The 71741-nt window shown below is 41.5% G+C and overlaps 2 protein-coding genes and 1 long non-coding RNA gene across 5 annotated transcripts; all 3 read right to left on the bottom strand.

The window, feature by feature from the left end:
• Window positions 1–14686: 14686 nt before the first annotated feature.
• On the bottom strand, window positions 14687–29571 carry RNF122 (ring finger protein 122). 3 transcript variants are annotated; one of them, XM_079141057.1, is made up of 6 exons: window positions 29107–29571; window positions 23565–23721; window positions 18322–18367; window positions 17985–18026; window positions 16042–16124; window positions 14687–15780 (listed from the first exon to the last, which is right to left on the bottom strand). In XM_079141057.1, the coding sequence occupies exons 2-6, from the start codon at window positions 23672–23674 to the stop codon at window positions 15666–15668; spliced, it is 396 nt and encodes a 131-aa protein (XP_078997183.1). In that variant the 5' UTR covers window positions 23675–23721; window positions 29107–29571; the 3' UTR covers window positions 14687–15665. The 3 variants fall into 3 exon arrangements, with proteins under 3 accessions (XP_078997183.1, XP_078997182.1, XP_078997184.1); XM_079141056.1 differs by having other exon boundaries at window positions 29127–29571; XM_079141058.1 differs by lacking the exon at window positions 29107–29571 and adding an exon at window positions 24049–29093.
• Window positions 29572–34203: 4632 nt separating this feature from the next.
• LOC306661619 lies at window positions 34204–39447 on the bottom strand. Its single transcript, XR_013763911.1, has 3 exons — window positions 39329–39447; window positions 37890–37997; window positions 34204–35024 (listed from the first exon to the last, which is right to left on the bottom strand). It is a non-coding gene; the product is annotated as an uncharacterized lncRNA (long non-coding RNA).
• A 1382-nt stretch (window positions 39448–40829) lies between these two features.
• Window positions 40830–51492, bottom strand: DUSP26 (dual specificity phosphatase 26). Its single transcript, XM_079140513.1, has 4 exons — window positions 51139–51492; window positions 48837–49132; window positions 47071–47285; window positions 40830–45373 (listed from the first exon to the last, which is right to left on the bottom strand). The coding sequence occupies exons 2-4, from the start codon at window positions 49055–49057 to the stop codon at window positions 45174–45176; spliced, it is 636 nt and encodes a 211-aa protein (XP_078996639.1). The 5' UTR covers window positions 49058–49132; window positions 51139–51492; the 3' UTR covers window positions 40830–45173.
• Window positions 51493–71741: the final 20249 nt, after the last annotated feature.

Below are 71741 nucleotides of genomic sequence, written 5' to 3'. Positions count from 1 at the left end.
TACTATTGCATTATAAATAATTTACATATATGTGTATATAAAATACCGTGTAGTCAAATTCGTTAATATTGTTAGAACCCAAAGTTTCCAGTTAAAAACAAAAAAGATAAAGTTATCAAATAAATAAAATTTTGTATAAGCTCTGGAGTCTGAAATTAAAATGGGCAATGTCAGTATGAATTTATGAATTAATTTTCCTCATTCTACAAAATGCATGTGTCCTAGTTGTGTCCACTGAAAAAGCCAAAAAGCAATAACAGTCCAATGACTATTGTCCAAATTCATAGGCATTTGCCTTTTTCAATACCAGGAACAAGTCATGGTTTTGAAAATTACTGAACTGAAGCAAGAACTGTGCAAGATGAGCCTGTGGCATCTTGTTTTGCCAGAAAGCAGGTAGCTGCCAAATATTACTGATCAAAAGAACCCCAGAGCCAAGATGAAGGTGCACCCTTCGGTCCAAGATGGAGCACTTTAGGCATGAAAAGAATAATAATGGTCATGATTGAAACATATAAAGTATATACAAATCAGTGAGTTGATAATGATACTAACAAGAAAATTCCTCATCATTCACCTTTTGAGGACCTAAGAAACCAACTCTATTTATTTATTTTTGGTATCGGGGGTTTGGTATGGTTTGGATGTGAGGTTCCTTGTTAATGCAGAAGTGTTCAGAGAAGTGACTACATTGTGAGAGTTGTACTGAAATCAGTCCATCCTAGTTTGAATGGAGAAACTGGGTGGTAACTGTAGGCAGGTGGGTCATGACTGGAAGAGGTGGGTCACCAGGGGCATGCCCTGGAAGGGTGCATCTTCTCTGTGCTGACCCTGTCTGCTTCCAGACCCCACTGTGAGCTGAGTAATTCCAAGTAGCCTTTGGCCTTGCTTCTCTGGCTTACCTTGGGCCCAAAGGGAAGGATGGTGGAGATGGACAATTCTGGCTCTGAAACCATGAGTCAAATAAACTTTCCCTTCTCTAAGTTGTTCTTATGTTATGCCTAGCATGCCCTGGGGTCCATCCCTAGTAACACAAAAAAGAAAGGAAGGAAGGAAAGGAAATGATATGATATATGGAATGTACTTTAAAATACTCCATGGTAGGGGTTGTGATGAAGGCGTGGCCAAGAGATAGATGCAAAAGTATAAGTGTGTTGATAGTCGTTGAAGCCAGGTGGTGTTCATGGGTGCCATTTATATTAATGTTTGTACTTTAGCATAATTCTGAAATTATTTATAATAAGAATTGATGTTATTGAACTTATATTTTTTGTTTTGTTTTTGCAGTCTGGGCATTTTTTTTTTTTCTTTTTTCTATTTTTTGTACTAGGGATTGGGCCCAGAGGTGCTTTACCAGAGTCACTGTGCCACTTCTCCAGTTCTTTTTGTTTTTATTTTGAGACAGGGTCTCACAAAATTGCTTAGGGCTTTGCTAAATTGCTGAGACTGGCTTTGAACTTGATGATCTTCCTGCCTCAGCCTCGCAAGTCACTGGGATTTTAGGTGTGCACCGCCATGCTATGCTTATTAGGTCTGTTCAACTCCCCAAACATGCGCTTTTCACCACTGTACCCTTTCTTTCTAAACCTTTCAATTATACAATCCTAAAACCTCACTATCATTGAACATCACATGAATGGTACTGTACAGAGGCCAAGGCAGCGACCTACTGGAGCCCATAGTCTTCAGGAAAATTAAAAGCAACGTGATCTGGGTTGATCTTTACACTGTACCTCTCGGCTCATTCAATCTTCACAATTTGAGTTCATAGAGTAGCATTTTTTTTTTTTTTTCATGGTCACTTTTACTTTTGTACCAATCCTGGATACAAGCTAAAGGTGTAGCATTAATCATACCTTGGTGGAAGCATTTTTATGAGAACAGGTGAATGCCAAACATGTGCATCACTTCCTGTGGCATTAATCTAACACAGAGTAAAATCTAGAGAACCCCAGGCCCGAGGCACATCTTTCCAACTAGTGGTTTCCAAACCTGATTGATGAACAGAATCTCCTGAGGAGCTTAGCTTTTTTTTTTTTTTTTTTTTTAAAGTTTATTGTACACAAATGGGATACATATTGTTTCTCTGTTTATACATGAAGTAAAGGCATGCCATTTGTGTAATCATACATTTACATAGGGTAATGTTGTTTGATTCATTGTTATTTTTTTCCTTCCCCCGAATCCCTCCCTCCCCTCTTTTCCCTCTATACAGTCCTTCCTTCCTCCATTCTTGCCCCCCTCCTACTCCCCACTATGTGTCATCATCCGCTTATCAGTGAGATCATTCATCCTTTGGTTTTTTTGAGATTGGCTTATCTCACTTAGCATGATATTCTCCAATTTCATCCACTTGCCTGCAAATGCCATAATTATATTATCACAGAATAGCATTTTCATCCACATTTGCCACCTTATCCTTGACTATCTTTCTCCACTTTTTTTCGAAGGCAGCATCCCCTAAAAGCAGCAATTCTACTCCAGCAACTATTAAATACAAATAACCATATGAAAAATATGGGTTTCAATCACAAAGATAAATACATTTATTACATCACTATTCATATTGCAAACATCTGAGAACAAAGACATGCTTAGCAATGGCATGTCCCCATTGGGAAATTTTCCAGCCACATTTTTTAAAAGAATGATGTGGAGCTCAACTGATGACATTGTTAAGTGGTACCTGTAAGATGAAAGAGATACTGTGAGCCCTACTTATAAGATAATGCTTAAAAAATAATGTTCTGCACATATGAATTCATACATATGTGGAGGTGTAAGAACACCTGAATGAGGAGAAAATGTTGGTGGATACATCCCTGTTTCTCTGTATAGATGGATGACCTTGAGAGGCAGGCTGGATGGCATTGATGTAGGGGAAGGGAAACTGAGAGGAAGACAGAGGGGATAAAAAAAAAATGACCACATGTTTTACAAATAAGCCTATGATTATATTTGTATATTTTATAAAATATGTATGAATGATTATGTACAAAAGATTAAAATTTAAAACATTTTTTCTAAGACAAAACATAATGTGCATTGACTGCAAACAATAGTCTGTTTGGTAGTGTGTGAAGCCTGTTGCTTATATGGGTTGCCCAAAGAGACCTGGGAGACAGCACTTTCAAGGGCATTTTCATGTTTCTGATGTCATACTGCCCAAATCTAGGTTCCAGACAGGTATGCAGTGTATCTTTGGAAAACCCCAGGGCACGGTGGCCAGGGTTCAGATTGACCAAGTCATCATGTCCATCCTCACCAAGCTGTATGTGATTAAGAACCTACACAAGACCAAGTTCAGGTCCCCAGCTGCCAGAAGATTTGCATCTCAAAATAAGTGGGGTTTTACCAAGTTTAATATGAATGAATTTGAAGACATGGTGAGTGAGAAGTGGCTCATTCCTGATGGCTATGGAGTCAAATATATCCTCAAACATGATCCCCTGAACAAGTGAAGGACCTTGCACTCATGATGACTTCCTCTGTGTTGTCCCCTCCTTAATCATACTCATCAATAAATCTTGTATCCAAAAAAAAAAAAAAAAAGGAAAATAAGAAAGAGAAACAAGATTACAGTAAGTTCCAAGGAATTTGCCGCTAAATATTGAGCAATACCTCTCAGCTTTCTGAACCTCATATGATTAACAATTTGGGGTAAAAACCTCTTCATAAAGAAAAAGAAAAAAGAGAAAGTAAACAGCAGTGTCTTCTGCCTTCTAAGAGCAATAACTAATGTGATAAAAGCCTGATAATATTCCAATTTGGGCTTTCCAGGTTCCTATAGTGTAAATATGGTTAACAATGGGATTTTGAAATACAATGTAAGAAAATGATTGCTTTCAGCAGAGTTACTTTTCTGATTACAAGCCAAATGGAAAAATGATAGTACAATATTTACAGTTTTTGAATGCCTGTTAAGAATTGAAACCAGGTGTCTTAAGTCCAGGTGTGATGGTGCAGGCCTGTAATTCCAGCTACTCAGGAGTCTGGGCAACTTAGAGGGACCCTATCTCAATAAAAAGGAAAAAAAAAAAAGGAAGGAAGAAAGAAAGAAAGAAAGAAAGAAAGAAAGCAAACCTTAATAAATTTTCTACCTTCATGGTTTTTACTCATTTGCTTTTATAACCGATTTTAGAGGTCATATAGATTGCAAACTATTCCCATTAGCTTTTCCATAGGTAACACCTCTGATACTTGGGTCACCATGGTGGTAATGATTGCCCAAGTTGTTTTTCAGGAACTAGTAAATGACTTCAAAATGTTGAAACCACCAACCCTTCAACTTGGGCTGATGCAAGTATTCTACGGGTCACTTTTTGACATCAGGGAGCCAAAACTCCACCTCAGTGCAGACTAACAAATTCATTTCCTGAACATGTATCCTACAAAGAGAGAAGATCCTTGATTATGCATGCAGAGACTTTTAATTGTGGTCACTTTTTCTTATCTGCAATCACCTTGCACCATGCCTCAGACCACCCTGCTGCTTTATCTAATCAATATCCTTAAACTCTGTCTTCAGGGAAGTGAATCTAAAACTTAGGTCTCTGTCTCCTCATGTTTGGCCACCTTGTGAATAAACTCTTTTATGAAACTCATTGGTTCAGTGATTGATATACTGTGCTGTGGGCAAAACCAGCCTGATTTAGTAACACAATGAAGCAACCACTATATCCTTCTGCATATGAGGTTGCAAAATTCTTTAACATTAATTTATGAAGGCTGGTTTGGACTTAAGTGTGGAGGTTTTCCACATTCCACATAGATGAAGGAAGGAGTTTCTGTCCGAGGACGATGGTGCTGAGTATCAGTTAATTACTAATAAATTTATCTGATCAATAAACACAAGAGCCAATATTCTTTTCAAAAGGAAGGAGGTGTCATACCTGATCATACCTGATCTGGCCTCACCTTCACTTTTATTTATATTCCCATAGGTAAAGGGGTCCCTACCCGGAGAGGCTTCTTTTGTGAGGAACAGGATACGGTGGAGTTAGGGAAGCCATTTGCTTAGAGAATTAGCATATCCTCAGGGGTGAGCCAACTCTGTGCAGGGCCGCCTACTCCTTGGCTATCTGAAACAGTCTCCCATGACTACCAGTTCCTGGGAGTCAGATCTCTGTATCCCATGGTTCTGCCAAGCCTGATTCTGCAAAACATGGATGACTTCCCACACTTAAGAATATACTAATTATTTTGAAAAATCTGCTAATGTTCTAAAAATCATGTTTGTCAAATTGGTAGAATAGGCAGCGAACCAAAATCCTTTGTAAAAGTGCAAAGAGCTGTAAACAAAGGAATCTCATACATAATATATTCATCAAAAATAACAACAGTCATATCCATCTTTAGAATTTGACTAAATATGGCTGCTTTCACTGTGATTGAAATCTATTACATCGTTATTGCCCTTTTTTCCTCCAAAAACTGTAGGATTGTTTAACTTCCTTTTCATCCTGTGCTTTCAGCGTGGTAGTTCTACAAGTGTCTTTATTAGGTGGCACATGATTTAAGAACATCTTGCCCAAAGCCTATTCCTTCACAGGGGTGGATCCTGTTTTTCACTGAGGCTCCACCTCAATAGTCTTTCCTTTCTATCTTCTCTACTCAATCATTCCCTTTATTTTACCAAAATGCTCAAATTCATCATGAAAATGGTCTCTCTGATACCACCTTTCTCTCCAGCCACCAATCACCTCATTTCTCTGTCCAGCAAAATGTCTGAAATAAAAGGTAAAACAACCAATTCTCCTGCTATCATTACTTCATTTTTTTATTAAGGAAAATTTGCACTTGTGTTTATGTCTCTTACCTTTTTAAAATTTTTATAATAGTTGTTTTTTTACTGCTTTTTTTGTTTTGTTTTTCAGTGTCGGGGATTAAATCCAGGATATTGACCCATGCTAAGCAAGCACTTTACCACTGAGCTATACTCCCAGCCATTTAAAAATGCAATCTAAAAAAATGCCACTGAAGGATATAACTCAGTGACAGAGAACATATTTAATACGTGCAAGGTCCTGGGTTCAATCCCTAGTGCCAACAAACAAAAAGTGCCATTTTCATGTTGTTCTTCTATCTTCCTGATTTCATATAAAGAGGCAGTTAAGAGGGCTGGGGTTGTGGTTCAGTGGTAGTACACTTGCCTAGCACATGTGAGGCACTGGGTTCAATCCTCAGCACCACATAAAAAGATGAATAAATAAAATAAAGGTATTGTGTCCAACTACAACTTAAAAAATTAAAAATAAACCAGGCAATTAGGGTTACTTTTGAGAGTTGGGACTTTTATTGATTGATCTGTTGTGAATTTCCCCATCATTCTTTTCCCTAGTGTATAATGGATAATAATTGCTTAATTTGATTAGAGTCACCAAATGGAAGTTTTCTAATTCCATTATTTCCTTTTGCATTTTTTACCTGGAACTATACTTTAAATAGAACTTTTCTTTAACCACTGGCTATTTGACCACAATGAAATGCAATTTTTACAGGGAAAGCAGGATGAATACTTACTCTTTCCCTTTATTTACCAATTTTTACAATGAGTTCAGTGCCCTAGAGACCTTTGATAACTCATATTTTGTCATTTTTGCTTTTGTCATATCATATAAACTCAAGTATGTTTGTAGATATGAGTTTAATGCCATTGATATTCGAAGTATCGCATCTTTTGCCAACAAGAGTCTTTTCCTTTTGGCTTCTGTGTTTTTTGGCTACTATGTCCCATAGTCTTGGATGGCTTCCTTGATTTCCAGAATGGTAAGATTGAGTCAACCATTTTCAAAGAGCCCAAGGGTCTTTCAAGAGCAAATGCTATTTAAAGGCTAGAATTTGAACAGTGAAATGCCATGGCTCCTGAATTTTTATTGATTTTAGACTTCTAGGCCTCACTAGTCTTGCCAGTGACCACATCTAGGAAATATATGTTCTTCAGAAAAAGAAAAAAAAAAATCAGTTCATATTGATATTTCCAATGCAAATTTAAGATTTCAGTCTTCCACTTCTTTAATGTGCACTGACAATTTTGCTTCTTAATAACATTAACATGATTACTTATTTTCTCTATCCTGAAATATACACATAAAGATATTAAAATAGCAACAGTGTTATCATTGAACATCAGACTATTGAACATAGTTTGGAATTTCTTTCTTTTTTTTTTTTTTTTTTTTTTTCCTGCAATGCTGATGATGGAATCCAAGGCTTTCTTCATGCTAGGCAAATGCTCTACCACTGAACTACACTTCCAGGCCCCATAATTTAAGATTCCTTTGCTGTTCTTCTTTTTCTTTAGAATATACTTAGTAAGTAATTACAGTCAAATTCAATGTTTCTAGTTCTTGGACTTAGACTTTTTTCTAGGTGGCTGTGATGGTTAATTTTATGTATTAACTTGGTCAGGTGGAGGCATATCCAGATAGTTAGTAAAGCATTTCTGGGTGTGTCTGTGAGGGTGCTTCTGGAAGAGGTGGATATTTGGGCCAGTGGACTGAGTAAAGAAGATTCATTTTTACCTGATTTGGATGGACACCACCAAACCTCTTGAGGACCTAGGTAGAGCAAAAAGGCAGAGGAAAGGTAAATTCCTCTCTTCTGGAGCTGGAAAATCCATCTTCTACCACTGGACATCAGAACTCCAGGTTCTTGGACCTTCAAGATTCTGGGACTGATTGTTGGGCACAGTGGCACATGCCTGTAATCCCAGCAATTTGGGAGGCTGAAGCAGGAGGATTGCAAGTTTGAGGCCAGGTTCAGCAACTTTTCAAGAACTTGTTTCAAAATAAAAAAATAAAAGGCTGGACTTACACTAGAATAGACTTGTAACTGTTCCCTTCCATTCTTGCCCACAATTCCATTTCCATTAAAAACTCAGATACTATCACTTCTCTGCTTAAGTGCCATTATCATAAAATAAAATTCCTTCCTATGGCTACTAGGTCCTAAGTCCCTGTGACCTTGGACCTCATCTTGTACCTTCCTTTCCTCCCTCTCCTTAAGCTCCAGTGCATTGAATTTGTTCCCACACTATCCACACTCTATTCTGCCTGAGTTTTTATGCATGCTCTTCTGTCTGGAACTCTTCTAATCTTAACTGATATTCCTCTTGCTCAGAAAGACCATCCATGGTCACCTCTCACCCCAGTTTAAGTGGGTAGGCCTTGTATACTTAGCATTGTGGTGCACATGTGTGCGTATGTTTATTAATAATATTATCTATCATTCCTATTCAACCACAAATATCTTGGGAGTGGGAACTATTTTGGTCTTATTCATTGGCACAGAGCTGGCATGTACTAGACAATTAATATGTGTTGGCAGTTACTATTATCTCCATCTTACAGAGGGGAAATATGAGGTTTAGAAAGATTGAAGGCTATGATCTCCTGGTTAATTAGAGGCTGAGCTGGGCTTACAACTCATTTTTTGGATTCCAGTTCTAGCTTTGTTTACTCCACTATTTAAATTAATCTCATAATGAGGAGTAGAAGGGAAAGTATCCACATTTTCCTAAATCACAGCCACATGTCATCACTGAAGCTTGGCAGCAAACCTTTTGTTTCTCAAATATTGAGCCTTTTCCTTTTTCTTTCTTTTCTCTCCCAACCCCACTTTTTTTTTGGTATTGGGTATTGTCACTTTTTAAATAATCTATAAAAAGGGAAAGTCTGTAATTTCTATTTAGGAGTCCTAGTCTGATCAAGACGAGATTATGCACCTTGGGATGGGCCAATTTCCAATGGACCCATCCCCTTAAGGAGTATCAGGAAAAGCTAGAAATTGGCCACAGTGAGGACTTCACCTGTCCACTGCCAGAAATGGATCTGTCATGGGGGAGGAGTTGGCAGTGACCCTGTGCACAACAGGTTCACTGAGCAGCAGGGTTCACTGAACGTAAGGTGCAAGCTCAAAGTGTCAGCCTTGCTGGGAAGCATGGGAGAGAGGCAGCCCTGAGAAGGTTTTGCTACAGAGCTGGAAGCCCTTCCCCTTTAAAAATTAATAACTGAGCAAAGAGCATTCATTCAGAACTGCTCCTTCATCTGTGCTAGTTTTCAGACATTTCTCTTTGTAAATACTAGACTTAAGAGAAATTACTTGTAATTGATTTATCCTATAGGCATGTCTTACTTTAAAAAAAAAAAACAACTTGTTATTTATATGCAGATTTTAGTGTTTCAAAGTGAATAAATTTAAAAAGTAGAGAAGTCCTTGAATCCTACTTTAAAACATTACTTTAGGCTTGTGGGTGGGCGTAGCTCAGTGTTAGAGCCTAGCATGCACGAGGACTTGGGTTCAATTCCCAGCACGCACCCCCACCAAACAAAACAAAAAAGAATGCTTTAGCTATAAAAAGACTCAACATAGAATTTCTTTAAATAATGAAATCCCCCCTGGTACATTTAAGCCAATTATTCAATTCAATGTGCATGGCTCCCCAAACACACAAAGCAGGGATGCCTATAATTCATTGCCTGGCAGCAGTCTGTGTTTCTCATGTTTCTCAATCTGAACGTAGAAGTTTTTACTCTTGCAAACCTGTAATGAATTTGCTGGATTACTGTCTTTGCTGTAACATTGGTATGTAATAATACTTCTTGACTGAATGACTATGTTAAAGATATTGCATTCCAACCACCAGGAAATACAGATTTCCCCCTTGTTGGCATTCTTTCTTTCAAAAAGGTTGCTTAAAGTGGTGCTTAAAAGATAATTCTAGCTTGCTAAATTTAGGATGTGGAAAAAGTCCAAAATGAGAATATTCCATGGGTAAATGTGCAAGAAATGTTAATGTGTGCATTAAGGGGAGGATATCTTATACTCCGTTTTTCTCTTTCTCTCCCTCTCTTTTTCTACCTTTATGCACAATGTATAATTTAGTTAGATTAAAAGTTAACTAAGGAACTGAAGAATTTTTTTTATCACCATTACTGCATTTTAAATATAAAAGGAGGGGCTGGGAATATGGCTCAGTGGTCGAGTACATGCTTAGCTTGAGCAAGGCCCTGGATTCAATCCCCAGCACCACCCTACATACAATTCTTACAAATAATAAAGTGATTTCATTATCTCAGTTAGTCCTAAAAACTGCCTTGAAGTCAGAGCTATTCTTCAAAATTAATCAGCAAGTTATCTGCTTATCTTTACAGTCAAGGCAGATTTCTGGTCATTCTTAGTTCACTTGCTTAAAGAGAAGCTACCTATAAAAACTAACGTTAAAAAAGGTAAAAAAAGAAAAAAGAAAGAAACAAATGTAAGAAGTATATCTAAAGCTTACTTTGTGTGTGTTTGTTGTGCTGTGGACTGAACCTCAGGGCCTTCTTCCATTGAACCACATCCTCATCCCTTTTTAATTTTAATTTTTTATTTTGATGCAGGATCTCGCTAAGTTGTTGAAGTCAACGTGTCATCCTCCTGCCTCAGCCTCTAGAATTGCTGAGATTACAGGCATATGCCAGTGCATCCTGCTTCAAAAGCAATTTTAAGGGAGGAAAACAATTTCTAGGATGTTTGAGTTTATGATACACTCACACTTAGAACATAGTACTGAAGACCACCAGGAAATTTTTTTTCTTGTTTTTTATGCCTTCAGATTTTAAATATTCTAGTATCTTCCTCATGCCTGTGTGTGTGTGTGTGTGTGTGTGTGTGTGTGTGTGTGTGTGTCTGTGTGTGTGTGCGCTCGCGCGGCGCACACAGGAGATCAAACTAGGACCTGCCGTGCTATGGGAGTGCTCTACCACTGAGTACACCCCAGCCCTTCATGGGAATTTTTATACCTTCTCTGTTCTTTTGCAGACATAAAATCTGAGTCAAATAACCCAACAGAGAGTTAAATATTGAAGGTTGCAAAGAAAACGAGTCCCTGGCACACTGTAATCATGCTATTACATTTTGGATTTGTTTTGATTTTTTTTTTTTCTGACTTATACCCAACCTTATATCCACTAAGCACATTTAGTTGTTTTTCCTTAATTTGTGCTTGGATTTTTTATTTATTTGTTTGGTTCTGGAGATTGAACTCAGGAGCGCTTTACCACCAAGCTACAGGGTATCACTAAGTTGCTAAAGCCTGTTCTGGAACTTGGGATCCTCCTCACTCAGCCTCCTAAGCCAAGTTGCTGGAATTACAGGCATGTGCCACTGCTGCTGGCTTGCATCAATTCTTTTTTAAATTTTTTTATTTTGATTCATTGTAAACAAATGGGGTGAAACTTATTTCTCTGGTTGTACATGAGGTTGAGTCATACCATTTGTGTAATCATACATGTACCTAGGGTAATGATTTTTGTCTCAATCTGTTACTTTTCCCTCCCCCCCCACCCATTCCACCCCCTTTCCTCTATACAATCCATCCTTCCTCCATTCTTGCCTGCCTCCACCCCGCCCCCACCATTATGTATCATCATCCGCTTATCAGAGAGATCATTCGGCCTTTGGTTTTTTGGGATTGCCTTATCTCACTTTAGCATGATATTCTCCAACTTCATCCATTTGCCTGCAGCCTCAATTCTTTAATGCATAAAAGTCACCATAAATTCTATTCATGTCTTTTGAGCCTATTGGCTACTTTCTTGAAACACAAAGGACATATATTAAACATTTAGAAACAGAGCTGGTCCATGTTAGGGCTCAGGCCATCATTTGGGTATAAACTCTTAGTTGTGATTTTTTCGAGCCATTCATGACAACAGTAGCCTATCTGAAGGATTTTGCGGTGGTACCCTCCACAATATCAGAGAATAAGCTGGGATGAAGAAAAAAAAAGTAAAGAAAGGAAGAGGAAGCAAAAAAAAAGGGGGGGGGGTAAGGAAGGAGACAGATAAGAAAAATGTGTTGCTGTATATTGTCATTGGAGAGGTTGAGATTGGGAAGGACAGTTGGCAGCCATCAAAAGCATCTTCTAGTGTGGTACTTTGTTGCCTCTTCCTTTACAGAGCATAGATCCTGGTTTCTCGTTGAGGTCATCGCACTGGGAAAGAATCATAAGCCGTGCCACAGCACAAGGTGTTTTCCTCATCTACATAGCTGCCCATTTATCAGAAAGGAATTAAGCAAGTACACTTCTTTTTTGTTTTTAATGGGATCAGTAGGAATCCAACGCAATTGTCTGGGATGTAGTAAACGGCTTAATTTTTTCCCCATGGATTTGTACAAGCTTACATAACTGGCCAGTTTGTCCTTGTCTCCAATCTGAGCACATCTGTTCCACAGAATCTGTGCATATGGCTTCAATAGAAGGTGAACCTGTCAGTGAGATGGTCAGGGACTTGCAAGGTGATATCTAATGCCCAGAGACAAGAGGGTGATGGAATGGAAGGCAGAGGGTCTTATCGTGGGGGAAAACATGACAAAACTGGGGAGGAATAAAAGGCCCTAGTGAGGATGGGAAAAGTCCTGGTGGGGGTAACAACTCATGGGAAATGGGAGGGCTTGATGCTTCAAGGTACCGATTGTCCCATTTTATCACAGAGATTTTCAAATTCTGCCCAGTTGGAGCTCTCAATTCCTCAACCCAATCCAGTTACCTATTTTGTAAAAGAGAGTCCCATATAAGATTTCTTTAAAAGAAGTCATTCACTGTGAAGAAAACAAACAAAAACAAATACCCTGCATGGACCTAAATAACTGCAAGCTGCACAAATTATTTGAGCAGTATCTGGTGTTTGTAACTTCTCTGACTTCATTAGCCCAGGAAATTACTAGTACCTGGTACTTTCTTTAGTGTCTCCATGGAGATTTAGCTACTTCCAAAGCTCTGTGAGGCAGCGAAGTTGATACTGAACTTTGATCCACACTACCTGGGTTTACACTTGACCTTGACTCTTATCTGTGGAATTACAGATAAACCATTTGGTTTTCTCAACATTCTTTCCCTCATCCAGAACCAGAGGGGGTTTACCCAGAAAGGAAAGCAGAGTCCTTTATGGGGGAAGAAACTTGGTAGGTTATTGCTTATTATCTTTTGATTGATCACATGGTGTTTGCTACGGATAAGACCAGTTAAGTTGGAATCCTGGTATGTGTATGATTATCACCCAGTTTCCTTTGAAACATGTTCAGCGTGCTAATTCTTCATTATTTTGAATAGTACCAAATATGTTGTTACCTATGAAGTTGCCTTAGTACACAGAGGAGGAAATAATGGGCTTAGCTCCCAAATGGTGCTATACACAAAGTTTAGGATGCTTACCATATCAAGTCCCAGGTTCCTAGCCACCCACACATAGGACTTGCATCTTTCCCTGCCTCAACTTTATACAAAATTGTTTGCATTCCCTAGTCCAAAATAGGCTGCTTAATTCTTGCATGACTTTGGCCATACTACTGCTCTCCAGAGGCTCAGGCATCATATTCCAGCAGGCACCCCTCTGCTGTTGCTTCCACAGCAGTTGAACTAAGAATTTCTCTGCCATACAAGCATGCTCACCCAAAGTGCAGTACTTACACTGCTTCCCCAAGGCAAGGACTGTTCTGTCTCCCAGTGCCTGGGGTAGCATGTGTTCTGAAAACCCTGAACTGAATGATGAGACTGCACTGATGACTATGTATTTGGGAATTATGATTTTACTGTTTGTGCTCAGCTGCTGCCAATTCATAGCCAATCAGCTAAACAATATCCTCTTTTCTGTGTGGACACACTGCTCGAACTGAACAGAAGTGACAGGCATTTTCCCCCATCATTTTGACCTCAGGACATTGAAAATCTGTGAAACATACATTTCAGTGCTAACATTTTCATCTGAATTACGTTAACACTAATTAATTCAACACTGATGAATTGTCTTGAAGAGGAAGGGGAGATGGTGAGGTAGGAGAGTTGAAGCCAACCTCTGACCACCTGTTATTCCTCCTGATCTCAGCAGTACTTCCACCATGAGGCTAGGGCAGGAGCTGAGGGAAGGTTTTGCTTCAGCAATGCATTTTATTCCCTACACTAAAGCAAGCTGAAAGTGCTTAAGGAATCAATATCCCTGTGAAGAAAGAAAAGGCCCCATGAGGATGGTGGCAGAAAGCAGCCGGGTAAAGTTTTGAGAAGGAGCAGGGTCACCCCTGAGTGTGAGGAGGAAGCGGGGGCAAGAACAAGTGCATGCTTAAAGGGCAGATGACCCCACCAAGAGAGGTGGTGATGACTTCACTAGGACTGCCAGGTGCCCCAGCTGCCCCTTGGGACTGTCCAACATAAATGCAAAATGTGCCCGTATCCTATATCACACAAGCACAAAGGTGCCCTTGGGGCCTGTCACTTTCTGTATGGGCATCTCTTGCACAGATGACTCACCAGCACACCATATTTTTCTTAGCAAATATTCAGCCTGTGCGCAGCACCCAGGGATTTTCCCCTGGATAGCCACTGGCATCACCCCTTTTCACTGAGCAGAGGGCAGCCAGGGCCCAGCTGCTGCATGCTTAAGACTGCCAGGAAATTGTTCCTGACATTCTCACTTGGCACGCCCTCTGTTGATTCAGCACCCTCTTGGGAAAGGTGGAGGGCATGGGAGCAAGATCCGAGTGCACACAGCACACAACACTTCTAGATGACATATAGAAGGCAAGGATGTTCCAGTGAGTAGGCATGCGTCCGATTTTGGTAGGGGGAAATAGGAAGAGGCAGTGAGGGAGCTTTGTTCCCTCTATCAATACAGAAGCCAACAGTCCAGGCTATAACCACAGGCAAAAGTCAATTAGAGAAACTTGTTATTAAATTTAATTTTCTTTAAATACATAACTTTTTCCCACCCAAGCCCACTCTGGGGAGGGACAGAAGCCTTTCCCAACCCAGAATTCTGGGGATCCCACATGTAAAGCCTGAGATGGTGAGGATGAAGTATAAAAATATTATTTACAAAGCGGAAGCAGGTATCTTGCTGCTGTAACCTCCAGACACCTATCTCCAGACCCCTTTTGCTCCTTTAGAAAAAGCCCCTGGGAATCAGGCTGTGTGTAGGACAAACCCTTCCTCTAGAGGGGCTCTCACCCCAACATGGAATAGGAAGCTCTGAGATTGAGGAAGAGGGAGAGAGTGGATAGATAGCACCTCAGATCCTAGCAGGGGAAGGGATCAGCCCCCCATCACCCTGTAGATAGCCAGCAAGACAGCCAGCCTTTATTTCAATAGGTTCCATGTAAACATTGACTTTTTCCTTTTATAGGTCCTGCTCTTCCCTATTTCCTGCAGAGCCTCCCTCACCTCCAGTGGAAGTGCTTGGTTCCTTGATCTCTCCTTCCTTCCCTTCTAACCTCCTGTAAGGAGTTGGGATGAGATGTTAGAGGTGTGACAGAGTCAGCTCATTGCTTCTAGGTCAGGGAAGCTTGCCTTCCATGGACAACCTTGAAATAGGGTGCTCCATGTTCATAGCCAGATAAAGATGGATTTCTTCCCAGAGCATGAATAAGATAGTCCAGAGCCCGGATATAGAGGTCTGGCTGGTTGAGTTCATCAGTACTGAGTAATAGGGAAGGAGGCTTCGGGAGGCAGAAAGGTAGGGCGAGGCTGGCACCGGTCTCACCCTGCTGGTGGAAGACCAGCCCTGTGTCATCCTCCCTCTTGGGTGAGCATGACTATCATCATCCAAAATTTGTTCATAGTAGCTGTGCAAGAGGGACCAGGTGCCCACGTGGCAAGAAGTCTTCTCCAGGTCTTGGTGTAGAGGCAGCCCTCACACCAGTTCATCTAATAGGATCCCGATGCTCTGAGTGGCCTCTGTGGGGCCAGTGATGGGCTTGTTGCACATGGGGCAGACACAGCGCACTTCCAGCCATTTCACTAGGCACCTGTGAACAACAGAATTGTTGTTTCTAAGAATATTCCTCAGACTGTTCCAGCTGCTTCTCAGTCCCACTGCTTCTTGAAGAACAACATCCCTATGCCTGCCCCAACCTAATAGCTCTGGCTTGCCTGGTGTCCAGACAAGACAGAATCTAGGGCATCACTGGCAAGCGGGAGATGGGAGGTAGCAAGGACTGAAAGGTTCTAGAAAATGCTCCCTGATTATTTCTTCTTCACAAGGCAACCCTGGCCACACCCCCACATACTTGCGGTGAAAGGCATGTTGACATGGGAGCACACCCAACTCGTCCTTTCCCTTGAAGTCTTCCAGACAGACTGCACAGGTCTGCTGCAGAGAGAAAGGGGGCATATGAGAGGAGACTGGAGAAGCACCTCACTCACCCATCCTGGATGTCCTCTTCTCGTCCACAGCCAAGAAAACTCAGTTCTAACCCAGTCTCCTCTGTCAACCAGAGAAACTAGCCCTATTTTATAAAACTCTGACAGAATTGGTAGTCATTAACCCCATGTGGCAGCTTAAATTTAAATGAACTAAGATAAAGACAAAGTTAAATAAATTTAGTTTATCAGTTGCAGTAGCCACATTTTTTTTCTTTCTTGATTATTACAAAGGTTTATTTAACCCAGAGTTTAATATAAATGATGTGGGCTGAAGGCACAGATTAGTGGTAAGAGTGCATGGTTAGCATGTGCAGGACCCTGAGTTTGATCCCAGAACCACAAAACAATCAAACAAAAAGAGAAAAGAAAATAAATACATAAAACCCAATTTTCCCAAGTTTTATGTCATTGTACTAAAACAGGCCTTTTGGAGATGGGACATGGATTTCTCTGCTGAACAGCCATCATTTATACTCATGCCAAGGTTTCTAAGTATGATACTATTTCCTATACTATAACTCATGTTACCATGATTCCAATGTTGTTCTGCTGCCCCTGTTGCCCTTTCCACACATTCATCTATCACTTGATTTATAAAGAGATCAAATCCTTGCAGTATTCCTTGGACATGTCTGCCACCTTTTAATTTCCATGTTAACTTCTTGTTTATAGATTTTTCCAACTCAGGAGAGTGAGCTTTGCTCATGGGGTCTACTTGGCTGGCACAAAGCTGCTTTGAAACGGAATTGGTGGCCTCCCTCCTGCTCTACCAGTAGGCAGCCCGATTTCAAATGCTCAGGTGCTACAGGTCCTACTGGACAGGACAGTTACAGAACACTTCTGTTATCACATAAATTTCCACTGGACAGTGCTGTTCTAGGAGAACAGTGTCAAATCCGTTCTAGTCTAATACATGGAACAAGGAGGCATTTATCCAAAATGTAATGAAAGGGATGTGGTGAGTGTGGTCAGTTACATTCTTTTAATTTAGACATGAGTTCTTACATATCAGCCTCCATGATTTCAGTTGAATTATTCTTTTAAAGACGACCTAGAAACCACTTAAACTTGCCTGGGTGTCACAGCAGATATCAAAAATAAAAATGCAATGAGGCCATGTCTGGGCAGTCTTGTGTTTGGTGATGCTGGCATCCTCCACATTCCCAGACAACCACAAATGCTCTCTGATTAGGAGTGTCTGTGGTTACAGAGGAAAGCCTTGGGAAATGGATTAGGTGACCTCAAAGGTCTAGGTGGGAAAGGATTGGGAAATGGTCAATTAAGGGTCAGAGTTGAGAGAACCCAGGGAATCAGCGTGTATGTGGGAATCTGGGAAATGGAGGAGAAACAGGAAGGAGCCATTGGGATGCATTCACAAGTCAGATCAGACCTTTAGGTCAGGATCTATACACTGGTAAAAGAACTTTATTTTCTTTAGTGAAAAACCAGGACATGGGAGCAGAATGTGGGAAAGTTGGTGGAAATTTTCCTATGGTATGTAGCACTGTGATCAGCCTTCCCTTGAAGATTATGTACTGTTGGATTCCTGGGCCATGGTGTCACTACTAACCCAGATCCTTGTGTGAAACACCCCCCCAACACTTTTTTCCCCCTGCATGAGCTGTTTCTACCCATAATGAATTCCACATATTGATTACTGCTGGGATGAGTCCCTTTTATTTGGCTAAAGCAAATACAAAAACAGGAACTAAAAATAATCTTGAAAAGGTCCTGGCTGAGAGCTGAAGAAAGGTGCTATTTACCTTACCTGCTGGGGATCTCTTGCATGCCAACCCGGGACACTTACCCCATAGAGCTGCAACTTTTTGGCATCACCTTTAAGCACCACCTGGAAAAAGAGGAGGAAAGATGTCTGAAGGAACCAACACTAGGGCCTGGAGGATGGACCAGTGAAGGGAGTACTGGTCTTTCATGGAGCGTTTCCTTTGTTCCCATGAAGGAGGAGGGCTCTGTATTGTTTGGGGCAAGCCTGACTTGAAGACAGTGAAAGGAGCCAGTCTTGGGAAGGCCCAGAGATGAGGTCAAGGGGATCCAGACTATAGGAGCTTGGGCTTGCCCTTCTGCGTCCTTCTTGCATAATAAGTGGTAGAGGAGGAACTGTCAGGGAAAGAGTTGGCATTTACCTCCTTATAGCCATATCGTTCACTCTGTGCCTGGTTCCGGAGTTTGCTGGAGGAAAAGAAAAGGGTAAGAGAGAGGATTATTATGTTTTTGCATTAAAAAAGCAATCAAAGCAGGACAGGCTGGCTGGATGCTTGGGCATTCTTCTGGGAGTAAGGAGGGATGCTTGTCTCCTAGATGCCATGGAATAAGGTTCTGATCCATCCAGGTCACCCAGAGTTGACTAAAGAGTAAGCCTCTTATTGATTCAATGCCAGATCCCATACACAGTCTGGGAGACTCTCTGGCAGAACATCCCAGATAGCCCAGTGACTGTCCCTGCCCTTTGCCAGCAGGTAAATTCCTTCAGGTGTCCAAACTATACAGATCAACAATGTGCTTACCAACTGTAGAGAAGAAGTTAGATATTCTTAAAAGGGATCCTTCTACAAAGCCAGGGTAGCAGGATAAGAAGTCTCATTTGACCCAGAGGAATTTTCCACTTGGAAAACACAAGTATTCTGGAACCAAAGCACACTCTTCCCTTCAGTGCCAAAAGAACAATCCAGACGATGCCTTCTTTGTTTTCACCTCTTCATTTTAAGCTGGTGGCCTGCAAAGAGCCTACCTCGCAGTAGCCAAAACATGGCATGTTGTTACTAATAGCAATGGCATAATAGTTAATCGGGTATGTGCCACATGTTGCTTGGACACTGACCTAGCCGAATTTGTTCTCACTGAATCCAAATAACTCTAAGAGGGAGAAAATTTCCTTTTTATGTGTGATAAAAATGAAACCCTAAGAAGCTAAGTAATTTGCCCAAATTTCACGGATCTAGTTGGCAGCTGGATCTGGATTTGAATCAAAGTCCAAATGATTACAGAGCCCATTCTTTTTACCACAGAATATCACCTGTTCCCCCCAATTAGGTTGGATACATCATAGTCCTGAGAGTGAGATCTGATCTTGGGACACACCTTCACATCTCATAAGGTCTAAGACTCTCTGAATGGCTTACTATGCAAATGGCTGGGACCATAATTATGCACGAATTTTGTGCTGCTTTAATGGGGGAAACTTTTACTCTGACAGCAGGTACCTTTAGATGGCCTCCTATGCCTAGGCAATAAGATAGAACCTGATGGGGCACTCTCTTTTCCTTCCTTCTTTCCTTTCTCCCTCCCTCCCTCCTTCTTTCTTTCCTTCCTTCCCTTTCTTTCTCTCTTTTTTTTATTTTTTGCCATATGCTAAGCACACAAGCTTTACCACTGGGCTACGCTCCCAGCCCTCACTGATTATTTCTAACCCTGACCTGGGTTACTGGAAGGAAGCATCAGAAACTCACCAAATTATAGTAGGGACAATCTAAGGGGCAAATTCACCTCATTCACAGTTTTTACAGAACTCAGAAACTAAGAATAGGTTTTATTCTTCAATGCTTGAAAATAGAAGTAAAGAGGGCTGGGGGTTGTAGCTCAGTGGTAGTGCCTAGCATGTGCAAGACCCTAGGTTTGACCCCAGTTCCACAAAAAAGAAAATAGAAGAATATCTCATAAAAACAAACTAGTAACAAAAAAAGAATCATATCTTGTGACATAAAAAATACATGAATTTCAGGGCTGGGGATGTGGCTCAGTGGTAGAGCACTTCCCTAGCATATGTAAGGCTCTGGATTCCATCCTCAGTGCCTCAAGAAAACATGAAATTCAAATTTCAGTGCCCAATTAAATGGTACCAGCACTTCTTTGGCATGTAAACAGAAGAGCTGGGTGGTTGTGATAGAAACCCCATGGCCCACAAAGCCTGAAATATTTACTATCTGACTCTGTACAGAAAAAGGATTGCTGACCCAAGCTAGAAAAAGAGAACCTTGAATCATGGAGAGGTTCAGTCACAGCAGGTGAGAAGATGCCCCACAGGCTTTAGAGAGGCTGAAACTGATGTCAGGGTGGTACAGGCAGAGCTATGGCTTAGGCACAGTGTATGTTAGATGAGGTGGGGCTGCCAGCCTCCTCCATTCTTCCTGACAAGAAGTCAGATGACCCAGCAAGGTCATATGTTCCTGGAGCTTCTGGAGAAGTTCAGTCCAAGTGGACTCCTGCCAGGGGCTTGGGGCTGGGGAAGCACAACCACTGTCTCTTTCCCCTTCTTTCCATTATGGTCCAGAAAATATATTCATACATAATGCATGTGTCTCCTTTCCAACTCCAAATCAAAGGGGCAGAGAAGATGCATCCAAAGCTTAAGTGAGCTAACCTGTTACCTGACTGACAGTGAGTTAAGCTGAGGAAAGGTGGATGTGTTATCAGGGAACTTACAGCCACTGTCTGAGGGAAAAAGACACTGCTGCTTCATTACCAGTTATGTGCGTAGTACATAAGGAAGTGATGAAGAGCCTGTGTGGTGTTTTTGTTTCGTTTTGCAGTGCTAGGGATCAAACCAGGAGCCTCAAATGTGCTAGATGAGCACTCCACTGCTGAACTACATCCTTAATTCCAAGCCTGTGTTTTTAACTTTCTGGGAGAAAGAGGGATGCCATGCCTCTTTTGAAGCTCAAATACCTCACCTGCAACATGGCTGAACTTGTGGACTATCTGTGGTGCCTCTCTGCTTGCTGTACCTTGGTGCCTAAGGTATCCTCCCCAACCCTCACCTGTCTCATCCTGCTGGTTCCCTGTGATGGCCGTATTCAGGGATCCTTCAGAACCCTCAGTATGGAGAAGGGCTACCTTTATCTTGCATAAAGATTTCAGCTCAGGAAAGACTAGATTATGATAAAATTGAGGCTCCAAAAGGTTTCAAGGAAAAGAGAGGAAAAAGCAAAGATCTCGGGCCATCCCAGTTGGGGATGGACAGGTGGCCCTCTCAGCTGTTGGCTGAGCAAAGCAACTAAAAATACTCAGAATTCAATGAGACCATCCCTAGCTACTGCCAGCAGGCTCTCCCTTTCCTCTTTTCCCTTTTAGAAGAAACAATGAAGCCAGGTCCTGAAAATAATTGTTTCTTTCCTGCCCATTTGTACTTCACTGGCCCCTCCATCCTGTGCAGGGCTGAGGTCAGCTCCTCTGAGGGGGAGAAGGAGCACTGGGCAGCAGGGAAGCAGAGGCTGGCTTTGGCTGATGAGCTCACCAGGTCAGAAGCAGCGTTCATGGGCCTATTTTGGCAGAGGAGGAAACTGAGAAGCAGGGAGAGGAAGTGGTTTCTACGCTTGTGTGTCTTTCTATATATAGGTACACATACCACAAACCAGTGAGCCTCTGGAACCATGAAACTCCAGGATCAACTGGCTTTGGGCAGGCTGCAGGATGGGGGGCAGGGTGATAAAAGAGCAGATTACCGCAGAAGGGACAGGTGGCCCCAAGCAGCACCACAGTGAGGATGGCTTTTAGTATCATGTGGTTACTGCTCTGTTCTTTTACTCCAGCCAAAGAGAAACAAATCAGTGACACATGGTTTCCTAGCCTGTGCTTCTGCAGGACTCCAATGCCCAGCTGTAAGGGGATACAAATAAAGGTGCAGAAGTTCCTCCACTTCCCATGCCAGGAATTAGACTCATATAGAGCACACCTATGGAAGGAATCTAAAAGACTAGCTAATCGTTACCACACTAGCCCACTGGTGGCATCTCCCTTGATGTGTGACCTTGGGCAAGTCCTTAACTGAGCATGAATGTCTTCATTTATACATGAGCTAATAACTAAACCAGAGGACTGTTCAGAGAAGCTGGTGAACTAAATGGTTTACAAAATGCTGACCACAATGCCTGAAACAAAGGAAAGCTCTTGGTAAACAGTAGCTGAAAACCTAAGGTTATACCTATTAGTGGCAGAGTTAGCAAATGAACCCACTCCCTCGTCACCCACTTCCTGACTGGAGGGATCATCTCTGGATCATCTCTGCTGTTTGGCACGTATGTACGTGTGTTTGTGCATGCAGGAAGGGTTCAAACAGAGTTGGTTTTATGAACTCCTTCCAATCTCATCCTAAATAAGTCTTTAGCATTTAATATGTATTCACCTTTGGCTTTGGAGGAAACTGAGTGAGTGGCTTGAAACAGAGGTTTGTAGGAATAGGTTGGTAATCAGACAAGTTTGAGGGAGAAAACTGAGGGTTTAGGAAAAAGAAGAAGGGGAGGGAAGAAGAGATACTAGAAGTCTATTCTTACCCCCACTTAATGATGAAATGGAAATTTAACACTCAATTGTACAAGAGGGAAGGTAAACCATTATTTTCTTTGCATGAACTTAAGCAGAAAATTCTAATCCTAGGGACCCGTTTTGAAAAGGACTTTGGAGAAATGCCTGAGGGGACATCAGTCCCCTTCCTTGAGGCATATGGACAAGTGTCTGCCACTCCCCTCTAGCAACCTTAAAACTGAAGGACCCGCCCAGCAGGGCATCTCAGTGGGGAACAAGGGCCTTTTCCTTAATCTCCTGAAATGATTTAATCAGACACTGGCCTAGACCCCAGCTGACATGTACATAGGCATTTGGTAATATGTGTGGTAGGGGAGGGAGTCAGTTGTCACATTTTCTATTGGCTGGGGATGTCCAACGCTCTCCAACATACAGGACAGTCCTATATCGTCAGAAACACTACTACCCTGAATTCCACGCTGAATATCAAAGTGCACCCCCCCCCCCCGCTTTTTTTTTTTTTTTTTTAAGAAAATAGCCACCAGTTCCCATGTCCTTCAACAGCGTGAAAAGAAATAATTCCTGGAGCTTGGTTACCCCTGCCAACCTCAAGTCTCTCCCTGAATCCCTAAGTAATTATGAATAAGTAACATTTCTCATCCCACCACCCCCCCCCCCACTCTCCAAAATAAAAGCTTCCAAGGTACAATCAACACAGCTCTCCAGACATCAGCTTGCTAATATAAACATGAGGAGTTGACAACAGAATTTCCCAGGAGGGCAGAGAAACATGCCTCTGGTGTAATGGATGTCCTGGCATCCCAGAGGGCATGAGTGGGGAGAAGAGAAGGATACTTAGGGACCACCAACTATACCACACAGCCAGACAGTAATTCTAGGCAAGTTTCCAATAACTGGCCCAGAGATGGGATACGGTCCAACCCTTGGTGACCTTATATGTTCTGGGACAGCTTGATTGGCTGATGTAAATAGAAATAGTAGGCCTCAAGGCCCCAGAGAGGAGCAGGCTTAGCCATGTCCTCCCAGCAGTGGTTCCAGCCTTAGAGTGACTCTAACCTGGCCTTCTCCTCCTTGACTTCTTCCCTAGGTAAGCCAGCTACCCACCCACCTGATAAAATAGCAGCAGAAGATGAGGCTGAGCATGAAGACAAAGATGCCAGTGCCAAAGATGACCATATATATGTTGAGAGGAAGGTCTTGGAAACTGATGGGTGGCATTGAGCAGGACTTGTTGGTGCTAACCAGTCCCAGGCCACAAAAACACCCTGCAAAGGAAGAAGAAAAATAATATTAGACTTGGAAATTTACCCCTGAGGGTGATGGCACACTGGGTCAGCAGGAATGGAGAGCATAATTGCAAGCTCAGGTTCCTAAACCTCTGATTCAGTGGCTTGAGCTAATATTCCAGCTTTAACCAGTACTAGATTTTCATGATTTGGGGTAAATTATTTAACCAATCTGTGAAATGGATTGCCATAGAAAGTACCTAAAGGGATCAAGGATTCAGGCAATAGGGAGAAAACGGAAAACCCAGTTCCATGGGGTAGAAGTTCACAGAGTGAAGGGCCAGGATTATCTGGGTTTCAACCTGCCTCTTCCCAGCTAGCTGCATGACCTTTAAGAAGTTGCCTCTCTAAGCTTCACATTGTCATCTGAAAACCAGCAAAATATAGAGAGGACTGAAAACGACAGTATAAGAAATAGACTTCATAAATTGCAAAGTGCAATTGCAAAGGTCATTTGTCATTATTAAACCACCTGCTCCAGTAGACAAGCTGTGCCAGGACTAGAATAGAAATTGTTCACTCCAAGTCCAGGCCAGTGTTCCAGAAAGTGGAGACGAGGGTTGGGGGTGGGGAGTTGCAGCTTCCCTTACTGGTCTGGTCACCTCCCTCCTTTGTACTCAGTCTCATGGTAAGGTTCTACTATGGAGATGGCAAACCCTGGAAGCTTGTTAGACATGTAGAATCTTGGACCCCCCCCCAGACTAAAAGAATTAGAATCGATATTTTAACAAGAGATTCAGGTGACTCCTCTGAACAGTTTGTTTGAGAAGCACCAGCTAGTCACTCTGCTTCCCTTTTCTCATGGCTCAGGGATATGTCCTGATTGGCCTTCCAACTGTGGCAGTCATTTCCCTCTTGCCAGTATTTGGTGTTGACATGTTGACATGGGTACGTGAGCAGGCTCTGGGCAAAGGTACAAAGAGAAGTTCAGCTGGAAAAGAAAAGTTTTTCTTTCTGTCATGTCTCCTGGGCCACCTAGATGGGTGGGAGCCAACTTAGAGCTGGAAAGAGAACTGATAGAAAGCTGATGGCTTAGAATGGCAGTAGGAAAGGGAAAGGGAAGAATTCTTATTAACAAGAATATACCTGCTGTGTCCCAAGTCCCAACTGCATTCTCATGCTACCAATTTAAATTTTTTCTTTTAAACAGTTGAGGTATTGCTATGTTGCCCAAGTTGGCCTGAAACTCCTAGACTCAAGTGATACTCCTGCCTCAGTTTGCAGGTAGCTGGGACTACAGAGGTACACTACTATGTCTGGCTTCCATTTCATCTTTGTAATACCACAGCAAAATGTCACTTTCTCCACCAGCAGGGGAAAAAAAATAATTATGAAGTGATCTGCCTATAGTTAAACAGCTAAGGAGCCCTATCTCCCAAAGCCTCTATGCCCTTGGGTTCTAGGCATAGAGGCTTTAGTTAGGAGTCAGGAATTGTTAGTATGCTGCAAAATTAGGTAAATAAACAGTGCTACCATAACTCAGCAGAAGGATGACTCCAAAAACTGGAAGTCAGCTCTGACATGGTATATCTCATTCCTCTTCATCATCTTCAACCAAATCTCTTTTAGACCATGTTGCTTCCTATTGCACATCCCTATTCCAAATACCCATTACTCACTGCTGTCTCTTAATTGCTGTCATTGCTGTTTCCAGATTCATCTTCTCAAATTTTCCCCACGTGTCCAACACATCCTCCCACTCCTTTTATCATGTACTTTCCAAATGCATGTCTGATTTCAAGTCCTCTTAAACATGTCCCCAGTCCCTTTGCAATTTCCCACACATTTTCAATGCTTCCTCATTGTTAGGACCACTCTCTTAACATTTTTCTTGCCCAATCTTGTCCTCATCTAACTCCATACCTTCATTCATGCAGTCTTCCCTGCCTAGAACTCTGTCCTCCTTTCTAAAGTCTACCAGCCCTGGTCTTTGTAACTCCAAAGAGCTCTCTCATCCTGAATCCTACAGTGTTCACAACCTGTATCACTTATTCTGGTCCTTGCTCATTCAGTGTCTTATGATGCTCACTTGTTCCTAGAATCAACTTAATCTGACTTAAACATGATTATATAAGCACTATGATAGACAGTAAGGGCAAAGAAGCATAGAAGAATCATTATATGATCTTACTCTATAGGAAAGCAGAGACACACAAAGATTTTTTTATTATATAAAGTTAGGTTCCACAATAGAAGTGTGTCTAAGACTGAGAACAAAGACTAAGCGCCACCAAGTGGGTACAGTCCTAACACGACCAAACACTTCAAGTCTGAGAATACCAACCTAAATTCTCATATATTCTCCAGTGCCTAGCCTAGTGTTTGGCTTGTCTTGGTAACTAGTTTATAGATAAATAACTCCCTGCTTTCTCAATCCAACCTGGTTCCCTTGGCAAAAGCTCCTACTTGAAAGTAAGAAGATTGATGTTTGGGAAAACTGCCCAGAAAGTGCCCTCAGCTAATAAATCACCAGTCAACCAACAAGTATTGTTAAAGGCATGCTTTATGCCCTGACCTAAACATTGTTTGAAAACAGAAAGCAAAAGAAGTTCTTGTTCTGAAGGACTTTTTAATTAAGGGGAAATTTAAAAAACAATGAGCTACTAAACTTTGCTGCGTTCAATAGAAAGCCCCTTGCTTCTAGACTCCAGGGGAGATTAGAAACTGAGATGCTTTCACCACCCCTTCTCACTCAAACATTTGCTCTCCATGGGCTAAAGAAGATCAATTTTCTATGAGGCGATCATCCTAGATTGGCCTGAGAGAGCCAACCTTCAATCCACACTGGCAAAGGGCCTCAGGACTTCCCTTCCAAAAAACTGTATCTTCAATGCTAATGAGGTGTTCTGCCCTAGAGGTCTCCCCAACTAAGGCAGGAGAGGCAGTCTTTGTGCTATTTCAATGACCCTTTGCTTCCTGAGTGCAGTGCTCACAACCTGTACCATTTGCTCAGCAATAGCTGATGCTAATAAGTGGTCTTAACCCACCCTCCCCCCATTTGCGTTGGTTCTGTGTACCTTTCATGAGCTGAAGTCTGGTATCTTTTGGGTCCCAAAGAACCTAATTTTGTTTCCTGTTCTGGGGACTTGCAGAGCTGTGGCAGTGACCATTGCAGAGGATATACACATGTGCCCTGAAGGCACTGTGACCCCAGCAGTCTTCTGATCAGTATCTCTGTTCCATCTTTTCCTGTCTCATAAGGCTTTCCTTGGGGCTCCAGGACTAGGTCAATGCACTTGGGACTTTATGGGATAAATAAAGAGGTAAGTGGAGATGGTTCATTTGTTTGTATTACAACTTGAATAGTCCTTATTTGAAATGCTTGAGACCAGAAGTGTTTCAGACTTTGGATTTTTTTCTTTAGATTTTTGAATATTTGCATATATATAATGAGATATCTTGGAGATGGGACCCGAGTCTAAAGATGAAATTCACTTACATTTCATATACACTTTATACCTATCACCTGAAGCTAATGTTACAAAATATTTTAAATAATTTTGTGCATGAAGCAGTTTCTTGGTGTGGAATTTTCACTTATGGCATGTCAGTGCTCAAAAAGTTTCAGACTTTGCAGCTTCTCAGATTTTGGATTTTCTGATTAGGGCTGCTCTACTTGTACTGTACTATCAAAGAAAAATGGGGGGAAAGTATATGGATCTAAAACTTGCAAGAACAGAGAATGCCAGCCCCAGGTAATAGGGGTTCCAGCTGTTTTCCAAAGGGATGGGAAAGGCGTTGCTTCCTCACTGGAGTCAAAGGAACAATATCAGTCAGTCACTATAAGAAGTGAAACATAAGGACTGGGGTGCAGTTCAGGGGTAGAACTGTGCTTTAGCATGAACATCAGTCTAAGGTTCAATACTCAGCACCACAGGGGAAAAAATGTGAAAGATTAAGCAGGACCTTCCCTGGTTTAAAATCTCATTTGAAAGGGAGCAGTCCAGAAGAAAGACCAGTGTTACTCACAGTCCCTTAGTTCTAAGTCTCTGTTCCATTGTTTCCGCCAACCTATGAAAGCCCTGACATCAGAATGTCTCATCTCAGCTGTCAGGCTGAGAGCAAGAATGACGTCAGAGAAGGGCTGGCCAAGAAAGACCAGGGGATCTGGGAACTGCTTCTCATTCCCAGCCAACGGGAATCTTTCCCAGATGCTGGGATGCACCGTCCTTCCTCAACCCCCATCCTCCGCCCCCTCTCCCACATTACCCGCCTATCACACACCGCTTGGTTCATTTTCAGGAAATCAGATCCGACTAGCAAAAGGAGGAAGAAGGGGGATGGGGGACACTTATACACATGCTGCCCAAACCCGGCCTTAAAACAAAAGCCTCTTGAAATAATTAATCCAAGATCTGGCAGGAGTCTACTCTCAATAATGGATCCCCCCCCCCTCCTAACTAACCAGCCTGCCACATTCAAAATAAGGCCAGCTGCTTCCCACCTCCTTCCAGACTCTCCCGCTTCCCCCACTCCCAGCATTAGAAAAACGCGGGCAAGATTCTAGGACCACTGGGGGAGGGGTGATTGAGTATTGGTATTTAAAAGTGACTTGTTCGAAGGAAACTCGTTTCAGGCAGTTTCGGTTAGAAATTCAGACCCAGACCTAATCCATATCACCTGAACCGCCAAAAAGTCTCAGGTGAGATGAACTAACTCAGCAGTCTCAACCAGGCCGGGGTTGGGGGACGACTGATGGGGGATTGGGTCTGGAGGTGCGGTCACCACCCAGGCTCGGGAACAGACCGCATAGCTTAGCCTTGAGACCAGAAAGCAGAGCTCCTTTCTAGGCCAGCCCCGCACCCCAGGAATAGCTGGGCGCCGAGATATCTGCAAGACTTTTATTCATTCAGTAAAGCGAGACTCTAATCCGTCTTCCACGGGCAGAGAACCACTAGCTGACAGTGGAACCCAACAAAGACAGAGAAGCCACCCCGGCGCCCTGTCCCGCACGCTGCACTGTATACATATTTAAAATAGCCTGCAAAGTTTCAGACCGGGAACTTGAGCTCCCTCTAGGAGAAGCTAGCCCGAGCGTGGATTTAATTTTCCAACCACCACAACAAAGAACAGAGTTTGAGCGCACAAAGGCAGGGGAAGGGGGTAGAAAAGCCGAATCGCCACACAAAGGCTGGGAACCACTTGGCTCCCACGCCCCTGGCCCGCCACACTTTCAGAGACCCCTTCAAGCCCTCACATTAAAACTGGATTGTTTCAAATTCCGCGCCGTGCAGTGCAGAGTTGGACACCAGGTCGTCTTCTTTGCCGTTCCAGTGCATGAAAAACTTAAGAGCTAAGACGAGCCCGTCTAACGTTAAACCTTGCTCCCCCTTGGCGTCTGCGGCCAGCCCAGAGTCCGCTCACCTTCTCGCCCCGAGACTCACCGTTACACCACTGGAATGGGTGCATCAATGAAGTCTGGGCGGGTCTCCTCGAGCGAAAGAACGCAGGCGGCGGGGAGGGTAGGCTGGGAGGGCGCAGCGGCTAGCGGGTTCGCAGGAGCGGCCGGCGCAGTGTGCGGCAGCCGCCTTTCTCGAAAAGTCCAACTCCCTCCGGAGTGGGGGGCTGCAGTAAGTCCGGTTTTCAGAGCAACAAAGAGGAAAGAGGAGGAAACAAACAGAAAGTCTATCGGAACAGAGCCACAGAGGAAATGCACTAAGGGCCTCGGGCTGGGGGAGATGTGGAGTGCTGCAGAGCCAGGCGGGAGTGCCCAGACGGCAGCAACTCCCAGCTAGCCGAGAGAAAAGCTTTTAGCTGGAAGCTAGGCTCAGGTCTCACCGAGCGGAGGAAAACGCACTGGGATTCCGAAACTGACACCCGGCTACTCACACCCCCTGCCTATTTCTGCCCCCTCCCCCCGCCCCCGGCAAACCCCGCCCCTGTTCGTCACCTGCCCTCCGGCCAATGGGAGCCTTCCTCCTGCCCCCGGGTATTATTTGCAGGCCCTGCCCTTCCCATTGAAGGGGGGAGCATCTTCTCAAGGTGGGCGCCTACCGGCCCCACCTTCCCAGACCTAGGGAGACAAGGGTCCTTACTTTAGTGAGCTGCTCTGTGCGTCGCAAAGAGAGGGAGGGGGCCGGCTTCCTCCGTGTTGGACCAGGAGGAAAACGAACAATTAGTGCCACACAGTTTTCCGCCTCCAGATCTGTTACTGTTTAGCATTTCTATAGCTCTTTGAGAAGCTAATCCTGGGGAATGGCTCTGCATGTGCCCCGTGGGTTTGAACCTGGTCTTAGGTGGCGGCAAGCACAATCCTATGTTCACTTCGAAAGGGAAAAAGTGAGGGAAGTGGGCAAAACAGACGAATATAACTGAGATTGGAAAAGGACTTTCGTTGTCATCCTACTTTTGGCCGGCGCCTCATTTGACAAACAAGGAATTAGGCCGAAGCTTAAGGCAGAAGACTTGTCAGGGTTGCACTCTCCTGAGTAGCAGAATCAAAACCAAAAACTGGCATCGTCAATGTTTTAAGGTCAGGAATCCCCAGCTTCTAGCTCTCCGTAGGTGTTGAATGAACAGTAGTTTATAGACTGAATTTCTCAATTCTCCATCCACTATTCTTTCTTTTCCATGACGCTGCATCATTTCTTCCTGTTTTTGTCTGTCCACTTTTCATTTTCAAGAGTTTCCCGCGAGCCTACTATATGCCAAGCATCGTTGGCACAGGAGCCCCATCAATGTTGTCAGAGACAGCAGATTTCTGCTGTCCTGGGGCTTACAGTCCAAGTGAGGGGACAGACAACAAGCAAGCAAACAAACAAGAATGTCTTTATCTTCCTGTGAAACCTATTATCTCCCTATCCAATCCGTTAATTGGAGATGCATACTTTATTTAACTCCTGGGAATTCCTGACTCCCTAATAAGCTTAGGCATATGAGTGCTTTGTCACTTCAAAGTATGATCCTTCAGGTATCAAATGTCTTTTCCAACATCAGAGATCAGTGTGGAAAAAATAGTTTTGCCTTTCTATCTGTGGGGGATCCGTTTCAGGACTCCCAAGGTTACAAAAATCTTCAGATGATCAAATTCCCTATATAAATTTCTGTGCTATTTACACATAAGCTATGCATAGCCTCCCCTATACTTTAAATAATCTCCCTAATATTTGCATAACCCACAGATGTGGAAGGACAGCAGTTTAATAATTGCTTAATTAACTTAAAACACTTTTTCCTTATGAGCTAGTCTGGAGGGGTATCATGTACTGATCCAACTCATTTCATTTCTTTTTTTTTAATATCTTTATTTTATTCACAATTTTATGTGGTGCTGAGAATCGAACCCAGTGCCTCACACATGCTAGGCTCTACCTCTAAGCCACAACCCCAGCCCCTCATTTTATTTCTTAATAGGGCAATTGTAAAAGCTTCCTAACTGGTCTTTTGAATTCTAGTCAAAGTTCTTGACTTTAGAGCCCATAAGAATCACTGATGGTATACATGTAACATTTACAGATTTCCCAGGCCTTGAGTCTAGAGATTCTTCTTCAGTATAGAGTGGGCCCCAGAAATCTTCATTTTGATATACCTTGTCCCCCAGAATTTTCATGCAGTTATTGAGAGAAATAATACTCTGATTATATACTTTCAAATCCATTCTTTCCAGAGTTGTCTTTCTAAAATGTATTTCCTTTGCTTAACAACTTTTACTGGTCTCTGGTGTTTTTAGTATACACCATGGCATTCGAAGCATTTCAGTCTAGTCTTTGCCTGTCTTCCTAATACTCTTCTCCCCTTGCACTATTCATCAGTTATGAAGCTTTTTGTTATTATTGTTCCTTGTACATAGTAGTTTTTTTTCCTGGCTGATTTCATATGTGCTTCTGTTTGGAATTTTCCTTTTGTGCCTGGCAAACATGTTAAGGTTCAGCTAAAAATTCATCTTTTCTGTGATCTGCTCTTTTCCCTTTCTGAATCTATTTTGATACCTCACATATATAATGTAGTATGTTATAGGATTTTAAAGTTGAGTATGTGATTTCCTGAGTTTGATTTCTCCATGAGCCTTCCTCAAGAAAATTTTCAACCACTTTTGTGGTTCTAGATCTGGTTCAATAAATACTTGTAATTTGTGCATGCATATAAATAACCATGTAATTTAAGCCAGGCTGTTGATACAGTTTAGAGGTTTAAAAATTGTATAGAGTCAAGCATCATGGTACATGCCTCTAATTGCAAGTTTGAGGCCAGCCTGGGCAACTTAGCAAGACCTTGTCTCAAAATAAAATAAAAAGGGGCTGGGGTTGTAGATCAATGGTAGAGTGCTTGCCTCGTGCATGTGAGACACAGGGTTTGATCCTCAGCACCACATAAAAATAAAATAAAGGTATTGTGTCCATCTACAACTAAAAAAATAAAAAGTGATGAGGATATAGCTCAGTGGTAGAGTACTTCCCTAGCATGTTCAAGGACCTGGGATCAATCCTCAGCAAAGAAAGGAAGGAAGGAAGGAAAGAAGGAAAGGAAAAAAAACGTTTTGTTTGATTCCAATAACATGACATTCTGGAAAAAGCAAAACTATAGAGAAAGTAAAAATCTCAATGGTGTTCAGGGATTAGTGCGAGGGAACGATAAGGTGGAAATCAGAGGATTTTAAAGACAGTGAAATACTCTGTATGATACTATGATGGTGTCTACATGTCATTATGCATTTTTCCAAACCAATAAAGTGTATAACACTAAGAACAAATGCTAACATAAGCTATGGATTTGGGATGATACTGACATGTCAATGTACGTTTGTCAGTTGTAACAAATATAACCACTCTGGTGGAGGGTGCTGGTGATGGGGAGGCTGTGCAGGTATATGAGAATTCTCTGTAACTTTCTCTCCATTTTGCTGTGAACCTAAAAATGCACTGAAAAAAAATGAAGTTTATTAAAAACTCAAGTGTGTGTAATGTTTACTTCTATGGTTCTTTCCATTCATTGCTTCAGGGTGAGGCAGAATAGGTTATCTTTTAGCACGAAAGGATGAAAAAGGAAGAGCCTTTGAAGGGGAAATTGACAGGAAATGAGGAAGACCTTTCCGTCCTACTCCTCTTTAGAATTAAGAGAGCCTCTGTGGGAAGACACCTTGAAGGTAGGAACAGGGGAAGTTCTCACCGAGACAGAGCTGATCAGTTAGGATAGTGAACATGTCAGGTCACAGCCACATGAATCATGACTACAGTCATCAGATTTCTACAATGATTTATACTTTTTTACCTAACATTTCAGATATCCAGTAAGCTCTCCTGACACACTTAGAGGCTCCTGTTTGTAAAAAGTATTAAATTCCTTCCCAAGATCCTACCCTTTTCCCTCCTGGCCAGCATAACCACAATATAATGCCTCATCATCAAAGATGATGGCATGGATTGTAAAATGTAGGTTGGCCAAAGGGCTAAGGTCTTGGACATCTTTGAAAACATTGGTTCACCAGAAATTAATCTGTGCTCATACAGCCAACCAATCCTCCACACCACTGCACCGCCCTGTCCCCAGTGCTAAGGATCAAACCCAGGATCCTGTGCATGATAGGCAAGAGCATTACCACTAAACCACATCCCCACCCACTGGTCCTAACCAGCTGATTTTTGACAGAAGCACCAAGAACATACAGTGAAGAAAAAACAGTCTCTTCAATAAAAGGTGCTAGAAATTTTGATATGCATGTGAGGAAAATGAACTAGATCCCTTTCTTTCAATGTACATAAAAATCAACTCAAAATGAATCAAAGACCTAAACATTAAACTTGAAACTATGACGTTACTACAAGAAAACATAGGGAAAACACTTTAAGACATTGGTGTAGGCAGTGATTTTCTAGATTTTCCCAAAGTCATAGATAACAAAAGTAAAAATTGACAAATGGGATTATATCAAACTAAAGCTTCTGCACAATGAAGTAAATAACCAACAGAATTAAAAGACAATCCAGAGAATGAGGGAAAATACTTGCAAAATGTTCATTCGACAAGATTATATACTTGACATCAAGCATATGATTGACATCAAGTATATATATGGAACTAAAAAACCTGAATACCAAACAAACAATCCGGTTAAAAAATGGGCTAAAGAACTAAAAAGATACTTCTCAAAAGAAGACATGTAAATGGCCAACAAATGCATGAAAAAATACTGTTTTGCTAATTATTGTAGGAATGCAAATCAAAACCACAATGAGGGAGTAGGGGATCTGGCTCAGCAATAGAGCGCTTGCCTAGCATGTGTGAGGCACTGGGTTCTATTCTCAGTACCACATAAAAATGAATAAATTAAATAAAGGTCTTTGTGTCCATCTACAATTAAAAAAACCCAACACAGTGAGATATCATCTCACCCCAGTTAGCATACCTATCATCAAAAATGCAAGAATACAGAGAAAGGAACTCTTGTACACTGTTGGTAGGAATGTTAATTAGTATGAAGAGTCCTCAAAACAAACAAAAAAATAGAACTATTATATGATCCAGCAGTTTCACTACTAGGTATATGCCCAAAGGAGATGAAATCATTATACCAAAAAAAAAAAAAAAAAAAAGATATTTGCTTTCCCAAGCTTACTGCAGCCCTCTTCCACAGCCAAAATATGGGATCAACCCTGATGCCCTTCAGTAGATGAATGGATAAAGAAAACATGGTATATTACATAATGGAATACTATTTGGTTATAAAAAATGAAATCCTATAATTTACAGCAATATGAATGGAACTGGAGGTCATTACGTTAAATAAAACAAGTCAGAAACAAAAAGACAGATATCACATTTTTCAATCATGTGTGGGAACCAATAAGTCAGTCTTACTGAAGAATGGAATAAGTGATTATTAGAGACTGGAAAGGCAGGGCACCAAAAACATACTGGAAGAATTTCTTTGGTTCTTCTTTAACATAGTCATTGGTTAAAATACATAGTTATTGGTTAAAATAATTTATATTTCAAAATGACTAGAAGAATAGAAAAATTCCCAACACATCAAAATGATGAATGGTTGAAGAGATAGAAATACTTATTACCCCGATTTGATTATTGCTTACTGCATGCATGTATTGAATTACCATAATGTATTCTATAAAGATGTACAAATATTATACCACATTAAAAAAATAAAAAAGGAAAGGTTGATTCGGTTCCAGCATTTTCCTAGACTGAAGGCTCTTACTGAAGATAAATTGGTTTCTCTCATCATGTCAATCCAATTTAGGTACGTTGCCCCCAACCAGATGATGGTTCCTACACTGGTCTTTGTGTAAGACAGGAAGACACATCTCGTTCTTTTGTTGATGAGGCAACTGAAACAATAAAGATGATGGATCTTATATTCAAGTCTCCTGAGAAAGCTGATGAAGAATTCTGTTTCTAAATCATCGATGGAAAGAGGGCAAGGTAATACCAAGCTTCCAGAAAAACTTCTTAAGGAGTCAAGGGATTCTCCTCATTTCCACTGCCCTGCCCCAACATTTTCTTATGTACCCCATGAATCCCTTCATTTTAAGGACTTGCAAGCATTTGAGAAGCTGGGGAAAGATGGCCAAGTTTGTTGGGGAATAGGGAACAGAGGCGTTAGACACTCCATTTCTCCTTTTGTAAGAGCATCTCTTCCATGGGCCTTCAAATCCTGCCTTAAAATGTGTAAGAGAATGTGAACCAGGGTTGGTTGTAAACAGTGATAATTAAGTGAGTAAACATGTCATGCCTCAAAATGAGACAAATTGTCACAATAGTTTTCCAAGTTTTTTTTTTTTTTTTTTGGTACCAGAGACTGAACTCAGGGGCACTTAACCATTGAGCCACATCCCCAGCCCTTTTTTGTATTTTTTTAAATTTAGAGATCGGGTCTCACTGAGCTGCGTAGGGCCTTGCTGACTTGCTGAGGCTGGCTTTGAACTCCCGATCACCCTCCTCAGTCTCCCAAGCTGCTTTCTAAGCTCTTTAATATTTTAGAAAAGTGTTTTCCCCAGAGGAACATGTAATTCCTTGAAGTTGTTGAGAGTTGTTCATTGTATATTGGGCTAATGAGGTCCTTCATACTTATTTTCAGCAGATTTATTTGTTTGGGTGCTAGAGATGGAACTTGGGCCTTGCACATGCTAAGTACATGCATGTACTATACACGTCTAGCCCCTTTGCTCTTTTAACTCTTAAAATGTCTGATCTTTCTCTGTCCACATACCAGGGAAATTTCAGTACTGGGATCCTTTTAGAGAATTGATATAATTCTTGGCCACAGGTGTTTATAATCTACCCAGCAATGCTCCCAGGTCCTGGTCTGTGGTTCTCCAGGAATATGAAACAGCAATTTGTCTGTCCTTCTCCTCAGGTCCCAACACACATGGAAAGTCCAGTAGAAGACAAAGGCTTTTGTGGAACTGTGAAGGGACATCGTTTCTCCTGCTACTGTTGCAACAGAGGCTTTTCTTAAGCATTTCCTAAGCATCTCCTGATGGTTTTCCAAAGCGTCAGAGAAGGTTTGGAGGAAACAGAGGGTACGGGGTTCATGCTAACCTGGTTGCCCAGGTATTCTGCGTAGTCCTGCTAAAGTTTTGGCTTTCTGAAATGAAGCGAATACTGTAGGCCAGAGCTGAACCACCTCCTGTGTGGGAGTGGAGATCTGAGAATGAAGCAAAGGAGGGAGGACTCACTGATTCTCTATTAATGTCAATTCCTGTGCTTAGTGCACCTCATGATTTCATTTACTCCTTATCACAACCCTTGAGAGTTTGTTGTTTTCAACTTTCCTTTGATGTTAAATTGAAGCCCAGAAAGGTTAGGTATTACCAAATATCATATTACTAAAGTATTGGTGTCAGAATTCTACCCTTGATCTGTCTTCCCAAAGCCTGCTGTTTCTCCAACCCTATGATAGCTGTTGAATAAGGAAGGCTCTGGAGTCTGGCGTGGTATAAACTCTGCTGTCTTCTCACCTGTAAAATTAGGGGAAGGAGTAGAATATACTACACAAGGTTGTATGAAGGACAAAATGCTTGGCATTTCCTTGTGACACCAAAGGACCCCAACAGTGTTAGTCATTATTGTCCTTGAACTACATTATGAACCATCATAAAGCTCAGAAGATGCACTAGACCAGGAGTCAGTAGATCTAGTATATTAATTCAGAGGTAGGCTCAACATCTGTGGTTTATTTATTTATTTATTTAGTACCGGGGATTGAACTCAGGGGCACTCGAACACTGCACATCCCAGTCCTATTCTGTATTTTATTTAGAGACAGGGTCTCACTGAGTTGCTCAGTGCCTTGCTTTTGCTGAGGCTGGCTTTGAACTCTCATCCTCCTGCCTCAGACTTCAGAGCCACTGGGCTTACAGGTTTGTGCCCCCGTCCCTGTGGTATTTTTGAAAATATGTTTGCAAATTCTTTGGTACTCTTTCCTTTAAGAGGTGGAGCCTAGTCCCTACCTGCTTGAATTTGGGCTGGGCTTCCTGACCTTGTAACAATAGAAAAAGATGGAGGCAACTAATTGTCTTTGAAGATAGGTCATAAAGATGCTCTACGGTTTCATTCTTAGCCACTCTTCCTCTTGAGTCATTTGTTCTGGGGTTAGCCAATGTCAGGTCACAAAGTTACTCACCTATGGTGAAAGGACATGGTGAGGAACTGAAGTATCTGATGACCACCATATGAATGAGCTTGGGAGTGGGTATTCCATTCTATTCAAGCTTTTGGAAAACTGCAGCCCCTGCCATGATGATGGGTGTACTCTCATGAAAAATTCTGAGATAGAACTACACAGTTATACTGCTCTTAATGTCCTAATCCACAGAAACTACTAAATAATAACCAGTACTGATTGTCTTAAGTCACTGAGTTTTTAGTAATTTGTTACTTAGCAATAGATAAATAATAAAGCTACTGTAACAAAGAGACATAAAAAAACTGGAGTGCTCAAACACTCTAGTAGTTCATTTTTGACTTATAAATATCCCAAAGAAAGTGGAAGTTACAGGGTGTGGAGGTGCTTCTGTTTCGTGAAGCCATCTGGTGACCCAGGTTCTTTTGCTCCTTGGCAGGGTTCCAGGATGTTTCCCTTGTTCATGTGGTTTCCTAATCATATATCTAATGTTCCAACCCAAAGGAAGAGTACAAAACACTAGAGACAGTCTTTTCCTTGCAAGAAATAGAGTATTACTTTTACTCACATTCCGTTGGTGAGAATTTAGTCCCAGGGTCACATTTCTCTGCAAAGCAGACTGTGGAATGTTGTCTCTCGTGGGATTGTCATGTGTTTGGCTAAAACTCAGGCAGTTCTATTAATAAAAGGAAGAAGGGGAGAATGGACAGTGGTGGGCTCGTAGCAATCTCTCTCTACCTGAGTCTTGGTTTTGGTGCTATTTCTGTGCCTTTCTGTTACCTCTCTGTGTCTTGGTTTTCTCATTTACAAAGTGAAGGATCGGATAAGATTGTTGGTTTTCTGTTTTTCATTCACATAAACTTTTATGCAGTAGTGTTTAAAAAGTAATTGCAAGGGCTTGGGATATACCTCAGTGGTAGAATGTATGCTTAGCTGGTGTGAGGTCCTGCGTTCAATACCTAGTACCAAGAAAGAAAATAGCAGCAACAACAAAACAAAACAAAAAAAAGTGCATATAAAAAATAAAAATAGGGCTGCTTGTTTGAATCACAGGGGACTTCCTTTCCCTATCCTACCCTCTCATAAGTGGCCCCAGTGAAAGTGATTTGAAATACTGGGACTTAGGACTGGGATGCAGCTGGGTGCACTTGCCCATAGCATGTTCAAGGACCTAGGTTCCATGCATGGCACACACACACACAAATAAAATAAAATAAAATAAAATAAAATAAAATAAAATAAAACAAAACAAAACAAAATAAGATAAAAAGCTAACTTCTTTACATATTTTTCTTCAAAAAATAATTATAGCCATATATAAGTAGGTAAAAAACTCTTACCTACTTTACATGTATATGTAATGTTTTTCATCTTGGGTGCCAGTAGTATAAAAAACAATGGATATATTTAACCATAACATTCTGTGATTCATCCAACAGCAAAAATTTTCATTTCACAGAGTTTATCTGTTAATGTTGATTCCAACTATCACTTATTTTATCACATAGGAACATAGTTTACATAGTCAAAAACTTAAGAATTTTAAGCTAATGTTGACTCTGGTCGGTTTTTTTTGTAGTCTTTTCAAAGTGCTATCAGTTGAAAAGGAAAGCATTATGTTTATCAATTTGTTCTGAGATATCTTCCAAAGTTTTGAGTTTTGGTAGTATATTTGATTAAGATGCTTGTTTCCAGCAAAACAAACCATTAAACAAACAAAACAAAATAAAACAAAACCCAGAAAGAGAAGAAACAGAAAGAAAGAAAAGGAAAATGAAAAGAAGAGAAAAGAAAAAAAAAGAAATCTGTGCCCTGGGTATTCTTCTGGCTGCCTTCCGGTGGGGGTGTTCTTGAGGTTGTGATCATTCACCTGTGTGAAGAAGCTGGCAGGATCCCAGCCTCATCTTGCTTGGTAGCTGGGAGCTTTTTGTGCCTGGCAGGTCTTGGCAGGGGACAACAGAATGACCTTTGGCCTTGGGGGTCCAGCCCTAATTTATTTATTCTTACCTGTTATGTGACACATCTTGGGATATATTTCTCCTTTCTCCTCATGCAAGTGAGGGTCCTTTCCCTCCTTGGAGCAGGGAACAGTCCTTGTGCATTGGGGTTGAATATTGTGAGTGGCCTGGGTCTTTTAGCCCCTGCTCCGCCCTCTCCCAGGTTAGACTCTGTCTCCCTCCCCAGGTTAATATTTTTACTAACCCTCTGTCTTTATTAGGCTGCCATTGGTTGTAGGTCTCAATTAAGCTCAGGCTCTGCAAGGTTATAGACTGAGAATGTGGAGTTGAACTGCTTTAACCCAGTTTGTGAATAAGCTCCAAGGGTCAGAGAGGATGGATGACCTTTGATTTCTGGGTCTCTCAAAATAAAAAAATTGCCCCAGGGAAAGTAACCTAAGCATAGTCCACAGATCATCAGAAGCTGACTTGCGAGATGATAAACCCATACCCCTCCCTGCTTCTTAAGGAGAGGACTGGGCCTCTTGCCACTTGCTTCCAAGTTTCCTTCCTGAGAGACTCGCTGTGCCAGCCACTTTCCCCCAGGCTGGCTCCAGATGCTGAAAGGGAATTTGGCTGGAGAGTCAAGAGTCTGCCAAACCATAGGAAACATCCCAGGCCATTGTAAAGGCCAGCAACCACTCCCACAAACTAAGAGAATTTTAAGAATGACTAGCAGAGAATTGGGAATTGGGAGAAAATGAGGGAAGGTGGGCTAGTCTGGAATTTTTAAAGATAAGTAATAGCTTCTATTTTTGGGTAGGATTTTAAGACATAGTAGCGGGATTGATTGACACTAGGGGTTACAGGCAAATGGTCTCAAGGAGTAAACAGGTCTTGTGTTAGAAAACAGGTAGAGTGCTGGGTGTAAGTCTAGCGGCTTGGGAGGCTAAGGCAGGAGGATCTCAAGTTCAAAGACAGCCTTGGCAACTTAGCAAGGCCCTAAGCAACTCAGCAAGACCCTGCCTCTAAGTAAAATACACACACAAAAAAAAGGGGGGGGGGGGCTGGGGATGTGGCTCGGTGGTTAAGCACCCAACCTGGGTTCAATCCCCAGTTTTTAAAAAAAAATAGGTAGAGAAAGGAAGAGGTGGAACTGGAGAACAGGCACTTAACTCCTCTAAATGAGACAGCCCTTACTCAGACTGTTGTGCAAATGTGGGCTCATTGTCTCTTTCAACTTTTCTAGGGAGACTGGAAATCCAAATCCTGTGTCAAGTTTCCCAAATATGGAAGCATGACACAGGATACCCTCTGCTGGTGGGTTTCACACTCGTGCTGTCAGTTTTCAACCCTGTGTCAGATGAATCGTCCTCCCTGCACTTTTGTGTCAGCAGATCTTAATTTTTCTGACCATGTTAATGTGTAGTCCTGTCATTTGTAACCAGTGGCCAGAGAGCCATGGGAAAGAGTCTTCACGGTGAGTCAAAGTTTCCTATTGTGGCTGTAACAAAGTACCACGAGCTTAATGGTATTGACAATACATATTTATTATTTTACAGTTGGGTAGGTCAGGCATCTGACAGATCTCTCCGGGCTAAAATCGAGCACTGTCGGCAGAGCTGTGCTCAGTTTTGGAGGTTTTAGGGGAGAATCCTCTTTCTTGCCTTTTCTGTCTTCCAAAATCCACCTGTATGCTTTAGTTCATGGTCTTCTTCTTCTGTAGAGCACACAATGAGGGTCCAGTCCTTTTTACAGCAAATCTCTCATCACAGGAGAGGTCCTGTATGTCTAAGGATTTATACAGATTATTTCTGGCCCACCCAAGAATAATCTTCCCATCTCAGGTTTGTAATTTTAATCATTTCTCCAAAATTCCTTTGGCCAGGTGCTATTGTTTTGAGGTGATTTGTCTCCCAAAGATACATGTTTTGAAAGCTTGAATCTCAGGGTGGTGATGTTAAGAGGCGGTGGGACCTTTAAGAGATGGGTCCTAATGGAAGGTAGGTAGGTCATTGGTGGTGCTGTATTTGAGCGGGGTTAATGTAGTTCCCATAGGATCTCAGTTAGTTCTTTGAGAATGAATTATTATAAAAGAGCAAGAATGACCTTTGAAGCTCTTTCTTTTCCTTCCTCCCTCCCTCTCTCCTTTGTTCGTTTGTTTGTGTGTTCCTTCTTTCTTTTCTCTCTCTCTCTCTCTCTCTATTTCTCTTTCTTTCCTGGGGGATCAAACCACTGCGCTACATCCCCAATCCTTTTTATCTTTTTATTTTTTTATTTTGAGATCAGGTCTCCCTAGGTTGCTGAGGTTGGCCTCAAACTTACTAACCTCCTGCCTCAAATTCCTGAGTGGTTAGGATTACAGGCATGCACTACCACACCCAGCTCTTTCTTGCTTTCTGTCTCACCATGCTTTCTGTCTCTCCCTCTCACATGTGCTCCTGCTATGATATTATTCACCATGATGTGATGCAGCCAGGGGAACCCTGCCTAGAGGTATTGAGGGCACATAATTCTGTATTTTCTTCTTCTTAAACTGTGAGCAAAATAAATCTCTTCAGGTATTTTGTTATAGCACCCAAAATAGACGAAGACACCAGGTAAGAGGGCATATTTATAGCCCTCTTACCAGTGATTAGGATGCAAACAGGACTTTCTACAAATCTGTGAGGCTTTTGCTCTTCCCCCCACCTCAAAAAATGTTCTGAGAAATCTATGATTAGCAGGATTCCTCTTTCTTATAACCTGGCCCATTCTTTTTCTATTCAAATTTTCTTTCTCTTTGTATCTGAATATCAAAACTGGGGCCTCATGTAGGCTAGGCAAGTGCTATAACTGAGCTACACCCCAGACCCAAATATCCTTTTCTCTAAGGGACCTACTTCTAGCAGGGGCCCTTGGATATGGCAATGCCAAGTCCTCGAGACCCAGCGTAATTCTTAGCTAGATGCTTGTCTGGCTCCAGCTTCATCTGCTGCCCTGGGACTCAGAAGCAGCAGTTTTCTCTTAGCTGCTGCTCCCTGTGGAGTTTCCCAGTTGGGATTAGTTATAGGGGTGAAGGATTGGGCCAACACTCCTCCCCTTCCTCAGAGACAGCAATATCTTCAGGGCCTGCCTCAAGGGCTTGAGTCAACACTGTGGAGGTGGAGGCTGGAGGTGGCAGGGAAAGGAGCAGAGTGACAAGGGTGACTTGGATCTCAGCTCCAGAGGGTTGAGGCACAGTCAACTGGTGTCGCAGGCTGCATCTAATCAGATGATCCTGCTCATATTATTTTAGTCTAAATGGTGCACTGCCTGAAGATAGAATAGGGGACAACCTGTGACAAGTGTTACCCAGAACCTTTTTGGAGGTGGGGGACTGATTCTACTTGGGTGAATACCAGGCTGTAGGCCCCCTCTCCTCCCCTTTGAGCCACATAATTCTTTTTGGAAGAGTCACAGTCTCTAGAAAAGACAGGGAAATCCTCAATAAACTGATATTTCTGAATGTAAACAAAGCCAGGAAGAGCAGAGTTGCTGGGTCTGATGATGTGGGGCAGTTACTCTGCAGCAATTCTTCTTCTTCCTATATCTTGTGCACACATGCATGTGCGCATGCACACACAAACACAAACATCACACACACACACACACGCATACACATACACACCTTCCGTGGTGGAGCTGGAGGCACAGGATAGTGGTATGGTGGGTCAACAGATTCTGGAGCCAGAGAACTGAGTTTTAAATCCTAGTTCCTCCACTTATTCTTTTTGCATCCTTGAGCAAATTAGATAACCTTGATTCCCTGTTCCTAAGCAATGACAATTATACCTACTTCACAGGGTTTTTATGAGGATTAGATGAGTGTCTGTAAAGATAGGAGAGTACCTGGGCATAGCAAAGATATTGCTATTATTCCTTGAATAATAAAAGTACAGAATCTGCTCTGTGAGGATTATCTGGAAGCCTGTTCTTTGGTTGAATATACTTTTGTAGCTGTAATTCCTTACTAGAAGTTAGAGTTAAATTCTCAAATTAGTTCATCACGAACAGTCTAGGGCACAATCAGACTGAATAAATATGGTTGTGGCTGTTCAGTTACATTAGTAGTACTGTCCTTTCTAGGCTGAAACAAAGGAGATGACAATTGTCTTCTTTACCCATCTGTTTCTAGTTGCAGTTTGTCTAAGAGCCTGAGTTATTTTGAGATTCTTTTTAGTTATATGTAATTTTTCTGGCCCACAGTTCTGATAGGAAATCAACTCATTTTAACATCATCTAATGAAGACCTCATGCTATCCCTTAGATGAATTGTCTCTCGACAGTGAGGGAATTTTGACACTCCAGCTAACAGAGTTTGCCTCCATCTTATGAGTTTCAGCCTGGAGCATTGAGACCTACAAATTCTGAGAGATCTGGAGTTCTGGTTCCTACAGGGAACCTAGTACGGGCAAGGCTAGTGAGGAAACTGAAAATATGATAAGCACAGACTACTGGAAACAATCAGACCTGTTAGACCCAAAGTAGCAAGACAGAAGTAACCACGAAAGCTGGCTTCAAGCCTTGGAAGGGCCATCACAAGACTGCAAGAGATGAAGTAAGAGAAAGAACGCTTATCAAATACTGACTGACTGTGCTTGGGTTTTATAACTTTTGTTTTTTTTTTTTGGTGGTGGTGGTGGTGGTTTTGGGATCCAACCCAGGGACTTGTATGTATCAGGAAAATTCTCTACCACTAAGGTACACTCCCAGCTCCGAGTCTAATTTTTTATTAAGCTTACTAATGAGACTGTTACATTCCTCTGAAGCAAGCCTGTAAAGATCAGAAGAGAAAGCAATTACATCACCTCTCCCTCGCCCCCTCAATACTTTGGCACCAGGCAAAATACAAACCCCTAAATGTAGATTTACAGTTGGGTTGGATTTCTTATCAGAATGTTATCTCATCAGGATGGGGACCTGATATGGAAATAAGGTTGATTTTTTAAAAATAAACATATTTTTTATGCATTTGAGCATGTGAATAGGGACCTATTTTAAGCTCGGAAGATGGAGGAAGTGCTTTCTAGGCAACAAGAAGTGGTCGCAAACCTAAAGTTTTTGGTCCTTTACTGCCCCTTTGTGGACTCCCTGGAAATAACAGCTGAAGATTTTCCAGGGTTCCACAAGAACTGATGAAGGTTTTCAAGGTGGTGGAAGTTGATCACCAAAAGGAGGGGGTCAGGAACTGCTGCTATGCCCAGCAAGGCTGGGGTTCCCAGGAGAGATACAGAACTCTTTCAAACTGTCAATGACATTAAGAAGCTCTCTTCCATCATCTTTATTTTTTCTCCAGACACCCAAATCCAGTAAGTGAATGACCACCTAGTCATGCACCTCTGTAATAGTCTTGATCACGCGCAGCTCTCATAAGCACCATGCCAACCCTCACACACCTACTCTTCCTGTGATTGGAGTAACAAGTCTGTGGGCTTCTCCCTCTGGTTTCACAGCTTCTCACACCATCTCTGCACCGTCTGTCACAACTCTATACCATCACATCTGTGCTTGGTGCATCTCTAACTCCCTGCTCAGACACAGGACAGAGATGGCCCTTCCATTTTGGTAAGAGAGAGGGGAACACTTGAGCACAAAGAGGGGAGGGGACTGTGAGTCACTGGGAGCACCTTGGCTGGAATCCAGCAGTGCCCGAATTGAGTCCTAGGACCATCTTCCACCTGCAGTCTACCTGCTTCCTGGGTGCCACCAACCACACTGCCAAACCTCACTTCCCATCCCCTCCCACAAAGGCTCCATCCCTGACCACTCACTCTCCTGCCACTAGGAGAGAATGGGCTACTTGCACTATCTGTTACCTGCTCCCTGGGCCTCCTCTCTCCATCTGGGAGTCAGGGACCTACCCAGGGGCCTGGCCTGATTTCTTCCCCCTCCTCTTATGCCTCCAGGCCCTGCCGCAGCCTGCGGTCCAGGGCCAGGAGCTGCCTCAAGAAGCCCCGGTTGGGGATGATGCCTCGGTGGTCCTTGACTTTCTTGATGGCCTCCACGAGGGTGAAGTGGTGGTACAGCATGAGGTAGGCCAGCACCAGGGTGGCAGATCGGCTCACTCCCACAGCACAGTGCACCAGAATCTTCCCTGCAAGGAGACACAAAGAGAGAACTGGAGACTGTGGTGGCTTGGAGGAAGCCAGAGAGAGTGTGACAAGGAGAGGTGACTAGGAAGACTGATAAGTAGAGGTACGCGGAGACAGAAATGGGTGCAGATGGGTGGTGTTAAGAATGAAGATCCTGGTGGGAAGGATCATAGTCTCTGGATCCTGGTGGGAGGAATCATGGTCTCTGGGTCAGGAGTCCACTGTGTTTCTCCTTTGCTAGCAAAGCAAAAACCCTTCTCATTCCTTTTTTTGGGGGCGGGGTATAGGAGATTGAACTTAGGGGCACGCGAACACTGACCCAAATCCCCAGCCCTATTTTGTATTTTATTTAGAGACAGGGTCTCACTGAGTTGCCTAGCACCTTGCTTTTGCTGAGGCTGACTTTGAACTCACGATCCTCCTGCCTCAGCCTCCCAAACTACTGGGATTACGGGCATGTGTCACAGCACCTACCTTATTCCTTTTTCTTAAAAAAAAAAAAAAAAAAAAAAAAAAAAAAAAAAAAAAAAAAGAATGAAGATACTAGATACTGGGCTGGGAGTGTAGCATGCTAAGCATGAACAAGGCCCTGGGTCCAACCCCAGTACTGCAATAAATGAAATACAAAAATAAACCAAGAAAGCAATGCAGATCCTCAACAAAGGGGCAGAGACCTCTGTAGAAAGGGATGGAGAAGACGTGCAGCACCTCAGTGTCCATAAAACTGAAAAAGGCTCAAAGGTAGACTCATCACTAATGAGAAACCAAGCTTACTTAGCCCATAGTAAGGACTCAGTTGACATTTGTTGAGTGTACAAGGAAACCCCCTATGTCAAGCCTGGTTCAGTCTCCCTCCCCTTTGTTTTTTGAGACTGTGTCTTGCTATGTTGCCCAAGCTGGCCTCAAACTCCTGGGCTCCAACATCCTCCTGTCTCAGTAGCTGGGATGCAGGCACGTGCATGGTACCTGGTTTCCTTACCCTTTTATCTTGCTACTTCTCTTAATCATTGAATATATTTATATTTTCATATACAGTCCTACCATGGTATTCAAGGTGGATTGGTTCTAAGATTCCCCAAAGATGCCAAAAATCATCAGATAAAAAAACCAACATAAAATGGGGTTTACTATTTGTATATAACATATGCACATCTTCTCATATACTTTAAATCGTCTCTAGGTTATCTAAAATACTAATATAATGTAAATGCTATGTAAATAGTTGCTATCCTATATTGTTCAGGAAATAAAAGCAAGAAATAAAAAAGCCTGTACATACTCATTACTTATTTTTCCTCAAGTATTTTCAATCTGTAATTGATTGAATCCAAGGATTCAGAACATAGGAATTCAAAGGACTGACTGTTTTTTTTTTTTCTCTGACTTCTAAAGCATTTTACCATGTTGAAGGTAAAAATAGTTGGAAAGCATAGAAATATGTAAAAACCAAAAATTGAAAAAATTATAGTATCACCCAGGTGCAACTTGTCACTCTTAACACTTTGGATGATTTCTTTCATGTTGTTTTATGTATTGCTTTGAGGAAAAAAAAATACTCGAGAGAATATTTTTCTTTCCTTAACATTGCATCCAGAGCATTTTGTCACATGGCTAAACTCTTTCTCCATAGTTGAATGCTCAGGCTTCTCCTAAGCTCCATGTCCATTGATCTTTCCTCCTTTTGGCTTTTCCTTCCTACCTCCTGGCTGGCTCAGTGCCCGGTGGATGAAGTCAGCAGCCGTCTGGAAGTGGATGCTCATGTCAAAGGCTGGCGAGTCATGGGCCTCGACACCCAGGTAGCGGATGCCCAGTCCCTCATAGGCCTCAGGTGTGCCTCGCCATCTGCTGTGTGAGGCATTGAGGACGTGGGTGATGCCCAGGCGACGAAGCTCCCGGCGGTTATTGGCCATGTCCCTGTGTTGAACAGAGGTTAGGGGGAAGGTGGAGAAGCTAGGATGTCAGGGACATTTCTTGCCTAGGTCATGGGCTACAGGCCTCTACTTACTAATGCCCCAGAAGGGAGGAAGATGGGCAATGACTTGGAGTCTTGTCCTTTGAGCAATGATTGAGAGGACTGAGGATGCCTGGAGAAGACTAAGGAGGAGGGGTGAAAATGGCCATAATAAAATATTGAAGGGGTTCTCTGAGGAAGTGGGATTTTCCTTGATCTGCAGGGCCCTAAAGGGTAGAAATAAGATCAAAGGATTAAGGCTATAGGGCAAAAGATTTCACTTTCAGGCTACTAACAGGACATACTAACAGTGGAATTCTAGCTGAAGAAAGATTGGAGCACCTGCGGGGAGAGCCATTTCCCATTACCTGGGTGTTCAAGCAGGAGAAGGAGACCATTGAGTAGACATGGATATTTCAGAGAGGATCTGAGCATGAGGAGGGTTGTTAGATGTGCTCACATTTAATGTCCCTGCTAGTGCTGGGCATGTAGCTCAGGGGTACAGCACAAGCTCAGCATGCACAAGACTTTGGGTTTAATCCCCAGTATCAAAAAAGTAAAAAATAAGAAAAAAAATGTATCTAATGTCCCTGTTAATCTTGACATTACGTGGTTCTGATACTTGTTCCCACAGCCAACCCTCCAATTACTTTATACTGTCATTAATACCCAGAATCCTTTCTGTTTTCCCAGTTATGCCATGGCTCACATTTACCCTGTTTTATAATGTCATCTTCAAGTTTGCATCCAGACCATACCCCTCAGCTGAGTGGCAGACACCTCTCAGGCAAAATGGTCCTATGTCAGTGCAAGCACTCTTCCAGTGCAAACTCCTTTAGTGGAAAGTAGAGAGACCTTTCAAGTCCTGGCTCTTCTACTTACAACTCATGTGACCTTGGGCCAGTCACAAGTTCTCTGAGCTTCAGTTTCCTCATTTATCACCTGGGGAGAGTGGTACCTACCTCTCAAGGCTGTTGTGAAGATTGAGAGTGAAAATACATGTGAAAAAAATCCTTCTATAAGAAAGAACCGGTGAGGAAGAGAAGAATCTGCTCTTCTTTTGATGTTCCTCTCACCACAGCCCCCAACTTGCAGACTCTCTGCAGATACTGCGGCTTTGCTTGATCTTGAGATGAACCCCTTGGGCTTACTACCTACTATTCCTGGCTCCCAGTGACTGTCTTTATCCAGAGTCATAGCACAACAGCTGGAAGGTCAGAGAAGTCATCCACTGTGCCTTGTACATAGCACTGGCACTCAATACTAAATGTTTGGTGAGTGAATAACATTACTACTTGAACAGTTTTTCTGTCCAGAGTTGGGTATTTTAATAACCCTATCTGAACTCCCCCAAACCCTCCAGCTTCTATTTTCTGCCTGTGTCCCCCCTCCCTTCAATTCTTAATCTGAAACCAACAACAGAATTCAGTGTCTGTCTGCCTTCCTTCTCCTTTCTCCTTCTACACACACACAGATACACACCCAGCCATGATCCCTGTCTACCCAGTACATACTGGTCTCCAAGGTAGAGGCCTGGCCAGACCTCGTCAGCGTGGTTACAGGCTGTCTTGCCTGTGTAGAGAAGCCTTTCCAACTCGAAGACGTTGAGGAAGGGATGTTGAACAGTTGGCATCTCCTCCAGGCTCCCTCTAGTGCGAACAGGAGACCTTGAGCTACCCCGGGAGAAGCGGGCCATAAAAGTCATGGAAGCCCAGAGCCAGTTACCAGGGCACATCTTAGAGGTGGCAGGAACTATGGCAGCTGCACGATGGCTGTGGTGACGATGGGGCTGGTCACCAGGTAGCTGTTGCTGGAAGAGGAGGAGGTATGAGTGAGTCCAGAGCAGCTGTTTTTCTTCTTGCTAACTGGGCTGGGTCGGGCTGGATCAGACCCTGGGGAGAAGATCCTCAAGGAAGAGAAGGTAAGGCAGCACTGGTGGGGCCATGAGGACTGCCTTTTTCTTCAAGCCGCAGCAGCTCCTTTCACTGAGCTCTTTGGCTCTGCCACACAAGGAGGTGGGAGAGTCACATGTCCTTGTTTACGGGAAGAGGGAGCTGCCCAGCTGCTGAGTTTCTGCTCTACCACCCCACCCCCCATTGCCAGTACATACACACACACACACACACACACACACACACACACACACACGGTGTTTGAGTGCTTGTGCCCACTGCTGGGGCTCTTGCCAGCCTAAATCTGGGTCTCAGCTGCCTGAGGCTGTAGGCAGAGTCTAGGGAGCTGGGATGGGAATGGGTAGCTTTGGACCCATCCAGAGAAAATTAGCAGGAAGACAAGGCAGCTGGGGCCATGACATATGCCAGGTCGGTCTTCTTGGTTCCAGAGAGATGAAGTGCCTTAACCCATTCCTCCCCTGTGCAGCCTCAAAGATAAGCCTGTTAACAGGAATTGTTTGTGGGGAGGGACTAGGTTAGTGAAGAATAGCAATAAAGAGGAATGATAAGTTTGAGGAAAATACTTGCCCAGTGCAACAGCTAATAGAAGAAGGAGTCAATCTATATGTACAACAGGTAAACCATACTCCCCTGATCAAATCTAAGGTGAGAATTCTGAGCCAAAGCAGGTGTTCTGAGTCAAAGACACAAAGAATGTTGTGCCTGTGTGTGGTGGGGAGGGGTGGAGGCCTGAGGCCTGTAGAGGGAGAAGAAAAAGGAAAATGAAGATTCCATAGGATTCTGCAGGCCCAGAGGTGCAGAGACCCTTCAATATTGTTAGAATCAACAGACCCGGCACAACAGGCATGGGTTCTGCCACTAGGAGTTTAGCAGATGTGTTTCAGAATACCTGTTGGCAGCTGGTGCTTGTTACACTGGAGTCATACTTTGAGTTTCACAGCTGGGAAGGGTCAGCCTTTGAGGCTTGTCATGGACCTTTGGGCAGAGAGGCACCTGGACCCCCTATTTCTTTTCCTCCTGTTACACTTATGGTCCCCAGTGTTTGGAACATGGGTTGACCTGCACAGTCCCCTTCCTACTTCCTTCCTTGACTTCTGCCCAAGGGACTACAACCTACTGTCCAGCAGTGAGAGGCCATCTTTGTCCATGGTCACACTGTCTCATCCCACACCGGCAGTCAGAGCCCATCTCTCCTTTCCCCCAAGGCCAGGAGAGGCCAAGCACTCACAGGATTTCAGAAACAGGGGTTTTAGGATCCCAACTCGGGAGGGGTAACCGGCTATTCAGGTATTTAGATACAGACATTTTTTCAGTGGCTGGGTCAGAAACAGCACAGAAATAAAGCACTACTGCCTCAACGCGACCACCACTATCATCATCATCATCACCACCACCATCATTACCATCATCACCACCCATCCTTTCTCCTCAGGCCTAAAGACCCCATCATTGTTTATGAATGCCTAAATGAACCCTTTTCTCATAGATTCTGTTGCCCATATCATGATGAAAGGTAAGAGGAAGCCTGGAAGGAGACCAGATAGAGGAAGCAGCTCTCCCTGGGACTCTCTACTTGGGGAGGAGGGTGGTGGTGGAGAAACCCCATTCTGTCCCGGATACAACCCTGGACCTTCTCCAATCCCATCAGCCAGCTCTGGGAGGCCCCGGGCCGTCGCCCCCCTTCCTCCGTCTGCTGCCTCGGTTGTAACAGGTTCATGGTTGTCGCCTCAGCCCTTTGCCAACCCAGACAGCCTGGCGCTGGGTGGAGGGAGGGAACAGGACAGCACAGCTCGCTCTGATCGGAGGGAAGGATGCCCCTCTCTCCCCCATAACCCCGAGCTGGGTTCCTCTCCCCAGCCCGCAAGCCAGAAGGGAAGGTGAAGCCCCGCCACAGCCCCTGTACCTCTGCGTGCGTGGTGTGCGGGGTCTCAGTTCCCGAGGCCGATCGCAGGCGCAGGCAGCTTCACGGCCATGACTCTCCAGCCGCTGCCGCCGCCGCCGCCGCCGCCGCCGCCGCCGCCGCCGCCGCCGCCGCCGCCCCGGCTACTGCCGCTGGCTGCCAGAACCGGCTGACGGATTAGCATCTATTTTTAAGCCATGACACGCACGTCGAAGTGGGGTTCATATTAGTGTGCGCGTTGGTGACACACAGGGACACGGTCTCACACTCAAGAGGTCCGGGTCGCCGCGCAGCGTGGGCTCGCCCGCACCCGCCACGATGCCGCCCGGGTTTACAGACCAGACACAGACCCACGCAGCCAGACCTGCACCGCCTCGCCTCGCACACACGCTTGAGTGTTATTGTAGCGGGCCAATTACAAAGCATGATGTCTAAAGATCACTCCCAGGCAGTGTCTTAAACCACACACTCCTCCCAGATAGCATTAGGTAATTGCACAGGCATTCTGCATCCTCATTTGTACATTCCTCATTCTCAAAAATAACAGTGGTCAGTACCCTTATTAGCATTTGGCCATAGGCCATGTACTTCACATATTGTAACTCATTTAATCCTCATCATAAGTCTATGAGGTTGGTATTAGTGTCTTTATTTTCGAGTGGAGATGGAGGGACAGAGAGGCTAATTTGCCCAAACAATACAGCTGACTTTTGGCAGAGCTGATCTTCAAACAATGGTAGTTTGAAGTTCATGCCCCTACCTGCTCTAAACCAGTGCATCACAAGATAGAGAATGCACCCTAGGTTTCTTTCAGAAAGACTCGGCTCAGTTCATAGTGAATTCTGCTTTCCTCAGATTCCTGAAGAAATCTGAGGAAAATCTCTATTTCTTTTCTTCTGTACTCCTTTTTAGTGAAAATCCACTTCCTTTGCTATTCTGTTGTCAGCACCTTGTAAACACCAGGACTGTGGGCACCTGGAGGGCAAGGATTATGTGGCTTCCCCTCAAGGGCATGATGGGAGGTGGCAGAGATGACAGAGATGGGAGAGAATAAATGTTACCAGATGATGCTGTGTCAGAAAATTGTCTCCTGGAAGAAAGGCAGGAAGTACATTAGCTGGGACTGAGTGAGGTTCCACTACAGCTGAAATCAGGAGTTGAAATTTACGTGTCAAGCAGCTTATGGTGGTGGGTCAGCTTTGCTCTCTGGGGAGAGAAAGCACTGGCCAAGGCAACACACTCCCCTGGTCAGTTCTGTGAGAAAGGGGAGGTACCTTCACAGGTTGCCACCTAGAATTAATTTACCTTTTAACATTTTCTCCTCCAAAAAAGCGTACTTTCAGTTTTTCGTGTGCCTTCTTGGTATGGCATTTGACACGAAGAAATGAAATCCTCAGCCTCTGAAACAGTCTTGACATGGGAAATTTGAGGTTTTAATTCGTTAAGAGCCAGGAAAACCTTTCAATGATTAGCACAAAATAAATTGCGAAAGAGCACTTAATTATAAGACCTCATTTTAAGCAAAGTTGTATTCGAAATTGGTAGATCAAAAGGATGTTCTAGGTAAAATTGATCCTGATTTTTAACAAGGCTTGTTTCAACCCTGCATCTCACTTTTCTCAAAATGGTATAAAATGTGATTTAAAATGTATCACAACAATATGGGCACTTATTTATAGGTAACCATAGAAACTGTCCACGGACCAACATCTCCAAGAGGACTATTTCCACAGGTCAACCTGAAACTCAAGTGGTTGCATATTTTTTCTTTGTAAGTAGGAGGTTTATGTTTCCAGGTGACACCAAACTAAACAAAGGATGATGAGGAGAAAGGAAAATGGTGGTGGGAGAATTAGCAGATAATGGAGAAGGAAGGACAGAAAGGAGAGGAAGGAATGAGAAATAGCATGTATTGATAATTTAATGTCTGTTGATTCCTTAGGCTTCGCATGTATCAGTTCATTTAATCCTACTCACATTTTAAGTAGGTATTATGTTCAGCAAGCACTTGAGAAGACTGACATTTGTCCATATTAGTTAACTCACCCACAGTTAGTCTGTGGCAGAACACAGGTTCAAACCCAGGGTTATCTTATTCAAGATGTTCATAATTCAAGACTAGGCTGAAGAATCATTTCTCTATAACGCCCTTCTGGATCCATTCTTATTCATTCAGTTCCTTCTTTGTGCTCATAGAGGCATTCTATGAAAGAACTTATGAGCTTTATTTACTTTATTTATTTATATACTTACTTAAATCTGTTCTTCATAGTTGAGGTCATGAATGGATATACGACACAGGGATGAATATGAGATGGGAAATTGAAGCTACTGGAAGATGGAGATAAGATGCTGGGGTGTTGCTCAGTGGTAGAACTTGTGGGCGTGTGTAAGGCTGTGGGTTTGATCCTCAGAACTGAAAAATAATTGAATGAATAAATGAATGAATAAAACAAGGGAGGATAGGTTTCAAATTGTCTTAAAAGAAATGATCCCTGGGCATAGTTGAATAAATATGTAGAGAGGGAGGAGAAATTTAACAAGAGTATAATATTAAAAAAAAAAAAAAACCCAACAAATAAATGTTAAATGGTAATTTTAACTGCTACCATTTGACCATGGACTGGTCTTTACATAAATAAACTAATCACATTAATGGACATTATTAATTTCATCTTTCATTGAGTAAACTAGTTTAGAGTGTTGGTAAATCTACTCTGCAGAGACCAAAGAGCTAATAGCTGGGATCTGAGCATGAATTTAAATTTAGAACTATTTTAAGCAAAAGCTTGTGCCTCAAACCATTATGTTTCTTTTCTTGTACCAGGGATTGAACCCAGGGGTGCTTAACCACTGAGCCATATCCCCAGCCCTTTTGATTTATTTTTTAAAAATTTGAGATAGGGTCTCTAAATTGCTTAGGGCCTCTCTAAATTGTTGAGGCTGGCTTTGAATCTGTGATCCTTCTGCCTCAGCCTCTTGGGCCCCTGGGATTACAGGCATGAACCGCCACCCTTGGCTATTGTATTATTCTTAAAGAAGAAAAAAAAAAATAGCAATAACTAAAATGTGTCAAGCCCTACTATATGCCAGGAATTTAACAGAAATTATGTTAATTTCTTACAAGAATCCGGAGGATTTTCTTTGCAAGAATCATTCTTAAGCTTCGGTCTTTGTCCCTTAGGGGCGTGGCTTCTCAGTGGCAGAATCTGCAGGTGTGTGTGGGGGGCTGGGAGAAGATGCTTTTCATCCCCAAGAGATGGCTCCTGCTACTCCAAAATCCTTTCTTGTGTTCTCAGAAATTGCGCCTCTGTCCAACCGTGCCCAGAGTACCGCCACGCCTATCTTTTCTGGGTTGGTCCACCCTGAAATCGGCTACAAGTTTACACAGCGTTTTCACCTAGAGGATCAAATAGCAGGACTGACTGACAGCTGCGACTTTATTAAGCATTGGGAGTGTGGAGAGAGGCGGAAGGGGGCGCAGAAAGACTCGCTCTTCTTTGAGGCTGCCCCGCTTTTGGGGTTACTTATTTTTCTTTTCGGTCCCACTACTCTGGCTTCTTCTTGGAACCTATTTAACACTTCCTCTCCCCCAGGTCTCTGCTTGTGATTAGTCTGTCTTTTCAGGCGTCTCCCAGGTGGTAATGGGGAATTTCTCTTGCTGTCTTCAGCTGCATCTGAATTAAGGAGGAAGGAACGTTGTTCCTTTGGGTAGAGCGAGAATCTGATTTTGCTTCAACTTCAATTCTCTTCCTTTTCCACCTCTCCACCAATGAGTCCCCCAGTAATCTGTCCAGATGAAAACCTGTCACCAGTATGAATGTTAATTTTCTAAGGACCACACATTATTGCAAGAGCCAATATGCATTTTATTTTTTTTGTAAGAGAGACTACTGCTTCTCTTAATTGAAATAATAGAATTATGATTTGCAAATAAAACGGATACAAAAGGAAAATACGGTAAATGTGAGAATGGCAAAAAAAAAAAACAAAAAAAAAAAAACCGACAACAACAACAAAAACCAACCAACCAACCAAACAACAACAACAACAACAAAAAAACGCCCAAATATCAAAAACTGCTTATCTAGCATACTCAAGAGACTGGGTTCCATCACGAGCAGGAAAAAACACATAACACACATTTTGAAAAAGACGGAAAGGAAGTATACCAATGCTAAAAGACTAGTTAGAGTGGGATTATAATTTTTATCTTGTTCTTTAAACTACTATGTTGAAATTTGGTCTATATTTACCAAATTTTCTATAATCAGTATGAATTTATTTTAAACATCAGTGAAATTGGTTGAGACATATGGTCAATTTTAGTAAATATCCCATACATGCTTGAAAATAATACATATATAAAAAAAATAATCTGTTTTGGGATTTCTATCTTTATCTCCCTTCTATATAAGGTTTTAAAATATTACAAGTCCTTAATTTTTTGGTCTTGTTTTATCAAATTTTGAGAGAAGGATTTGAAATCTCCCACATTTGTGGGCTTATTAATTATTCCTTCTAATTATGCCCATTGCTGTTTGGGATAGTATCAAATTATGTTATTAGATACACCAAGTTCACAGATGGTATTTCTATTTTTTATTAAAAAATTTTGCAGGGCTGGGGTTGTGGCTCAGTGGTAGAGTGCTTGCCTGGCATGTGTGAGGCACAGGGTTCCATCCTCAGCACCACATATAAATAAATAAAATAAAGGTCCATAGACAACTAAAAAAAGGAAATTAAAATTTTTTGCTTAGTTGGACATGTGGTGCAGTCCTGTAATCTCAGCTACTGGGAGTGGTGGGGTGGGTGGTGAGATGGAGGATTGCAAGTTCAAGACCAGCCCAGGCAGTTTATTAAAATCCTGTCCTAAAATTAAAAACCAAAAAGGGGTGGGGATGTATTTCAGTGGTGGAGTGTCCCTGTGTTTAATTCCCAGTACCACATAAAAAGAAAAAGGAAAAAGAAATTAGTGAAGAAGCAGTCTAAGAATCAATACAATACATTTTGCATTAAATTTTACCTTGTCTGATTTTAACACTGCATGATTTTTGTTTTTTTGTATTTTTCTTGCATTAAAAATATCTTTGATATATATAAATATATATATGATATATATTATTCTATTTTAAATGTAACTCCTATAGATCATACATAGAATTAAATATATATCTGTATTCTATTTTTTCTTCATTTTCCTTTAAAAAATCAAATAGAAGTTTAATCTGAGCTTTCTATGTGTACTGTTATTACTGGTGTATTTAAAATAATTCCTACCTACCATCTTATTTTGTATTTTATATTTATCTTTTTTTTTTTTTTTTTTTTTTAATGTGATCTTGGGGATTGAATCCAAGATTTGGTGCACACTAGGCAAATGCTCGGCCACTGAACTGCATGTACAGCCCAACTTTTCCTTTCCTTTCTTTGGTTGGATTTATTTGGTATTCTTTATTCAACAAGTTCAGTTGATTTGAAAGTTAAAGCCTAAATTAAATCAATATTTTCATCCCATCCCTGAACCAGAGAAGGATTTTAATTTTTATTTATTTTAAAAGCAGCACACAGATGTTTACTTCATGCCTAAACACAGGTATTAGACTCCAAGGATTTTTATGTTAACTTCTCTCAGTGATACCTTTTCTCCTATCTTCTTCTTTATTATTATCTAGTAATTTGAATACAGTTTTTTTTTTTTTCTTAAGTCCTTGCTGGACATTGAGGTGCATGTTTGTAATCCCCGCCACTCAGGAGGCGGAGGAAGGAGCATCACAAAATCACAAATTAAAGACCAGCCTTAGCAATTTAGTGAGACCATCTGTAAATCAGAGAGACTCTGTCTCTAAATAAAAAATAAAGAGGACTGGGGAATATGGCCCTGAATTAAACCCCCAATACAAAAAAAAAAAAAAAAAAGTCTTAATATTCATCAGTCACATAATGTACATAGTTTAAAGAATCAATGAGTTCCTTAATACTTAGTAAAAATTAGAACCCTCTGTTCTTCTCACAGCCCTCTTCCCACAGCTTAGAAGCAAACATCTTGAATAATTACAGGTGATTCCTTTCTCTCTCTCTCTCTTTCTCTCTCTTTCTTTTTGCCTGCTCTGGGGATTAAACCAGGGTTTCTTGAAAGTTAGGCAAACACTCTACCACTAAGATACACCTACATCCTTCAGGTGTTTCTTTCAGTGTTCAATCTTTTATTTCTCTATAATAGGTTCATATTGCTATTTCTTGATTTTCAATTTTCAGCATTATCTATTAATTTCTCACTATGAAGTTGAGAATTTATTTTTATTTCATCTTCTGCTCTTCTTTTCCTAGATACATGAGAATCTCCCCTCTACTTATTTTTTATGGAATCCTATCATTGGTTTATTAAATAAATATTAAATAAATATTCAGTGTTTAGTATATTAAAACTATACACTATTATTTAAGCTTGAACCATGTCACGTACCATCATTACTTTTCTTGCTTATCTTTTTCTGTTTTCCCTTTAGTTAATAATCATTTTTTGTGTAGTTGCTTAATTTTCAATAGATGCCTCACTAGTTCAGTCCTCATATTCTTTTCCAATTTCCTAAATCTCCTGTTGGTGAACATAGTTATTTCCTCAATGTTATATTTTTCATTAAGTCTTTTCTGGAGTCTTCTGACTTATTCACATGGAAACAGGGTTTTCTCTGCAGTACTGAAGAGTTGTTTTCCTGGGGTCTGCTTTTACTCTTGGGATTCTTTTTGCCTCTGGGTGTCCTGTCTCCTGGGCAGCCTCTGTACTGATGAATTTTATTGAATATCCTCTGTTTTTCTTTTTTTGTTATCAGGGATTGAACCAGAGGTGCTTAACCTCTGAGTCACATCCCCATTCCTTTTTTATTTTTTATTTTGAGACAGGGTCTTGGTAATTTGCTTTAGGGACTTACCAAGTTGCTGAGGCTGGCTTTGAATTTCGGATCTTCCTGCCTCAGGTTCTGAGCCACTGGGATTACAGGGGCGCATCTCAGCCTGTTTATAGAATGATACCATCATGCTTAAATATGCCTAATATCCTCCCTATCAAGAGACCCTCTGTTTTACTTCTTCGGGGAATGAAGAAGTTTTATGCTAGTGTAGCAAAGGAGTGATTTCCTTATTGTGCAATGATGGGAGATTTGGGGATTAACTTGAACAGATTTCCAGTCAAACCTGTGTTTTTAGTTCATATTCACACTTACTTCCAGGAGTAGGTACCTAGTGTTGTCAATTCTCTGGTCTTTTGAATGTTCTGTGGTATAAATAAGACTGACTGTCAAGTATTTCCCAATTAATTTGCCTTCTGTTTTTTAGCATCCAACATTTTGTTGCTATTGAAATATTTTCTGTTCTCTTCATTCTGGTGGGTCTTATGTTCTTTTATTTTTCATTTAAAAAAAAGTCTACTGTCATTTTGTAGGGTTTCAGGAGAAGCAGAATTAAATGCTTGCTTTTAATATGCTATCTTTAGGCGTGCCAGCTGGTTTTTTGAAAACACACAAAATGATTGCTATTCTTATTATTTTTACTCTCAATATTTATTTAGACTTACCAGCATTTTAAAACAATTCTTTTGCATACTGTTGCTTCTTTATTCTGTTCGTTCCTTCTAGGTTCCTTTTTTCTTATTTAGTTGTTCTTTCTTTTCAGGGACCATTGGTAGGAAATATGTGAGCACTTGAATGTCTAAAAATTTCTAATTCTCCTTGACTTGTAAATGATACTTTGCTTGAGTTTAGAAATTTAGGTTTCCAATTATGTTTCTTCAGAACATGGAAGCTATTAACTTGTTGTCTTCCAGCATTTATTTTACTGTTGATTTTTTTTTTTAGAGTTCTCATCATTCCTTTATTATAATTATTGTAATCAGCCTCTCCCTTAGTTGGCTTTCAAACTTTCTCTTTGTCCTTACAGAATGCTGACTTCCCAAATATTAACAAATAACCTGTGGATGACACAGAGTTGAATTTTCTACTTATCACAGTAAGGAGAATGCTAACTTAGCAGATGGCCTTTCTAAGAAGGAGCTATGAGGTCTGATTCACAGAGATTTTGAAGTTTGGTGTAAGACAAGTTTTGACTTGATTAGAATGAGGTAATTATGATATAATAGTTTAGGATATGTTGAAATGGCAAAGTGAGGATTTTGAGATGAGGTATCCAAAGAATCATGGGATATAAACTGGTTTGATGTTCTCTACAGTTGCTGGGTCTTTTGATAAATTCCTATGATGAACAATGAAGTTATTTGCAGCTTTTACTTTCTTGGACAAGAGTCTCTCGGGGGTAGTGAAATTATACTAATGAAAGCAGTGCCGTAGTGAAGCCAAGTTAATGTAGGCAGCAAGCTGTGTGGGGTTAGATAGCTTTGGTTTTTGTTGTTCTCCCTCTGGTCATTTTTCTTCTTGAGCTAGAGAGTGGGCCATTAGTATCTGGGGTGTGATCTATCCAGATCTTCACTTCTTTTTGAGCTATCACAATCAACTTCCTGGGAATGACTGGTTAATCTCCAAGGATCTGATTGTATTTGAACCAACCTCTATAATCATCAGCTTTTCTTATTCTTTTTGTTGGATGATTATGTGTTGCATTATTTGATGGGACAACTGTCATACCTCAGCTTTTAAGACTCTAGAGACCACCCTTGAATGCTGCAACAAAGACATATATACTATGATAAAGATCGTGTTCAGAGGCTAGAGTCCACTTTTCAGTCAAGAGTGAAGTAGGACCAAATTAAATCAGGGCCACACACCACATCTCTAATCCAAAGATTTTACAAAATCACTTAGTGTTGTAAGCCAAATTACCCAATATTCTCATTTCATTCTTTGCTTCTCAGGTTTCTTTAGTAATATAAGCAATTCTAGAGAATATTCCAGAAGTCTGCAGTATGTAAGTACAATATATTTTCCCTAAAAGAGTTCTTATTCTCCAGGTGAGAACAATATCAAACCCAAGGCATATCTGTCCTGCATCACTGCCTGTCCAATTTCATGAACTTTGTTAGGTGAGGAGCCCCACAGCCTTGGAGGTGTTGTCTAACTTGCTTACTACCCTCTGGGTCTTACCCTACTTCTCAAGTCTTTTCTAAAGCATGAACCAAAGAGGTTAGGAGAAGAAATAGAGTAACTGGGAATTCTCCTTGAGGGGGTAGGGATTAGGTGTTAAAGTTGAGGCTCAATTTTTCTTCCAGTTGAATTAAGTCATTATTATGTTTTGAATATATCGTGTCCCTAAAACTCATTATAAGACAAACAAAAATGTTCAGAGGTGAAATGATTAGATTATGAGAAATATGCCTAATTCATGAATTAATCCACTAATATGGATTAACTGAGTGGTAACTGTTGGCAGGTAGGTGTGAGTGGAGGAGGTAGGTCACTAGGAGCATGGCTTTGGAGTTTATAATTTGTCCCTGGTGAATGGAGTGCTCTGTGATTCCTGTTGCCATGACCTGGACTTCTTTCCTTCTCTGCTATACCCTTCCACCATGATATTCTGCCTCACCCTGAGCCCACAGCTATGGAGTCAGCCATCTATAGAGTGAGACCTGTGAAACCGTAAGCCCCAAACAAGCATTTTCTTCCCTATTTTGTTCTTGTCAAGTCTTTTGTTCACAGCAATGAATAAATTGACTAAAACAGTCATTTAATAATCTTTTTTTCCTAGAGGAGAAACTGAGAGACCCAAGTAGGTCCTGTATGACATTAGTGACTCTCCTGAAAGTGGACAATGATTTATCAAGGTAACATGTTCTGTCCAGCTTAAAGGGAATAGTCACTAGACCTTTGTGCCACAAATTCAATATAGTCATTGGATAATATCACTGTATATAGTTGGTTGTAACATTTGATGCTCCTTATCCAGAATAGTGTGGCATCAGGCAATGAAATCTATAGTTTCAAGATCATTAGATACCTAGTTGTGTAACAGCATTTCTCAATCTTGGCACTATTGATATTTTCGGCCAGATAATTTCTTGTTGCAGGTGTTTTGTAAAACACAGAATCTGACTGGATTTTATCCCTGTTTCTGAATGTGAGACTTTAAATCCTTAGAATTTCTGAGGGATAGGAGTGTGTTTGTTATACTAATGAGAGTGTGTTAGTGTTCTGTCTCTATGACAAACACTTGAGACAAATCAACTTATAAAGAGAAAATATTTTATTTTGTAAAGTAACATGTCTTATTGTAAGAGAGAGTTTCCCAATATAGTCATGTGCTACGTAATGACATTTCAGTTGACTACATATGTGATAGTGATCCCACAACATTATATTGACTAGCTACATCATGTGCATTTTAGTTTGTGTAAATTCATTCTGTTACACAATGACAGAATCACATAATGATACATTTCTTAGAATGTATCTACTTTTGTAAATGATACAAAACTGTATGCACCATCCACCTCATCCTCTTCCAAGTTCTATTTCAGAAGTTTGGTTATAACAGATGGCTCCAAAAATATCCCTGAGTTTTGTTTTGTTCCCTAAGAACTTTCTTTTCTAGGTATGACATGACAGAGGGTTTTAGATTTTGGAATGTCTGACTATTGAAGGGTTTGCCATCCGAAAAGACACCTAAGGGCTGAGTTTAGTTACCCAAGAACCAATCTGATGTATTATAAGGATTGGGTTCCAACTGAAGCTGACCTAAAGAAATAGGTGTACAGGAGGTTTCAAGATGGCGGACTAGAGGGTGGTTGCATTTCATGTTGCTCCAGGACTAGGATTCAAAAGAGGAGATATTGAGAGACTTGGGAACAACTCAAAGCCGCCGGGTGAGTCTCTCCCATTGGGGAGGCGTCCCGGATGGGGCGGTAGCCCCGGAACGCAGGGAACTTTGTGAAGTAGAGTTGCCCAACAAGACACCCCTCCCCCTGCTGGTGCAGTGAATGCTGACAACTGGGAGCATTGGAGAGGAGGCCGCTCAGCACAGTGTTTGGACTCGGAGCAACCACTGGGGCTCTGGGTGGCTGCCCAGAGGAGGAGTTGCGCGGCGAGCTGTTTGGACTCAGAGTAACCACTCCTGAACACCAGGGGGGTTGCATGGAGGAGGAGGAGGAGCGTGGTGGGTCGCTTGGACTCGGAGTGACTGCATCAGAGCTCCAGGCGGCTGCTCAGAGGAGTAGGCGAGTGGTGAGTTGTTTGGACTCAAAGCGACTGCTCCTGAACACTGGGGGGCTGCCTGGAGGAGGAGCGCGGTGGGTCGCATGGTGTCGGAGAAGCTGCACCAGAGCTCTGGGCAGCGGCCTGGAGGAGGCATATGGCAGGTTGCTTAGATTCAGAACAACCGCTCCTGAACACCCTGGGGGGCTGCCTGGAGGAGGAGGAGAAACGGGGTGGGTCACTTGGACTTCGAGTGACTGCCCAGGGCTATGGGTGGTTGTCTGGAGGAGGAGGCGCGCAGTGAGTTGCTTGGACTACTAGTGACTGCACTGGAACACCGGGCGGCTGTCCAGAGGAAGAGGTGTGCGGCGGGTCTCTGGGACTCGGAGCGACTGTACGGGGCTCCAGGTGGCTGCTCAGAGGAGGGGCCGCATAGCCAGGTGATTAGGTGCAGAGCAGGGTCCCGGGACCTAGGAGGCTTCTTGGTGGAAGAGCCACACAGAGACATGCTTAGGGGCAGAGCGAAGGTTCCAGGACTCTGGGCAGATTGTCTGAGGAGGGGCAGCCTAAGGAGACTCGTCTGCGAAGGGTGAGGCTCCCAGGCCCAGGAGGTAGGGCCAGGCACCTGGGAACGTTGGAGAGGAAGGCAGCCCAGCCCAGGTGGTAGTTGTAGATTGAGGGGAACCGCTAGGAGGGGAACTGACCAGTGAGACCTCCCCACCGGGTGAGTCTTACCTGCCGGGTGAGGTTTTCCCACAAGGACGGTAAAACTAGAGACTCAGGCCCAAACAGGCCTTGCCTCAGCCTGCAGCCTAGTTACCCTTTGGATGACCATTGGTCAACAAGTGGAGGCACCTCTGCCCACTAGCAGAGAATATACCCCACCTGAAGGCCACCACCCCTAGAGAGGCAGCTTCCTTGTGGAGCACCGCATTATCAACTTCCTCCAAGACTTCAGGCTACTGAAGGCTAAGAGGGGATATACTAGAAATCTTCAGGGACATTATAAGTCAATGGAGGAAATCTGCAATATCTTAGCGGTCCACTGATACCTGAACAATATGAGAAAACAAGGAAAGAAAATGCCCCAACCAAATCTAGATGTTACATCAATAAAACCCAATGACAGCATGGCAGAAGAAATGACAGAAAAGGAGTTCAGAATGTACATAATTAAAATGATCAGGGAAGCAAACGATGAAATGAAAGAGCAAATGCAGGCGCTGAATGATGAAATCAAAGAGCAAATGCAGGCATTGAATGATCGCACCAATCGACAGTTAAAAGAGCAAATATAGGAAGCAAAAGATCATTTCAATAAAGAGTTAGAGATATTGAAAAAAAACCAAACAGAAATCCTTGAAATGAAGGAAATAATAAACCCAAATTAAGAACTCCATAGAAAGCATACCCAATAGGATAGAACACCTGGAAGACAGAACCTCAGATATTGAAGACAAAATATTTAACCTTGAAAACAAAGTTGACCAAACAGAGAAGATGGCAAGAAATCATGAACAGAATCTCCAAGAACTATGGGATATTAGGAAAAGGCCAAATTTAAGAATTATTGGGATTGAGGAAGGCTTAGAGAAACAAACCAAAGGAATGAACAATCTATTCAATGAAATAATATCAGAAAATTTCCCAAACCTGAAGAATGAAATGGAAAATCAAGTTCAAGAGGCTTATAGGACTCCAAATACACAAAATTACAACAGACCCACACCAAGGCACATTATAATGAAAATGGCTAACATACAAAATAAAGACAGAATTTTAAAGGCTGTGAGAGAAAAGAACCAAATTACATTCAGGGGGAAACCAATACGGATATCAGGAGATTTTTCAATCCAGACCCTAAAAGCTAGAAGGGCCTGGAACAACATTTTTCAAGCCCTGAAAGAAAATGGATGCCAACCAAGAATCTTATACCCAGCAAAACTTACCTTCAAATTTGATGATGAAATAAAATCCTTCCATGATAAACAAAAGCTAAAAGAATTTACAAAAAGAAAGCCAGCATTACAGAACATTCTCAGCAAAATATTCCATGAGGAAGAGATGAAAAACAAAGAAGCAAATCAGCAAAGGGAGGAATTATCCTAAAGAATTTGTCAAATAAAGGAGGAACCAAGTCATGTCAAAAAAATAAATAACTAAATAAAATTTTAAAAAATGAACCAAATGACCGGGAATACAAATCATATCTCAATAATAACCCTGAATGTTAATGACCTGAATTCATCAATCAAAAGACATAGACTGGCAGATTGGATTAAAAAGAAAGATCCAACAATATGTTGCCTGCAAGAGACTCACCTCATAGAAAAAGATACCCATAGACTAAAGGTGAAAGGATGGGGGAAAACATACCATGCACATGAACTAAGCAAAAAAGCTGGAGTATCCATCCTCATTTCAGATAATGTGGACTTCAAGCCAAAGTTAGTCAGAAGGGCTAAAGAAAGACATTTCATACTGCTTAAGGGAAGCATAAATCAGCAAGATATAACAATCATAAACATCTATGCCCCAAACAGTGGCTCATCCATATATGTCAAACAAATCCTTCTCAATTTCAGAAACCAAATAGACCATAACACAATAATACTAGGTGATTTTAACACGCTTCTCTCACCACTGGACAGATCTTCCAAACAAAAATTGAACAAAGAAACCATAGATCTCAATAACACAATCAATAAGTTAGACTTAACAGACATTTATAGAGTATACCATCCAACCAAGAGCGAATACACTTTCTTCTCAGCAGCACATGGATCCTTCTCTAAAATAGACCATATATTATGCCACAAAGGTAATGTTAGCAAATACAGGAAGATAGAGACACTACCTTGTATTCTATCGGATCACAATGGATTGAAGTTAGAAATAAATGAAAGAGTAAAAAACAGAAACTACTCCAACACCTGGAGATTAAACAATATGCTATTATATGATGAGGGATAACAGAAGATATTAGGAAGGAAATTAAAAAATTCTTACAGGTAAATGAGAACAAAGAAACATCATATCAAAATCTCTGGGACACTATGAAAGCAGTACTTAGAGGAAAATTTTTTTCATGGACGGAGTGCATTCAATAAAAGAAGTAAAACTCAACAAATAAACGACCTAACACTACAGCTCAAAGCCCTAGAAAAAGAAGAACAGACCAACACCAAAAATAGTAGAAGACATGAAATAGTTAAACTCAGAGCTGAAATCAATGAGATTGAAACAAAAGAAACAATACAAAAAATTGGCAAAATAAATAGTTGGTTCTTTGAAAAAATAAACAAAATTGATAAACTTTAGCCACACTAACAAAGAGAAGACGAGAGAAAACCCAAATCAATAAAATTCGGAATGAACAAGGAACTATCACAACAGACACGAGTGAAATACAAAACATAATTAGAAGCTATTTTGAAAATCTATACTCCAACAAAATAGAAAAATTTGAAGACATCAACAGGTTTCCAGAGACATATGAATTGCCTAAACTGAACAAGGAGGACATACACAATTTAAATAGACCAATTTCAAGTACTGAAATAGAAGAAGTCATCAAAAGCCTACCAACAAAGAAAAGTCCGGACCAGATGGGTTCTCAGCTGAGTTCCACAAAACCTTTAAAGAAGAGCTCATTCGAATACTTCTCAAAGTATTCCATAAAATAGAAGAGGAGGGAACCCTCCCAAACTCATTCTATGAAGCCAATATCACCCTGATACCTAAACCAGACAGAGACACATCGAGGAAACAAAATTTCAGACCAATATCCTTAATGAACATTGGTGCAAAAATTCTCAACAAAATTTTAGCAAATCACATACAAAAACATATTAAAAAAATAGTGCACCATGATCAAGTGGGTTTCATCCCAGGGATGCAAGGTTGGTTCAACATCCGGAAATCGATAAATGTAATTCACCATATCAATAGACTTAAAGTTAAGAATCACATGATTATTTCAATAGATGCAGAAAAAGCATTTGATAAAATACAGCACCACTTCATGCTCAAAACACTAGAAAAAATAGGGATAGTGGGAACATTCCTTAACATTGTAAAGGCCATCTATGCTAAGCCCATGGCTAATATCATTCTAAATGGTGAAAAACTGAAAGCATTCCCCCTAAAAATTGGAACAAGGCAGGGATGCCCTCTTTCACCACTTCTATTCAATATCGTCCTTGAAACTCTAGCCAAAGCATTTAGACAAACCAAAGAAATTAAAGGGATACGAATAGGAAAAGAAGAACTCAAACTATCTCTATTTGCTGATGATATGATTATATACTTAGAGGAACCAGGAAATTCCACCAGAATACTTTTAGAATTCATAAGTGAATTCAGTAAAGTAGCGGGATAGAAGATCAATGCACATAAATCTAATGCATTTTTATACATAAGTGATGAATCTTTGGAAAGAATAATTAGGAAAACTACCCCATTCACAATAGCCTCAAAAAAAAAAAAATACTTGGGAATCAATCTCACAAAAGAGGTGAAAGACCTCCACAATGAGAACTACAGAACACTAAAGAAAGAAATTGAAGAAAACCTTAGAAGATGGAAAGATCTCCCATGTTCTTGGATAGGAAGAATTAATATTGTCAAAATGGCCATACTACCAAAAGTGCTCTACAGATTCAATGCAATTCCAATTAAAATTCCAATGATGTACCTTATAGAAATAGAGCAAGCAATTATGAAATTCATCTGGAAGAATAAGAAACCCAGAATAGCTAAAGCAATCCTTAGCAGAAAGAGTGAAGCAGGGGGTATCGCAATACCAGATCTTCAACTCTACTACAAGGCAATAGTAACAAAAACGGCATGGTATTGGTACCAAAATAGAAAGGTAGATCAATGGTACCGAATAGAGGCCATGGACACAATCCCAAATAAATACAATTTTCTCATACTAGACAAAGCGGCCAAAAGTATGCAATGGAGAAAAGATAGCCTCTTCAACAAATGGTGCTGGGAGAATTGGAAATCCATATGCAACAGAATGAAACTAAACCCATATCTCTCACCATGCATGAAACTAAACTCAAAATGGATTAAGAACCTCAGAATCAGACCAGAGACCCTGCATCTTATAGAAGAAAAATTAGGTCCAGATCTTCACCTTGTTGGTCTAGGATCAGACTTCCTCAACAGGACTCCCATAGCACAAGAAATAAAAGCAAGAATCAATAACTGGGATGGATTCAAACTAAAAAGCTTCCTCTCAGCAAAGGAAACTATCAGCAATGTGAAGAAAGAGCCTACAGAGTGGGAGAAAATCTTTGCCAATCATACTTCAGATAGAGCACTAATCTCCAGAATCTATAAAGAACTCTAAAAACTCTACACCAAGAATGCAAATAATCCAATCGACAAATGGGCTAAGGAAATGAATAGACACTTCACAGAAGAAGATCTACAAGCAATCAACAACATATGGAAAAATGTTCAACATCTCTAGTAATAAGAGAAATGCAAATCAAAACCACCCTAAGATTCTATCTCACCCCAATTAGAATGGTGATTATCAAGAACACAAGCAACAACAGGTGTTGGCGAGGATGTGGGGAGAAAGGTACACTCATACATTGCTGGTGGGGCTGCAAATTAGTGCAGCCACTCTGGAAAGCAGTGTGGAGATTCCTTAGAAAACTTGGAATGGAACCACCATTTGACCCAGCTATCCCACTCCTTGGCCTATACCCAAAGGACTTAAAATCAGCATACTACAGAGATACAGCCACATCAATGTTCATTGCTGCTCAATTCACAATAGCCAGATTGTGAAACCAACCTAGATGTCCTTCAATTGATGAATGGATAAAGAAACTGTGGTATATATATATACAATGGAATATTACTCAGCCATAAAGAATGATAAAATTATGGCATTTGCAGGCAAATGGATGAAATTGGAGAATATCATGGTAAGTGAGATAAGCCAATCTCAAAAAACCGAAGGTCGAATGATATCGCTAATAAGTGGATGATGATACATAATGGGGGATGGGAGGGGTTAGTGTTAGGGTTAGAGTTAGGGTTAGCGAGCGGGGCAAGAATGGAGGAAGGAAGGACTGTTTAGAGGGAAAGAGGGGTGGGACGGGTAGGGGGGAAGGGAAAAAAATAACAGAATGAATCAAACAACATTACCCTATGTAAATTTATGATTACACAAATGGTATGCCTTTACACCATGTACAAACAGAGAAACAACATGTATCCCATTTGTTTACAATAAAAAAAAAGAAAACGATATCAAATCAGTCCCTGAAAATGTGTGTTTTTAGTTGTACTAAAAACGATAGCATGCTTTGACTTTCAGGGGAGTTAGCAAATTAATCCTCATTGAAATATAAGGATGCAGTTGAGACCTACTGTATGCTTTTATGTAAACATTTCTTGATAACAACTTTAAACTTTCTCTTCAGAAGTTAACTATTTTAGGTTGGGGGCTAGGTTTTGGTTGCTAAGAATTAAACCAGGTCTTCTGCATGATAAACAAATGCTCTAGCTGGATTTTTTTTAAATTAATGACTGCAAAGAATTATTACATTGTTCCAAATTATACACTGGAGATATGCTTTTCTTGACAATATGTTAAATACTTTTAAACAGTTAAAAAATAAGAAACAGGTGTACAAACTCATTAGCCATTTAGTTGTATACTTCAGTCAGCTTTTAAGTAAATTGTTGCCAGGTATGAGACTCATATTAGAGAATGATGAAGGATGCAAAAAAAAAAAAAAAAAAAAAAAAAAACTATTTTAGAAGTCTAATACAAAAAATAGTTAAAACTAGCCCCATATCAACAATAGAAAAAAGAAAATATCTAGGAAAACCAACAACAAAGTAATGTAGATTAAAGAGTGGCAATATGTGGTCTTTTTGCATGGCCTTGGGTGGGAACTGTCTACATTCACCATAGTCATCTTCTTGATCCAAAGTCCTTGGGTGAATTCTGTCTTTTTCCAAAGACTGTTTCTGCAGATTCCTAGGAATGCTCAGGTTATGGTCTCTAATAGCAGTAGTCTCCTCATCAAGTGATTCAAGTTTAGTTTATGTCTCTTTAAGTAGGAGACATTGTATTAGTTTCCTATTGCTGATGTAACAAATTCTCACAAACTTATGGCTTAACATAATACAAATTCATTTTCTCACATTTCCAGATGTCACAAGTCTAAAAACCAGACCATGACTTCATTTCTTCAGGAGATTCTACAAGAATTTACTTGCTTCTCTTTTGTAACTTTCAGAGGTACCTGTGTTCCTTGGCTCATGGTACATTCCTTCATTTTAAAACCAGCAGTGTAATGTTTTCACATCTCTCCTTCTTGTGCTTCTGTCATCACAGTGCTTTTTCTGTTTGATCTTCCCATCTCCCTCTTATAAGGATGCGTGTAAATATCTCCCTCTAAAAGGATGTGTGTGAATACGTTGGGTCCACCTGCAAAATCCAGGATAATCTCTCCATCTCAAGTTCCAAAGCCTAATCATAGCTTCAAAGTCTTTTTTTTTTTTTAAATACGGTGCTGGGGATTGAACCCGGGTCCTTGTGTATGCAACGCAAGCACTCCACCAACTGAGCTGTATCCCCAGCCCACAAAGTCCTTTTTGTAAAGTAGCATGTCCTGGAATCAGGATGTAGACATATTGGTTGGGGGGCACAGAGATGCAGCCAAGGATCATCAGCCTTTATAGTTTCACTGCTGTGCTCGCTGTTAACAGTGCCTGGCAGTGTCCTTTTCATCGTGGTTCAAGAGCTGTCTTTCTGTGATGTCTGTTCCAAGAAACTGAGCCTCCAGATTTTAAATCCTGCAAGGGCTGTGAAGATGATGTTGAAGAAAAACTACTACTCGATGATAAGATTGGGTGTATTGCATTAGCCCTTTGAAATATCATGTGTGCTTGCAACAGTAGAAAGTATAGACCTGGAGGTGATATTTCTAGCCTCATGTTGGCCAGTCTCTTATGAACTCAGAGGCAGAGTTGCTAAGCCTCAGAAATTGCTGGGCTCATTGTTATTAATATCAATGGCAATATCTTAGGCCATGGAAGTTTAAGAGTCTCAAGAATTTTGCTAATTTGAATTTTAGAATTCCATTTTTTCTTTCCTGAATATTAGGGTTGATAGCAATAGTGTATATGAATATGGTAGGGCTTAGAAAAGATCTTTAGCACCATTAAAATGAGTGCCACTGACACTAGAAAGATCAGTAGTAATTCTCCAGGTTGGAAATAACATTTTGATTTGCATGTTTTTTTTCCCCTCTGCAAACTTCTTTCTATCCTGTTTTGATTTTGTAAAGTTTTTTTTTTTTTTTTTTTTTTTTTTTTCGAATCGGGGATTGAATCCATTACATTCCCAGCCCTTTTATTGTTGAGACAGGGTCTTTAAGATGTTTAAGACCTCTTTAAGTTGCTGAGACCTTGCTGGCCTTCAATCTGTGATCCTCCTGCCTCAGCTTCCTAAATTGCTGGGATTAAAGCTGTGTGCCACCCACGTGGTAAGATTTTCTGAAGTTTTTTGACTATTTTTCTCGGGTAAGAGTGAGATAAGAGCTTAAAATCACCTATAAGGACTTTTCCTTGTTCAGGGAGAAGTTTAATTTTAGGAATAATTGATCTTTGAGGTTTTTTGGATATCTAGGAGGGAAAGGGAACAGATCAGAGGGAGAGATAAAGGCAGAAGTCAGTTGAGGAATATTGGATGAGAAATAATAGAAAAAATTATTAGGTTTAGAATTATGATTTTGGGAGCTATTGGATGAGAAATAATAGAATAAAATTATTAGGTTGAAATTGTGATTTTGGGGGATCTAAAAGAGATTATTGTAGGTTGGTTTTTTTTAAACTTTTTTTTTTTTTTTTGTCTTTGCTTAAGGGGAGATTTTGATTGCTTCTTAGTACCAATGGTAAAATGTAGATCATTAGATGTTTGACTTTTTTAGTCTAATTTTTAGACAGCTTTGTTTTTATCAACAGTTCATAGAGTGACCATTGTAACTTTAAATTATCTTTGTTGAAACTATGCCATTTAAAAGACACGTATTCACAACTGAGTTATAGCATAAATACATGAAATGCTGAGTTTAGACGGAGACAAACCCATCAGAGTCCAGGGACAGTTGATCCAAAGTGTTGTTTTTGCATTTTATATCTGGGTGGGGGCACCATCCTCATGACTGGACCATCCAACCACAAACCCTGACAAAGTTTGTAGTGCCAGGAGATAGACAAATTTAGGAAATAAAATGTCTTGCAGACCTACTCTCATGTCCAAAACAAGGCAAGATGGAGGAAAATTCTCTTAAGGGTTTCAAAAGTGACTCAGGGCAAAGTTTGTTCACTGATTACTGATCTGAGAAGCAATCTTCTGAACAGAGACCAGAGACTACACCTGGCCTGTTCCTTTGAACTTACCTCCAGCAAATGCACAATAAAATGACA

This window comes from Sciurus vulgaris (assembly GCF_902686455.1).
Source record: "Sciurus vulgaris genome assembly, chromosome: 5".
Taxonomy (NCBI): domain Eukaryota; kingdom Metazoa; phylum Chordata; class Mammalia; order Rodentia; family Sciuridae; genus Sciurus; species Sciurus vulgaris.
Note: the sequence above shows the minus strand (reverse complement) of the source record. Positions and strands in the feature narration are given on the sequence as shown.

Coding starts and splice junctions, on each gene's coding strand:
- RNF122 (XM_079141056.1), bottom strand. CDS start 29,151: ATGCACCCATTCCAGTGGTGTAACG. Junction 18,368..23,564: donor TTCTGCTGCTATTTTATCAG/GTGGGTGGGTAG, acceptor CTTTTCCTCCAG/CAAACTCCGGAACCAGGCAC. Junction 18,027..18,321: donor AACGATATGGCTATAAGGAG/GTAAATGCCAAC, acceptor CTCTTTTTCCAG/GTGGTGCTTAAAGGTGATGC.
- DUSP26 (XM_079140513.1), bottom strand. CDS start 49,057: ATGTGCCCTGGTAACTGGCTCTGGGCTTCCATGACTTTTATGGCCCGC. Junction 47,286..48,836: donor GGCCTCTACCTTGGAGACCA/GTATGTACTGGG, acceptor TGTTCAACACAG/GGACATGGCCAATAACCGCC. Junction 45,374..47,070: donor GGCACTGAGCCAGCCAGGAG/GTAGGAAGGAAA, acceptor GTCTCCTTGCAG/GGAAGATTCTGGTGCACTGT.